The sequence below is a fragment of the Cynocephalus volans genome, chromosome 8 (genome assembly GCF_027409185.1).
Source record: "Cynocephalus volans isolate mCynVol1 chromosome 8, mCynVol1.pri, whole genome shotgun sequence".
NCBI lineage: Eukaryota > Metazoa > Chordata > Mammalia > Dermoptera > Cynocephalidae > Cynocephalus > Cynocephalus volans.
The window spans coordinates 12,936,154-13,007,825 of record NC_084467.1 but is presented as its reverse complement, the minus strand read 5'-3'; the positions used below and the strand labels follow the sequence as shown (position 1 = coordinate 13,007,825).

Sequence of the window (71,672 nt, the reverse complement as noted above, 5' to 3'; positions counted from 1 at the left end):
AGTAGGAATTTCCCAAGCAGAGGACACAGAAGGCTGCTGCCAGCGCTACCAATGGTGGAACTTCAGGTCTACACTGATGTAGGCGGGAGCTGTGTGGGCAGCAACTCCTCCAGCCCCTCCAATCTGTCCCACCCTAGCCCTTAACCATATTCAGATGCACCTGGTACTGCTGGTCACTGACCATCTATCTTGACCTCCACATAAGAGGTTCTCTTCTTGAATATAGGGTATCCACAGTGCATGTCTCCTCTGAGCCCATTTTACAACTAAGGCAGTTGGCATTGGAACTGAGAAAACCAAAGCTACTGCACTGGAGAAGGGCACCATCGGTCAGTGAGCCGTCCTCCCCCAACATCCAAGAGTGTAACTGGTGGAAGGGCTTCTCCTGAAACCCTGGCCTGCCCCTGATTCCCTGATTTCCTCTCTCAGGGAGGTGACAGAGGCCACACAGTATCCTAGCCGGATGTCTAGAGCACCAGGAGCTCCTCTCCTCCAAGATAGAAATGTCAGGGCAAAGATGCATCCAAGGTGGCCTGAATTTGTCCCGTGCTCATGCAGGCAGAACAACTCACCCAGAGCAAACAGGCCAAAAGTCAACTCACCAAACAATCGATTCTCCAAAAAAGCCATTGGCCAAATGATCGAGAATGTGATGTTTTAGACCAGGGGTCAGCAAACGACAGCTCACAAACTAAGAATGGCTTTCCCATTTTTAAATGATCAGGGGGAAATCAAAAGAAGAATATTTCATGATGTGAAAATTAATGAAATTCAATTTCATTATCCACAAGGAAAGTTTTATTGGACCCAGCCACGCCCAGTTGTTACACGGTGTCTGTGGCTGCTTTCCTGCAACAACGGTGGAGTTCAGTGCAGTGGCGGAGACTCAATGAGCTCATCTCTTTGTGCGGCCTCACAGCACACTGCAAACCACAGCGACGTGGCCATAAGTTGACAGCATGCATCTCACTGTAGTGCAGCATTTTATTTTTTCACTCCCAGTGCATACCCATCACATCAAAATCAGAAAAGTGACTTCAAAGGTTGCACTTTTTAAAAACTTGTGGTAAATACATATAATAAAATTCACCGTCTTAACCATTTTGTTAAGTGTACAGTTCAGTGGCATTAAGTACATTCACAGTGTTGTGCAACCATCACCACAGTCCATCCACAAAACTCTTTATATCTTGCAAAACCGAAACTCTGTACCCATTCAGCAATAACTCATTTCCCCTTCTGCCCAGCCCCTGGCAAGCACTGTACTACTTTCTGTTCTTTTGAATTTGACTACTACATACCTCATCGTATACGTGGAATCATACGTTATTTGCCTTCTTGTGACTGGCTTATTTCACTTAGCATAATGTCCTCAAGTTTCATCCACGTTGTAGCATGTGTCAGAATTTCCTTCCTTTTTGAGGCTGAATAATATATTTCATGGATGTATATACCACATTTTGTTTATTCATTCATCCATCGATGGTTGAATGTCACACTTTTAAGGCACAGTGGAGTGTGCGTTATTTTGTTATCAAATCAGGTAGCAAAATATTGGGCCTATCATGCAATGACACTATATCTGTGCTAAAAGATTATAATATATGTCTTGATCCACAATGCCTAAAATACTTACTATCTGGCCATTTATAGAAAACGTTGGCCAACCCTGTTTTTGTTTTATCATGGCTTCACAGCAGTCATGGGTAGATCTCCAGCCCCAGTTAGTTGCATGCCAATATCAGCATGGTCCCATTTCAAACACAAACTCAAATGCTCAACCTTTTATCCACAACTTTATGTGGGCTTCCCCACAAATGCCCTTGACCATATCTTCTTAACTTTGCCAATTAAAGCCCTGCACCTGGCCCAGAACCACCCCCAGCCCCCACCCCCTCCTGCAAGCCAGCCCTGTCCTTTCTCGCTCAAACATTCAGTCATTCTGTAAATATTTCCTGGTGCCTTTTCTGTACCTAGCCCAAGCAAGCTGACACTCGGTGGGGGTGGGGGTGTGATGCTTACACACCCAGGCCTGTTCCTGCCTTCCACACCCACACACTCAGCACCTTCCTGAAATTAATCATAATCTCCCAATTATAGGATCTGAGACACAAAGGCTCCTCTGCAGGTGTGAATTAAAGAACCTCCGAGCTTTTAAACTCTACTAAGCTTTTTAGTAGAAGCCTAGAATGGGAAAAATGCAGGAATTGGGCCCTTAAAATGTTAGGATTAGGGAATGTCAGGGTGCTAAATTGTTAAAAATAAAAACCATCAAAATGTTAAAATGGTGGAATCCCGGAACATCTGCAACTTTAAAGAAGACTGTCAGTTCTGCAAGTTACTGAGTTGTGGCCTTGCTTTAAGACTCCTGCAAGCTGCAGTGATTGTTCATTTAACGTGGGTACATTAGAATGGCAGATTCTTAGGACATGCAATATCAGAGTGTTCTGGGTGGAAGGGACCTTCTAGATGGTCAGGAACTTCTTACCTGGGGCACACATCCCTTCCCAACCCCCAGCAGCCTTCCTCTCCCTGCCTGATTCCTGTCCGAGAGTCGCGTGGCCCAGGTATGCTGTGAGCTTCCTAGCGGCTGAGACCTTGTGCTCTGGTCCCTGGATGATGCCTGAGGTGCTTCATAGTCTGGCCCTACTTTCCACCCACCCTGTCCATTCCCTCGCTGAAGACGCCAGAGCCGCTCTCTTCTTCAGGCCTTGCTCATGTGGTCTCTGCCCAGCTTGCTCTTCCCATCTCTCCTCAGTCCCCACCTCTCCTTTGCCCCCTGCCAAGGGTCTCCCCAAACATCGCCTCCACCAGGATGTGCCTCCTCTTTTCCCTGAGAGCTGGTCACAACCCCACTCTGTCCTCAGGTTGGTTCACCTCATGCCTACAAATCACTTCAAATCTCAAAGCCTCAGTCTCAGTGTAAAGCGAGGGCTAGGTCTCACAGACCCCTCGAGCCCGTTGGCCAGACTGGGTCACAAACCCTTCACATGCAGGTCTACGAGCTAGGTAATAGGAAAAGGTCCTTGGAGCCGTAGGTGAAGAAATAATAGGCTTTATTCAGAGCTAGGAGCAGCTGACCTAATATGGGGTATGTCATCCTTACTAGGACTTTGGCAGTTCCTGTGATAGCTTCAGTGGCCATCAAGGCAGAATACAGAGCTGCTAACTGTTTTTCTATTAGGGAATAACGCACTTCAGCACCCTTCCAGAGCTGAGACCAGAATCCTGCAGGTGTTCAGAATTGGTCTTGTCTCTGCTGCAAACTCCATCCTAACCCCTCTTGGGTTATACGTACATCTAATTCAAAAGGCTTAGTGGGATCAAACACTTGTAAAGCCTGTATTTGCTATATTGCCCTTTTTGTAGCCTGACAAGCCTGTTCTACTTCCTCAGTCCAATCCCAGAGGGCTCCTTTCTTTGTTAACACATACAGTGGGCATGCCATTTAAGCCATATGGGGTAGAAAAGCTCTCCAGTACTCCAGAAGTCCCAAATATGTCTGTAGCTGAGCTACAGTTGTGGGTCAAGGGTATGCCTGTATCTTTTCTATAATCGCTTCTGGGATGACTCTTGTCTTACCTGACCAGACCACTTCCAAGAATTTGACTGACAGCCCAGGTCCTTGCACTTTGTCTGTGTTCACGGCCCACCCACAGTGTTCCAAATGACTTAGCAGCATTGGAGCTGCCTCTGTTAAATCTGTAAGAGAATCAGAGGTTAGTAACACATCATCAATGTAGCAAAACATTGTAACCGTGCTGGACCTAGTCTACTTGGCTAGGTCCCCAGCCACTAAACCATGACAGATGGTTGGGCTATGCAGATAACCTTCGGGCAATACTTGAAAGGTCCACTGCCTCCCTTTCCAGGTGAAGGCAAACTGATCTTGGCTATCAGCCAAGACTGGAATAGAGAAAAAAGCATTTGCAAGGTCCAATACATAATAAGTTCCTAGCTGAGTCATCAGCTGATCCATCAAGTCATGAACTGAAAGCACTGCTGCATGCAAAGGAGGTACTACTTTGTTTAGTACTCAATAGTCTACAGTCATTCTCCACATACCATCAGGCTTTTTCACTGGCCATACTGGAGCATTAAATGGGCTCTGAGCTGGACAAATAAAGCCAACTTTCTCTAACTCCAATATAGTGGCACTTATCTCTGCATGTCTTCCCTGTAAGCGATACTGCTTTACATTAACTACACATCTTGGCTTGGGTAACACCTGTGGGTCATGTTTAGCATATCCTTATAACACAGGCTTTACTGTCCATATTTGCAGCTGAAACTCTCCAACTGTTGTTTGCAGGTGCAAACCATAAAGTATCATACCCAAGATGTAGTCAGCTACTGGGGATATATATACAGTATACACATGAGGAGGTAATTGTCCTATGCCCAATGGCAATGACACAGCTTTGACCTCAGTAGTATGTCCTCCATAGCCATCTATATGAACTGTGGCCCCTGGAAACTTATCTGAATTGCCATATATCAGGCTACATTCTGCACCTGTATCCACCAATGCCAAAACACACTGCACATTTGTCCTTGACCAATATATGGCCAATTCAACATGAGGCCTCCAGTACTCATCTGCCCCCAAAAGACGAGTACCTTGGCCTGTTTCCTAACTGAAATGGAACATTTCATCCACCTCCTCAGGAGCAACTAAAAAATCCTTTAAATCCACTGAGCGTACCTTGCTACATGTTTCCAGACATTTTGTAAAACACTATTCAGGGCACAATTGCTGCCACAAGGCAAACAGGACCACATTTGGCTGCCAGTCAATTTTCTTGCTATCAACCCCTGCTGCAAGCAAGTCAAGCCACATCTGCTTATGGCTAGTCTTGCTTGGTCCCTTTGCGATAAAATCCCGAGCATTTCTTGATGGTTTGGTCTTAGCCACCTTCCAGACCTCTTTTGCTCGTCTTTTCTCCTCTACTTCACCCAAGCCAGCTATCATGGTTGTTAACTCATGTACAGGACAACCAATGTATGGGGCCAGTATGGCCATCGTTGACCCAAAGGATGTTGATGGGGCATTTTGCAGGACTACATCTCTCATGCTGCCTGTAAAATTTTTATCATCCAGGCCAGGAGTGTTCACATTAAGCATGGACTGCCTCATCCCCAGCTCCCAAATTATTTGAACCAACTTGGCATATGTTTGCCATTTGCTAACAATCTTGGGCAGTTCTCCAGCATTTTCCCACATGGTTCAGGCAACTGCTTTCATCCATTCCATTAAGGAGTGATTACCTGGCCTGGCTGCATATCTGTGGCTATTCTGCAGCCGCTGCCTCAGGGACAGGTGTATGGTAATGGAGGCCAATTGTTCCACCTCCTCACCAGAGCACATCACACCATCCACCCTTAGGTCCCATAACTGCAACAGCCAAGCAGCTAAGGGCTCCCCCTGTTTCTGCCAGAACTGTCTCCCCAAGTCAACTAATTCAACCTGGGTATATAGGACATAGGTAGTGAATTGGGTCACCTGTGGATTGCCGCCAGTTGTCTGCCTGGTCCCATAGGCTGCTTATGTTTCGGTTTCTGATGCACTACAGGTCGTGCCTGGAGACGCATGGTCTCCCCCAACTCACCACTGGGTTGGTCGTCTTCGCTGATGTGAGAGGCAGGAGTGGCCGGTCATTGCACGTCGTCCTCCAGGACATTTATCCACGCTTCCAACATCTGCTTTCCTCTTCAAATCTCAATCAGTTTGCAGTATAGTGAGCAGCAGCCAGGCTCCAATCAGCAGAAAAGTAGCCACCGGGCACCACATACTCAAGGACAGCCGCATGTCCTCCCCCTCCCAAGGGGGTCTCCACTGTAGTACCTTGTCTATGCTGACTTGCAGTATAGTGAGCAGCAACCAGATCCCAGTCAACAGGAAAGTGGGCATAGGTCACAACACATTCAAGAGTAGCCACATTTCCTCCTTCTCCCAAGGGGCTTTTGGCTTCTGTACCTGTTCAGGATCCTACTGAAGACTGCCAATTGTAAAGCTAGGGCTAGGGCTCACAGATCCCTCGAGCCCATTTGTCTAGACTGGGTCACAAACCCTTCACACGCAGGTCTATGAGCTAGGTAACAGGAAAAGGTCCTTGGAGCCGTGGTTGAAGAAATAATAGGCTTTATTCAGAGCTAGGAGCAACCGACCTAATATGACTTCCCAGAGCATCCCCTAGAAGCTTTACACATCTACGCTTAGTCCTTTGTACTCAAGTCCATAATTTAAAAAAAAAACACCTGGATGCACATGCGCAATAACATTAGACCATAACAGGGAACACCCGTGCGCATGCACATACACATCTCAGATGCTCGGCAAGACTCCAAACATCCGAGGGGCCCTGACCATTTTCCTTATATTTTCCCAACAGGGTGGATGCAGAATGGTGGCTGGGCCTGGGTTAATAGGAGCCCTATGAGGGCTTGAAGCCTCAGCCTCTGCCTTAATAAACCAGACAGATGTGCTGACCCTCACACCCTGGCCAGACATGCACACATGTGCATACACTGTTGCTGGGTAGGAGGCATCTTTACAAAAGGGGATATTTATACTCTATTTTTAGGCAGTTAGGGGAGGTATGGACCTTTTCCTGCAGCTGCTGGTTTTCAATGGCCTTTAGCTCAAAATAATCCATGTGCCAAAGAGGCATAGTTTAGGGTGGCATCTTCCGGTATCCTTTGCTAGCAAGCAGCAGAGCCAGGGTTCAGACTAGGCCTTCTGGCTCCAGAATCTGTGCCCCAGATGCTCTGCTAAGCTGTCTATTGCAGCCCCATACACCCAAAATACACCCACAACTACACACCAACACACAGAGGAAACATGCATGAGAAAGTTGCATCCCAATGAACATTCTAACACAAACAGGCGCACCTATGAGCTCATGCCCCTGCCGACCCGGTCCACGCATCCACAAGACAACACTCATCCTCAGACAGGCACACACCCACACACCCACACACCTACCTTTGCACACACACACACGTGTTCACTATCCCAGGCTCCCACGCATAGGCAGAGTCATGTTCCTTGTGCCTGAAAAGGAAGCTGAGTCTGTGGAAAAGCTTAGAGCCAGCTCTGTCACCCCATTCTCTCTTCATCCCTCTGCTGCCTGCAGGGATCTTTTGACTGCCACACGCCCCCCCGTACTCTTCCAGAGCACCCTGCCAGACTGCCTTTGTCACATACCTCTCAGCCAGTTGTATTCAGAGCCCTGCAGCAAGAGATCAGGTGCAGGATGGGGGCTCCAGCAGGTGGTTAACAGAACTGGGGTAATGTGTGCCCCAGTCCCCAGGATCCAGCTGGTAGATGTAGAAGGCAGGCCAGGGCTGCGGAGACCACAGCACAGCTCCCTGTCTGCTTGGTGGAGACGATGCTCCCCTCCAGGGAGGAGCCCAGGGCACTGCGCCTGCTTCTACATTTGAATCCTTGCTCTGCCAGCTGGCTGGCCTTGGATAAGTTATCTAACCTCTCTGAGCCTCTGGGTTTTTTATTTGTTACATGGGGACAAAGACTACAAATAAACAAGAGCTACTGTCCATTGAGCCCTTACTATGTGCTAGACACTGAGCCCAGGAAATTACACAGATTTATTAATTTATTCCTCCCAGGAACTTGCCAGGGTAAATTTTCAGGTTGCACCATGTGAAACTGCCATTTTAAAAAAATTATCAAAACATAATTGATTGTACATAGCTGTGGCATACAGAGTTGAATATCCATACCTGTGCACAATGTGTGATACTCAAATCAGGATAACTAGTATATGCAAACTACACAGCCTAATCATTTTTTGTGGCCTTTCACCAATTTCTTGCTACCCCCCTCTCCCTCGTCAGAGCCCATGAGGGCCTGACCCCAGGACAGAGCACATTCCTGCAGCCCGCGTATGTGACCTTTGTGTTCTCTCCTGGGCCCCCAGAGTCCATGCCCATAGTGGGCATTGGAAAGGGTACGAGTGGGATTCCACAGTGCTGGGGATGCACTCTGCTTTGCTCAGGGAGCCATCTCATGACCTCAGGATGGTGGAGCAGATGAACATCTCAGAGCCTTCTGGGCCAGGGCCCCCACTCATCCCAACCATGCATCACAAGACACTGGAACAACCAGCTCAAGAAATTTGTTAGGCTGTACCTCCTACCAGCCAGTTAAACCCAGCCAAGGTCCAGGCAGCCCCAAGGAGAAAACTCAGTTTTAAACTCAGCCTGGGAGACTCACTCTGATTTCTTAGTAGATCACCAAGGACAACCCTCCAAAAAAGGGAGGAACCATCTGAGCTAGAAATACTGCAGGGTGGCACGTGCCCTCCAGGGGCACTGGCTCCTCAGTCACATCCCTGATAGTGAACTCTTTTTGAGAAGAGCCAAAACCTCTTCTCCCTGTAGCATTCACTCCGCATTGGTCCCCTGAACAGGTACCTCTCTCGAGTCCTGAATTCATTCATTTATTCTTAGAGCGCCTACCATGAGTTGAGTCCTTTGCTGGGCACAGAAACACAGAGGTGAACAAGACAGAGAGACCAAAGCTTCACGGGCAGTTGGGGAAGAAGCAGGACAGGCAATCACTGACGCAAAGAGGTAAGGATGCCAGATAAACGATAGGATGCCCAGTTAAATGTGAATTTTAGATAAACAGTGAATAATTTGTTAGATCCAAAGCAATATTTAGGACCTAAGAAAATTATTTATTGTTTACCTGAAATTCAAATGCAACTGGGTGTCATGTGTTTTTATTTGCCTGTGTAAGATATTCTCAGCTGGTGACAAATAGTCTGAAGAAAGTAGGCCAGGCTAGAGAGTGATGGGGGCAGGGGGCGGTTTCCTTCTTTGGCCTGGGTGGACAAGGAAACCAGGATCTGAATGAGGAGGAAGACCCCACCCCAAACTCTGCCTCCATCTGCACCAACAGCCTCTCCCAATTTCTTCAGCTGCATCCGGTTTCTTCAGCTGCAACTCATTGTCACTACAAAAACCTTAGAACTGTCCCCAGCAGCCAGACAAAAGCCAGGGAGATTCAACTGGGTGTCATTTAAATATCTGTAACAGGGTGGCCCCAATAGATAGGAAGTCTTTGAACAGAATTCAGAATAGAATCAAGTAGTAAATCCATCCGTTGAATCTAAACAAGAGATGAAGCCCCCTGAAGGGGCATTACGGAGCCCCAAATCTGACTTGAGAAATAAAGAATGCATAGGTTGAATCCAGGGGACATATGGAACCACCCCTTTTTTAGGTTATGAGAAGTCTGGGTTAAGTGTCCCGTCAGAATCTTGGATAAAAACCTACGTCCAAGCCTGAGGTTTCTGCGGACATAAAGGAATCTCAGAGGAGATGGGAACCCCAAAAATGGTTTGGGGTGACAACATTGTCACCTTTGTGGGCTCACATTTTTTAAGCTTGATAAGAATTGAGTTTTAAAATGTTTTAGAGAATCAAACAATTAGTAGTTACATATTTGTGTTAAGAAATAATGGGTACGTGTTGAAATTTTAAGTATTGGTAATATTTAGGAGTATAGTTTATGGGAATAACAGATCAGCCCGAAGGTTTTAATTTAAAACGCACAAACGAATCACTGATTTAGACTTGTGATTTTTAATTTGAAATCTTACTAAGTTTGTCAGCAGTATTAAAATACTTAGGAGAATTTAAATTCACCATATTTATAAGCATAAGTTATTAGATTTCTAAGAACTATTTAAGCGCTTGAGAAAGTTTTGCTGGTTTTAAGGCAACTAAAGTATTTTTAAAACAAACTGAAGGGCCGAGCCCGTCCGGTGCACTCACTGGCTGAGTGCCGGTCACGAAAAAACGACAAAAAAAAAAAAAAAAAACTGAATATATTAAATTTATAAATGTCATTAAAAATATTTAAGCATGTTTAATTAACCAAGATTGTAAATGGCACCAAACATTTAGTTTTATAATTTTAATAATTTTATAATAATTTTTAAAAAAATTTTTTTTTAAATGACCAATAAGGGGATCTTAACCCTTGACTTGGTGTTGTCAGCACCGCACTCTCCCGAGTGAGTTAACCAGCCATCCCTATATAGGGATCCGAACTCGTGGCCTTGTTGTTATCAGCACCACAGTCTTCCACGTGAGCCACGGGCCGGCCCAAAAATCATTTTAAAAGTTTTTGTATTTGTAAAAGAATTTTTTCTAAGCATTTTTAACTTTTAATTGTGGTAAAATACACACAACATAAAATTTGACATCTTAACCATTTTGAAGAGTACAGTTCAGGTGTTAAGTGCATTTACATTGTTATGCAACCAATCTGCAGAACTCTCTTCATCTGGCAAAACTAAAATTTTATAACCATTAAACGACAGTTCCCCGTTCTCCCCTCTTCCCCCAGCTCCCAGCAGCAACCACCCTCTATCTTCTGTCTCTGTGAATTTGACTACTCTAGGTACCCCATAGAAGTGGAATCATACAATATTTGTCCATAAAAGATTATTAACCTGAACTCAAAGCCGAAGTGAGACTGTCGAATTTGCAACTATAATAAATTGAATATGCATTTTTGAAAACCAAAGGAGACTCTGCTAATCTATTCTCAGCACAAAAGACTCAAGCCTCAAGGGCACCAAAAACGTACATTGACAGTCATGTGACAATAGCTGTGAAAATTAAAATCAGGTCACCCAATCCAACTGTCCCAGTGACCTGAGCTCACCACTGAGGTCAACACCTAGTCCAGATGGACCAGACGTCATCGAGCATGGCCCTGTGACTTGTTCTCGAGACAGGCCAGGCTGGCTTCAGCCTGCATGGGCAGTGACTGTGTCCAGACTCTGCCCACCAAAAATAACAACAACAGCTACAATTTCTAAGCACCTACTATGTGCCTAGGGCTTTATGTGCTCTATTTCATTTCATTTGTACAGTAATTATGTGAAGAAGGTACTTTCGTCACCTACATTTTACAGATGGGAAAATCAAGGCACACAAAGGTGAAGGCAACACTGGGATTCTTATCCAGGCCCGCCCACCTCCAGGGTTCTCAGACAGTGTCAGTCTAGATCTCAAGCTCTCTGCCCCACCAGAGAATGGAATCCATCTAATTAACTCACTCAGAGCAAACCCCTCTCTCTGTCTTCCATCTTTGAGCTCTAAGAGGCTGTGCCTGGATCCTTTTGTCAGTGGCGCCTCCTGCTGGAAGCTGAGTATATGGCACAGCCGTGCACAACCGCTCAGAAAGGAGCTCACCTGAGGCTTCTGCCAGGAGGACAGAAAGGGCTCCGCACTCTAAGATCACTAAGACCCTCCCCAAAAAGTTCTTTAACCTCCACTTTGCCTCTCTCTAAGGTCAGTCCCATGTCGCATCTGGGCCCTCATCACTTGTCACCTAGAGCAAAGCCACCCACCCTCACCAGGAGCCAGAAGGTCACTCCCTTCCGTGACTCTCCCCTGCCCACAGATTCCAGCAGGAATGCCCTCTGGCCTGGCACTCAAGGCCTCCATGGCTTAGCCCCAGACTGTTTTTTGGCCTTGCTCCCCAAATATCTCCCACCATATACCCCACACCCCTTGAGCTTCAATACTCCCCTTCCTTAGCTGTGCTCCTGCCAGAAAAGTCCTTCCTCCACCTCTGCTTGTCAACTCCTACCTAACCTTCAAAGGTGAGCTTCAAGGCCACCTCTTCCATGAAGCCTTCCCTTCCTGCCTGAGCTAGAATTAACCTTTCCTCTTCTGTTAAAGCAGAGGCTGTGCACACCAGTCTCACTCCCAACAGCATCTGCATCTAAAGCGATGCAAGTCTTTCTCTACCTGCAGACAACAGAGCAGGAATGCTGGGGAGTTACCCCAGCCCCCACCCAGCTGCAGCCCAAGACCCATGACTGTCAGAGGATAAATAGCCCAGCTCCCTTGCTCCTTGGCTCGGATAACTCTGAGGTTCATGCTTCCCAGTCTCCCAGAAATCCCCGGTGGGCTCAGGCTCCAGTTGCCCTCAGCATTACATTACTTGGTAACACACTCTTTGTTGATTCCTAACCTTACCTGTCTCACTCCTTGCTACACTACTGGTGTTTCCTGGGATTGCCTCTCAAGTGGACAATTTACTCTGAACTTCTGTCTCAGGATCTGCTGGCAGGGGAACCCATACGAAGCTGTGTGTGCATTTTCTCCATAGTACTTTCCTGATGCCTTTGTTGTGGCACTGGCCACCAGAGGCCTTGAGTAATGACCATTAAAACCACAGGCTAAGCACCTGCGCTGGAGCAGGTAGGCACTGCCACAGGACTTCCCAGCCCAGGCCAGTGCATGCCACCCAGAGAGGCCCTAAAGCTGCCAGGTCCACAGGGCCCCGAGCCACCCATTTTGGAACAGGTAGGCACCACTGCAGGACTCCCATCCCAGGCCAGTCCCCACGGCCCAGAGAGGCGCGAGCCTCCCACCCACAGGCATCGAGGCAGCTGTGCCAAATTTGCAGTCCCGGCAGGATCCTAGCCAGACATTAGGGTCGAACGAGTGGACCGTGAAATCCCCTGCTACAATGACTAAACACCAAAGGAAAGATACCAGAAATATGAAAAATCAAAAAAAGAAAAAAAAAAAGTACGTACACCACCAAAGGGTAATAATAACTCTCAAGCTCTAGATCCTATAGAACAGGAAGTCCTTGAAATGACTGACAAGGAATTTTGAGCAATAATTCTAAGGAAGCTAAATAAGATACGAGAAAACTCAGACAACACAATGGAATGAGAAAAAATATACAGGACCTGAAAGAAGAAATGTACAAAGAAATCAATGCCCTGAAAAAGAATGTAGCAGAGCTTGTGGAGCTGAAGAACTCATTCAATGAAATAAAAAACACAACAGAGAGCTTAACCAGCAGGCCAGAACAGGCAGAAGAGAGAATTTCTGACCTTGAAGATGGGCTGCTTGAAATAACACAGGTAGACAAATAAAAGAAAAAAGAATTAAAAACATTGAGGAAAATCTAAGAGAGATAAAGACAACCTTAAGTGCTCAAATATCCGAATCATGAGTATTCCAAAAGGGAAGGAAAAAGGAAATGGCATTGAAAATATACTCCATGAAATAATGGCAGAAAACTTCCCAGGTATAGGGAAAGACACAGATCTTCAGATTCAGGAGGCTCAAAGATCCCCAAACATATTCAACCCAAAAAGGTCCTCTCTAAGACATGTTATAGTCAAATTGGCAAAACTCAAAGAGAGAATCTTAAGCTGCAAGAGAGAAGCGTCAAGTCACTTATAAGGGAGCCCCAATCAGACTAACATCAGACTTTTCACCACAAACCCTAAAAGCCAGAAAGGAATGGGATGATATATTCAAAATGCTAAAAGACAAAAATTCCAGCCAAGAATACTCTACCCTGCAAGGCTATCCTTCTGAAATGAAGGGCAAATAGTATATTTCTCAGACAAACAAAAAGTGCAAGAGTTCACTACCACACGTCCAGCCTTACAAGAAATCCTCAAGGGAGTACTGGGTTTGGTTCCTGAAAAACAACCACCACTGCCATAAATACTCAAGAAAAAACAAAACCCACTAGTAAAATAAAAATGCTAACAATAAAGAGAAAAAAAAGTTTATCTACCACCCCAAGAAACCAACAGATACAAAAGAAAAACAGTAAATCAGAAAGAAAGGAACAAAAGATACTTAAGACATCCAAACAAAAATCAATAAAATGCTAGGAGTAAATCAACACTTTTCAATAACAACTCTTAATGTAAAAGGATTAAATTCCCCACTCAAAAGACACAGACTGACTGGATTAAAAAGGTGGACCCAACTATATGCTGCCTTCAAGAGACTCACCTCACCTATAAAGACACACATAGACTAAGAGTGAAAGGATGGAAAAAGATATACCATGCAAATAGAAATGAAAAACGAGCTGGAGTAGCTATTCTTATATCTGATAAAATAGACTTTAAGCCAAAAAGAGATTTTTCAAAAGTCCACTATGTAATGATAAAAGGATTTATCCATCAAGAAGACATAATAATCATAAATAAACATGCACCCAATGTCAGAGCAGCCAGATTTATAAAGCAAACATTATTAGACCTAAAGAATGAGATAGACACTAATACCATAATAGCAGGGAACCTGAACACTCCACTGTCAATATTGGACAGATCATCTAGGCAAAGAATCAGCAGAGAAACACAAGATCCAAACAACACTTTAGACCAATTGGACTTGGCAGATACCTACGGAACATTCCATCCAACAACCTCAGAATATTCATTCTTCTCATCAGCACATGGAACATTCTCCAGGACAGAGCACATGTTAGGTCACAAATCAAGTCTCAACAAATTTTTAAAAAATGGAATTATTCCATGTATTTTTTCAGATCACAATGGATTAAAATTAGAAATCAATAATAAACAAAACTCTGGAAACTATACAAACACACGGAAATTAAACAGCATTCTACTTAATTATATATGGGTCCAAGAAGAAGTTAAACAGGAAATCAAAAAATTTATTGAAACTAATGAAAATAATGATACATCATACCAAAACCTGTGGGATACTGCAAAAGCAGTATTAAGGGGGAAATTTATCACATTAAATGCTCACCTCAGAAGAATGGAAAGATGGCAAGTGAACAAACTAACACTTCACCTTAAAGAACTAGAAAAACAAGAACAATCCAAACCTAAAGTTAGCAGAAGGAAAGAAAGAATTAAGTTCAGAGCAGAACTTAATGTAATAGAAACCCCCAAAATGATACAAAAGACCAATGAATCAAAAAGTTGGTTTTTTAAAAAGATAAATAAAATTGACAAACCATTAGCATGACTAACTAAAAAAAGAACAGAGAAGACCCAAATAACAAAAATTAGAAATGAAAAAGGTGATATTACAACTGATACCTCTGAAATACAAGAAATCATTAGAGACTACTATAAACAACTATATGCCAACAAATTTGAAAATCTGGAGGAAATGGATAAATTTCTGGACACACACAAACTACCAAAACTGAGCCAAGAAGCTGTAGAAAATCTGAACAGACCAATAACAATAAAAGAGATCAAAGCTGTTATCAGAAGGCTCCCAACAAAGAAAAGCCCAGGACTAGATGGGTGCACTGCAGAATTCTACCAAACCTTCAAAGAGGAATTGATACCAATTCTCTACAAACTATTCCAAAAGATTGAAACAGAGGCCATTCTCCCAAACTCAGTCTGTGAAGCAAACATCACCCTGATACCAAAACCAAAGATAAAACAAAAAAAAGAAAACTACAGGCCAATATCCTTGATGAATATAGATGCAAAAATTCTCAATAAAATACTAGCTAACAGAATACAGCAACACATATGCAAAATTATACACTATGATCAAGTGGGATTCATCCCAGGGATGAAAGGTTGGTTCAACATATGCAAATCAATAAATGTAATATACCACATCGATAAAATCAAAGACAAAAACCATACAACCATCTCTACAGGTGCTGAAAAAGCATTTGACAAAATTCAACATTCATTCATGATAAAGACTCTCTGCAAGTTAAGTACAGATGGAAAGTATCTCAACATAATTAAAGCCATACATGATAAGCCCACTGCCAACATCATCCTGAATGGGGAAAAGCTGAAAGCGTTTCCCTTAAGAACAGGAACTAGACAAGGATGCCCACTCTCACCACTCCTATTCAACATAGTGTTGGAAGTACTAGCCAGAGCAGTCAGAGAAGAGAAGGAAATAAAGGGCATCCAGATTGGAAAAGATGAAGTCAAACTGTCCCTGTTTGCAGATGACATGATCCTATATATCAAACAGCTTAAAGCCTCTCCAAAAACCTCTTAGAGTTGATAAATGACTTCAGCAAAGTTGCAGGAAAAAATCAACACACAAAAATCAGTAGCATTTCTATACTCCAACAGTGACCATGCAGAAAAAGAAATCAAGAAAGCTAACCCACTTACAATAGCCACCCCCAAAAATAAAATACTTAGGAATAAAATTAACCAAGGATGTGAAAAATCTCTATAATGAGAACTACAAACCACTGTTGAGAGAAATTAAAGAGGACACAAGAAGGTGGAAAAATAGCCCATGCTCTTGGACTGGAAGAATTAACATTGTGAAAATGTCCATACTACCCAAAGTGATCTGCAAATTCAATGCAATCCCCATCAAAATTCCAATGACATTTTTCTCTGAATCGGAAAAAACTATCCTAACATTTATATGGAATAACAAAAGAACACGAATAGCCAAAGCAATTCTGAGCAAAAAAAAAAAAATAAAGCTGTAGGCAGAAGACTACCTGACTTTTAAACTACAATACAGAGCTATAATAACCAAAACAGCATGGTATTGGCATAAAAACAGACACACAGATCAATGGAATAGAATAGAGAATCCAGAAATCAACCCACACACCTACAACAATCTGATCTTTGACAAAGGCACCAAGTCTACACATTGGGGAAGAGACTGCCTCTTCAGCAAATGGTGCTGGGAAAACTGGATATCCATATGCAGGAGAATGAAACTAGACCCATACATCTCACCATATACCAAAATCAACTCAAAATGGATTAAAGAATTAAATATACACCCTGAAACAATAAAACTCCTTAAAGAAAACATAGGGGAAACACTCCAGGAAGTAGGATTGGTGGGCACAGACTTCAAGAATATGACCCCAAAAGCATGGGCAACCAAAGGAAAAATAAACAAGTGGGATTATATCAAACTAAAAACCTTCTGCACAGCAAAAGAAACAATTAACAAAGTTAAAAGACAACCAACAGAGTGGTAGAAAATATTTGCAAAATATACATCTGACAAAGGATTAATATCCAGAATATACAAGGAACTCAAGCAACTTTACAGAAAAAAACCAAATAACCCAATTAAAAAATGGGCAAAGGAGCTGAACAGACATTTCTCAAAGGAAGATATATGAATGGTCAACATACACATGAAAACATGCTCAACACCACTCAGCATTTGGGAAATGAAAATCAAAGCCACACTGAGATATCATCTCACTCCAGTCAGGATGGCTAATATCCAAAAGACTGTGAATGATAAATGCTAGCGAGGTTGCGGAGAAAAAGGAACCCTCCTACACTGTTGGTGGGACTGCAAAATGGTGCAGCCTTTACAGAAAACAGTTTGGAGTTTCCTCAAACAATTACAGATAGATCTACCATATGACCCAGCTATTCCACTGCTGGGAATATACCCAGAGGAATGGAAATCATCATGTCAAAGAGATACCAGTATGCCAGTGTTTATTGCAGCTCTATTTACAATAGCCAAGAGTTGGAACCAGCCCAAATGTCCATCATCTGATGAGTGGATACAGAAACTGTGATATATCTACACAATGGAATTCTACTCTGCTATAGAAAAGAATGAAATACTACCATTCGCAACAACATGGATGGACTTAGAAAAAATTATATGAAGTGAAATAAGTCAGGCACAGAAAGAGAAATACCACATGCTCTCACTCATTTCTGGGAGCTAAAAATAAATAATAAATACACAAACAAATGGGGGGCAGGGAAGAAGACACAACAATCACAATTCTTTGAATTTGTTAAGACAAATGAACAGATATGATGTTGATGGAGGGGGGAGACGGAGGGGGAGGGAGGATTCAGTAAAGGGACACGAAAATCAACTACATTGTATATTGATAAAATAAAATAAAATTTAAAAAAAATAAAAAATAAGACCACAGACTAGAGGAACCAAGCACTTCCCATGTGCCTGGCCCTTTATAGGTATTATTCTAAATCTCATGACAACCTAGGAAGTAGGTACCATGATTATCCCCCATTTCACAGATAAGAAAACTGAGGCTCTAGTAAGATGACTTGTCCAAGGTCTCATAAGCCAGCAAGTGGAAGGGCTGGGATTTAAATGCAGGAGAACCAATTCTAGACATGGAGAATTTAACCATATCATGGGATACAGCAGAAATAATTACAGCACGTGGTTGTAAATGCAAGAGGCGTTGTTATATAAAGGGGTGTGTGTGTGTGTGTGTGTGTATGTGTGTGTGTGTGTGTGTGTGTGTACATACGTGCATGCACGTGTGCACACATGCATTTAGTTGCTCCTTCTAGATTTCTCACAAGAATGAACTGTGTCCCCACTCCTGTCCAGCCAATGCCTGGCACACGCTCAGTGACTATTTATTAAGTACTCGTTCGAATGAATCAACAACCCAGGCTCACAGGACAAAAGCATTAAGACAACAGGACAGGCGTAAAGGACGAGGCACAGAAGCCCTCCCTCTTCTACCAAGGGGCTGTGTGACCTTGGGCAGGTCCCCTCTGGGCCCCAGTTGTCCTTTTCTGGGCCTCAGTTGCTCCTTTGTCCACGGAGAAGTTCCCACTCTAAGGGACTTGCCACTGAGCTCACACAAATGTAGTCCTTGAATTCTGACCCCAAACACCAGGGGAAACAGGGTCCCCAAAGCTAAAAGAAGGCACCAAGTGAGGCTGGGCAGAGGCAGGAGGCACCTTGATCTCTCAGGATCTGCACCACCTCTCTGGTGAGAAAACCCTCCTGCTCTCTGCTTCTAAGATGGGGATCTGGTGCCACCTTGTGGTACGACTGCTTCCAGCCTTTGCCACATTTTTTTTTTTTCCTATTAAAATTTTTTAATTTAAAAAAATTTTTTTTAGTATTATTATTATTATTTTACCATTTGTTGGATGAAAATCAATTATACATATTTTGGGGGTTGAACATTGAGAAATGTTGATCAAATCAATATTACTAGCATATATATTGTTACAAATCGTAATTATTCTTCATGCCCCCTTGTCCAATCTCTCCTCATCCCCCTCTCCCGCCCCCCTCCCCCCCAATTACCCTAGATTTCTTCTCTCCTTCTGAAAGAATAATGGTTACTCTGTTAATATGTTGTCTGATGATCTGTCCAACGCTGAGAGGTGTGATCAGGTCCCCCAATGTTATTGTAGAGCAGATGCTTCTTCTGTCACTCTGAAATGGGCTTTGTGGAAAAAGACATCCTCTTCTTTTCTTTGGTCTCTGCTGGTGACTCTCCTTGCATGAATTCACTCCAGTGTCTGGCAGACCATCTGCGTGGTGGTTGTGGTGTCTAGCTGCTTTCGTGGCAGCCATGGTTATTGTGGTGGCTGTTGTGGGCCACCCACATGGAGGTGATGTTTTTGGCATGCTCCTTGGTGATGGTGGTGTGCCTGGTTGTGGGGTGTGTCTGGTCCCCTTCTCCATGCCTCTGGCCACCGGGTGGGCCCCAAGGCACTGGTCCCTTTTTCCATGTCCTGGATCTCTGGGCAGGCCCTGAGTGCTGGCGTGGTATGCTTGGTTGTGGAAGGAGGGTCCAGTCCCCTTCTCCATGCCTCTAGTCCCCAGGTGGGCCCTGAGGTGCTGGCGCAGTGTGCCTGGTTGTGGAAGGGCGGTCCGGTCCCCTTCTCCATGCCCTGGGTGGGCCCTGAGGCTCTGGCTCAGCATGCCTGGCTGTGGGCGGGGGCTATGATCCCTTTCTCCGTGCACCTTGATCTGTCAGGATCCGCACCACCTCTCTGGTGAGAAAAGCTTCCTGCTCCTTGCTTCTAAGATGGGGATCTGGTGCCACCTCGTGGTCACCACCTCTTCCAGCCCTTGCCACATTTTCTTTTCCTTGTGTACCTTGCTATTTGACCTCAGAGCAATTCCACTCTCTTCACCAAATATTTATCTGTTGCGCCCAGGCACCAGGTTCAACCCAGGAAAGACAATGGTGAGCAAGTCTCTGTCCAACAGTTTTGAGGAGTCTGGACTAGCACCTCCAGCAGAAATATAATGCAAGCTGCAAACGCATGTAGCTTTACATTTTCCAGTAGCCACATCTTTTAAAAAGTTAAAATAAGTAGGTGAAAGCAATTTTAGTGATACGTATTTTTTTTAATTCAGTATATCCAAAATATTATCATTTCAACATGTACTCAACATTTTTTTTAATTGGCTTCTTTTATTCATACTAATTCCTTGAAATCTGGGTGTATTTCACACTATAACACATCTGAATTGGGACTAGCCACCTTTCAAAGGCTCGGTGGCTCCACATGGCTGTGGTTACCATGTTGGACAGCACGGGTCCAGGCAGACCAGTCAGCTTACTCTGGCCCCTTGGCAGGCCTGCAGAGATCTGACACATCACATCTTATCCAGGATTCACTTTTCTAGCTTTGCTTCACTAACTAGGACCAGAACTCTGGTCTGGGCGGGTCATTTGACCCTGTGAAGGATAAAATGAGGGTATTAAAAATGTTTACCTCTGGGGTTGCAGCAAGGACTTAGTGGGATCATATATGCAACGTGCTTAGCCTGGGTGCCTGGCAGGAAGTAAATGCTCTATAAATGGTGACCTAACGAGTCAAAGCCTTAGCCCACTTTTCAGCATGATGATGGTTAATGTTATGCATCAAGTTGGCTAGGCACGGTGCCCAGTCGTCTAGTCAAACAACGGTCTAGATGTTGCTGTGAAGGTATTTTTTAGATGTGACTGATATTTAAATCAGTAGACTTCAAGCAAAGCCGATAGAGACCGAGAAGGGGAGGGAGGGAAGATAGAAAGAGGCTGATTAATGGAAACAAAAATTCCAGCTAAAAAAATTACAGCTAGACAGGAGGAATAAGATCTAGAACTGTAGGGTGACTATCATAAACAACAATTTATTGCATACTTTCAATTAACTAGAAGATAGGATTTTGAATGTTCTTAACACAAAAAACTAATAAATGTTTGAGGTGATGAATATGTTGATTGACCTGATTTTATCATGACATATCACATACATATATCAAAATATCACACAGTACCAAGACATATGTACAATTAGTATGTGTCAATTAAAATTTTTAAAAATAATAATTAAAAAAAATGTTTCATGTGGGTGGGCCTCATTCAATCCGTTGAAAGCCTTACGAGCAAAGACTGAGATTTTCCAAAGAAGCAGGAATTCTGCCTCGAGACTGCAACATAGAAGCCCTGCCTGAGTTTCTGACCTGCCGGTTTCAGACTCAAGGCCACGACATCAACTCTCCCCAAATTTCCAGTCGGCCTACTAGCCTGCTCCACAAATCGTGGCCAGCCGCCACAATCTTGTGAGCCAATTCCTTAAGACAGATAGATAGATAAATGATAGATTAGATAGATAGACGGATGGATGGATGGATGGATGGATGGATGGACGGACCCCCACGTGGGGTATGACCAAAGCAGAGTACAGAACAGACACACCTTCCTCGTTCTGAACTCATGTGATATTAGCAATGTCTTGATATTAGTGAAATGTCTTGCAGGATCAAGGTATGAGGCAGAAGTGGAATTAATGCCCCCACCCCAGAGCTTCTCCTTTACCAGCTGGCCAGAGACCCCTCCCAAAGGACTGCAACCAGAAGGTAGACTCTGCTAGGGGAAAGGGAATATAAGGGACAAGGCCAGGCCCAGGGTACGGGCAGCTGCTCTTGAGGGCAGGCCTGGTGGTGCAGTCAGGGGGTGGGAAAGTCACTGGACACAGAGGGGCTGCTTTGGGGGTGGATGGCCCAGGCCCCATCCCCTCACCACTCTGGTCTTCTGCTATAATTCTCATCGAATTCAATTCCTTGAAGCAGCAGCCAGAGTGATTTTTCTAAAGTGTTCATCAGTCCCATTGCCACATTTTAAAGTCCTTCCGAGGCTTCCCAGTGACGTTAAGATAAAGCCCAAAAGCCTTTCACACGACTTACAAGGCTCTGGCGACCTGGCCACAGTCGGGCCAGCCTCTCACATTGTAGACGTTTTGCAGTGTATTATATAATAGCATATAAGTCAGCAGCCCATTTTTACAAAAACCTAAATAACTGTACATAAGCATAGAAAATAACTACCGTCTATTGGTACTTGTGTCTGTGCAGAGCCATGATGCACTGAGCAGTTTACTGTGTACCATCTTACTCCTCATAACTGTGTTGGCTGGGTACTGCTAGCATATCCTTTACAGAGGAAGAAACTGAGGCCCAGAGAGGTCCCCAGCTAGTGAGGGGCAGAGCCAGAGTCGACCCCAGGTCCACCAAGTCCAAAGGCCATGCTCTTCAATGTCATGCTGGTCGGTGCCTCTGTGCAAGCTGGGGATAATAATAGCTCCCACCTAATCGGGTTGCTGTGAGGATTAAATGAGTTAAGACGTGTGAAGCTCTCAGAACAGCTCCAGGCACCGCATAAGGGCTCAGTTAGTATGGTCACCCACAGCAGCATTGTACTGACTCTGGGGAGGCCCTGCAAGATCATACTAAAAAATATTCATAGTGATCTGCTCTGGTTCTAGAGTCACAAGTGATCTTCCCCCCCTCCCCCCACAATGACCAGGTATTACTTGTGTATTTCTTTTTATATTCTTCCACATATGGTGCCCTTGGTGAGCTGTCAGTCTCCTCAAGGCAGGCACATTGATGTCTGAGTCACCTCCCAGGTTCCCCCCAAGGCCTGGCACAGAGAGAACCTTAGTAAAGGATCAAAGCAGGAAACAGCTCAGAAGAGCCCCTCTCAGCCCAGGCACTCTGACCACATGCTTGGCAGGAGTGGGAGTTGGGGTGAGGGTGCCCGAGCTAAGTCTGCCCTTTGCTGGCATTCCCCAAAAGGCACCGGGAGATGCCTCATGGCGCTTCCGGGCCCCAGGGGAGTGGTGGGAGCAGCCGTGGTGCGTGAGACCTCCGGCCCTGAATCCACCAACAGCTGTGACCACTTCAGCTATTTTAAACCCTTGGGCACCAGGAAACTCCTGTCCAACATCGTGGCCTGAGCCAGGGCAGGAGCCCTGAGTGTGGGTGGCCAGGTCAGGGATGGCTTTTTTTAAGGGAAGGGGGTTTCATTTCTTGACAGCTCGCCTTGTGCCAGACTCTGTGCTGGTGTTTTCCATACATCGTTGTCTCATTTAACACCCTCACATTGTGCTGAGAGATCAGTTATTTCACAGATGCTGAAAATGCAGCTCTGAACCACGGAGTGGATGGTCCAAGACTGCACACAAGCAAGCCTGGGACTAGAACCGTGGCTTGAGCTCATCCCTGAAACACGGACAACGTTCCTCCTGTGCCCTTGCCGAGCTTTGCCCCTGCTTCTGCCCCACTCCCCGCCCCTACCCTCATGGCCTTGCAAGTTCCTATCCTGGCCCTGCCACTCTCAGGAGCTATGTGACCAGGGTAAATTTTGAACCTGTCTGTGGCTCACTTTCTTCTTCTGCATAGTTTTGGGGTTACTGGGAGGGTATAATGATCTAATTCCAATACATGAAAAGTGCCGCTTGGAGCAGTGCCTGGCCCCCAGAAAGAACGTAAGTGCCTGCTGTTATTCCTGCCGTCCTGGTAATCACAGGATTACTTTTTGCCTGACGTTATCACTACCCTGCTCCTCTGATGACCTGCCTGGACCTCCATCAGTGGGGGTGCAGTGTCCTCCCTTCACTCTGGGCCCCAGAGTGGGTGAAAAGAAAGGGTCATGCTCTGTGACTCCCAGGAAGTTGAAAACCCTGGCGTATGCCTAGTACGTGCCACACAGTGAGGGTCACTGGCCCACCTCGGTGGGGGGGGGGCCTTGCAGTCAGCTCGCAGCCACACAGGTTTCTTCCCACGTTGGCAGGTGGCTACCCGCCAGCTGCCCCCTGATTGGAGGATGTACTTAGCCCGCCAGGAGTCAATCAGAAGTTACTGGCCTCTCCCCTAGTATGTGCCCAGCGCCTTTGGGGGGCAAGTGTCCCCCGGCCGGAACTCGGGACTTCTCCCTTCCCCACCCATGTTCCTCCCAGATCCCCACTGCCCAGGAGCAGCTGGGCTCTTCACCACTCCTAATTTGGGCGTCCTCAGGGAGAAGGTCAGAGTCAGGGGGCTGGGCTAGTGTGAGCTCTGGGCACTTCCGAGCCCCATCCCTCTTGTCCAGGTGCACCTCTTCATGGGCTCCCATCCCCCCATCAGCCTTACCTTCTTCCCAAACATGCATCCCCTCTGCCCTACCCCTTCCCTCTCACAGCCTCTGCCCACCCACCCTCCAGTTCCCACCACCACCACCAGAGACTATTTACCCACACATGGCTGAATTATCTGAACAGCCCCTCGCTTGGGTCACAGGAAGGAGGGTCTGGAAAGGGGGATGGGGCTGATTCAGGAACCTACTGATTGTCATCTGCACCTCAGCCTCCACGGGACACAAACTGCCCTCTGCAGTGACACCCCCTTCACTTAGTGGCCCAGGCAGAACTGGGGGCCCTACTCCTCGCCCCCTGCCTGTCTCTTAACTCGCACATCCTGCCAGTCACCAGGTGCTGCTGAAATCTCAGTCCGTAAACACTGGTCAGATCAGTCCCCTCCTCTCCAGTCCTCACTCGCTGCCCCAGCCAGGGTCTTCACTGCCCCCCACCCCCACCCCGCCAGCCCCCTCACCAGGGGTACCAGGGGCACCGGGGACAACCAGAATGACCCATTTCACTACCACACCTGACCACTCCTAGCTGAGGGAGTCATTCCAGGGCTCCCATCGCCCACCCACCAATGCCTTCGCTTGGCATTCTGGCCCCTGTCGCCACTGGGTTCCGCACTCCCACCCCCTCCCCATTTTCCCTATGGTCATGTCCATCTAATTGATAGTGGGGGAGGGGCTATCAGGCTGTATTCAGCTCCCTGGCTTTGCTGTGGCAGTTCCCTCTCCCCCTTACGTTGCAAACGCCCCTTTTAAGAAGGCTCAGGCACCCCCGTCCTCCGAGAAGCTTTCGTGGACCCCAGGCTGGGTTAGGGCACCTCTCTGTGCTCCCACCAACTCCTGTCCTGTCCCTGTGGCAGCTCCACGTTTGCATTTTCTGCTCCACTGGACTGCGACGTCCGGAAGGCAGAAGGGGGCCTGAGTCCCCGTCCCCGGCGGGGGGAGGGGGTGAGGAGCGAGTTGGGGAGGGCGGGGCCACGCTTGACGGGCGGGCCCGCGGCCCACTAGGAGAGGAGTCCGGCGGGCCGCCCCGCCCACCGGCGGCAGGATAAAGGGGCTCGCCCGGGAGCGGCGGGTGCGTGCTGCTGGAGAGGGCTCACCTGCGGCAGGTGCTCCGGGCGCACCTGGACGAGCGAGCGCGGGCAAGGGGCTGGGCACTGCGGGCGGGGAAGATGCTGCGCGAACGGACCGTGCGGCTGCAGTACGGGAGCCGCGTCGATGCGGTCTACGTGCTGGGCACCTACCTCTGGACCGACGTCTACAGGTGAGCGCGGCCACCGCGCCGCCCCGACACCCCCTCCCACCGCGGCGTGCAGCCCGAGATCTCGCCCCCAGAAATCCTGAGACCCTCCCAGACACCCTGACGCAGCTTCAGCCCCAGCTCCAGTTCACTCCAGTTCCCACCCTGGCCCTCTCCAGCTCCTCTCCCAGGGCGACCTCGGCGCCCTCAGCCTCTCCACCGTCCTGTCCCCTTTCACTTCCCTCAGACCCTCCCCAGCCTCCACGCCTGCTTCCTCCCTTGGAGATTTGCTGGGCGCTGAGGCAGGAGCAGAGGGAAGCTGCCCCGGGGCAGAATCTGGCCCTGAGGGGTTGCTCAGGCTCCGGTTTCGCCCTGGGGGCGGGGGCTGCTAGTGGTTGCCTGTCTCCAGGCACAGGCTGCTAGCTCCATGTCCCCAAATGCCTTCCTCAGACTTCACCGTGGGATCAGAGAGGGACCATATGCCACCTGTTGAGGGCCTGGGACTCAGGGTGCAAAGGTAGGGGTCTTTGAGGTGTGCCCCTGACTTAAGATCCTGTTACCTCCACCTCTTCTAAGAACTTGGTAGAATGCAGGATTTCTGAGAGAGCAGGTCATGGGATAGGCAACTACCAACCACTACCCCAGCCCCAGGAAGTCAGATGATCCATCTCCCCTAGTGTGTGGGATGGGCCTTGGGAAGGTGTGGCTGGTGCGAATGAAGAGGTGGAGTGAGCCTCCGGCGGGGTCATGCTGGGCTTTTATCTGCAGCCCTCTATTCCAAACATTTGAAATGTTCCCTGTTGCTAGGGTGGGAGGGGGTCAGTGTTGGGAGGAGGGGGCATGCCAATTCTGATGGCCTGGGTGGGTCTCCTAACCTCTCCGTGCCTCAAGCTGAGCTCACATGGAGGTGCCAACGTGGCTTATTGCTCCCAAATCACCCTTTCACCTGGGGCACCCTGCTTCTCCCAGACCCCATCAAACCCCATCCCTGTGTCTTCCCACACACGCTCGCAGCCCATTCTTGCCTTTACCTCCTGTAGCCCTGGCAGCCCTGCCCACCTGCCCAGCCAGTCCCCTGCCACCTCCACAGCAGGCACTGGCCACTTTAATACCGTCAAGCCCCAGGACCAGGGACCCTCTCCACTCCTCTGCCCCTGGCCTGGGCCTGGGCCTCGGTCATCCCCCATGTAAACCTCAGAGGTGAACTTGGTGGTCTCTGAGGTCACAACACAGCAATGGAGTGTGGTCCAGGCACCAGTGGCCTGAGAGAGCTCCCCTCCTTTTTCCACCCCCAGCTCTGAACTGGGCACCGCCAGGGAGTGGGCCAGGAGCCAGAGCACTCAGGTGTCTAAGCCTCAGCTGTCACCATACCCGCCTGTTTATTTGCTGGGGTACTTTTGGTGCAGCCTAAAAGGTTGGCATGGTGCCTGCAGTGGGGTGGTGGGGAGACAAGGAAGGGCCATGCTCAGGCCCCCTTCCCTCGCTCTATCATGGCAGAGAGAGGCCCAGCCCAGGTGGGGGCAGGAAGTGGAGCAGGTATATACTCATTCCTCTCTGGTCAGGGGCAGAGGTGTGACCTTTGTCCTTCCTTAAAATGCCAGCCACAGCCACAACAGTCCACACCCCTCTAACCTGTACTTAAGATTCACTACCACCACCAAGAGAGGCAGTGCAGTCCAAACCAGCACTGTCCAAAAGACATCAAATGTGAGCCACAATAAAGCCACATTTGTCATTTTAGAAGTTCTAGTCGTCCACATCTTTAATGTGCCATTTAAAATTTTCTACTAGTCAACATTTTTAAAAAGTTAAAATAAAGAGGGGCAATTAATTTTAATATTATATTTTATTTAACTCAATATACTCAAATATTATCCTTTCAATATGTAATCAATATAAAAATTATTGAGATAACTTACATTATTTTTTTTTCATGCTAAGTCTTTGAAATCCGGTGTGTGTTTTACACTTATAACACATCACAGTGCGGACAAACCACTTTTCAAGTGCTCAGAGTCCACATGCTGGCGGCCACTGTCCTGGACAGCACAGGCCTAGAGCAGAGTTTCTCAGTCTCAGCATTATTGCATTTGGGGCTGAACATTTCTTTGTTTGGGGAGCTGTCCTATGCATTGTAGGATGTTTAGTGGCATCCCTGTCCTCTACCCCCTAGATGCCAGTGGCACCCCCCAAATTGTGACAACCAAAAATGTCTCCAGACAACACCAGCAGTCCCCTGCCAGGAGGGGCAAAATCACCCCCAGTTGAGATTTACTGGTCCAGCAGAAGGAAGTCTCTTTTATAACTAAAGAGCCTGGACTATTACTGCTATTGTTACTGCTAATATCTGTAGGAATAAGAGCTGCTGTCAGTATTGTTAATAGCAGGAGACATTAGTGAGTGCTTATGAATCAAATGTATCATCTCGTTTCATCCTTGCCATAGACCTTGGAGGTCGTTCTTTGATCATCCCATTTTGTAGATGAGGAAAGTGAGGCTCAGAGAGATGAGGCCATTTGCCCAGTGTCACACAGGACTCAGGGCCAAGTCTGTCTGACTCAAAACTCATGCTCTTATCCTCCACTCTATCCTGTCTGACCCTAAAAATAGCAGGGATGACTCTCAGCCTGTGTCCCTTCTACCCTCCACCCTGGCCAGGAGCCCACTGCCCCCAGAGACTTCACCCACCCCTATTTGGCCCTCCACTTCCCACTGAGTTCTTCTGGGCACAGATCCTGGCTCAAGACCCCAAGTGATGCCCCCCAGGGCCTCCAAGGAGACCCCAACAAACCAGGCTGGGTGACCCTGGGCCCAATTACTTAGGGAGTGGTGTCCCTAATAGCCCAGGCTCCTTAGTTATAAAAGAGGCTTCCTTCCACTAGACCAGTAAGTCTCAATTTTGCACCCTTGGCAGGTGACTGCTGTTGTTGTCTGGAGACATTTTTGGTTGTCACAATTTGGGGGGTGCCACTGGCATCTAGGGGGTAGAGGACAGGGATGCCACTAAACATCCTACAATGCATAGGACAGCTCCCCAAACAAAGAAATGTTCAGCCCCAAATGCAATAATGCTGAGACTGGTGGTGTCCTGACCACTCACTCCTTGTGAGTCACAAGGGTAAGTGAACAGGCTTAGCCCCCACCCTCTTTGCCAAGGGCTCTGGGCTCCCTTTCCTGAGATTCAGCTGCACACACAGCAGGAGGCTGGCCTGCCCCATCCCTCAACCTCATGGTCCCGTCAGGAGCTGCCCTGCTAGTATTATCTCTCTGCCTCCTCTGCTGCAGGTGCTCAGAGTACAGGCTGCCCTTAGGGACTGAGAAGCCTGCAGGGCAGCAGAAAGAGGCAGGATTTGAGGTAACCCAGACCAGGTTCACATCCACTTGCTGGGTGACCTTGGGCAAGTTGCTTTACCTCTCTGAGCCTTTATTTTCCCAAATGAGAGTCAATTACAGAACACCAGGAAGAACCTTGTGCCTGGTAGAAGCTGGACATGTGGTCACAGTGATGAACAGTTGACCACTTAGCTTTGGACCACCCACCCTCTCCCAGCAAAACTGGCCCCTTGGGGGATGGATGCCCTGGCCCAGCCACATTCTGACTGCTAGTCTCCAGCAAGCTAAGAGTAGATGCACAGAAAGAAGGAAGTAGGATTTTTCTAAAGATTGTACTTTGTGATTGTTGTTAAAGATACTTGTTGTTTCCTTCTGCTCTTCCTAGATATACTTACCTTTGGTCTGTCACAGTTATGCCTTACCTACGTGGTATCACCCAATGGTCCCTTTAGCTGGCAGCCATTTCCTCACTGGGGCTGGCCTGGGTCCCCATCTGATTCAGGCTTGAAGTTGGAGAAAGGGCACAGAGTGAGTGGTGTCCCCAGGTTTGTTTTACTTTCCCCACCCCCCTCTTGTGAGTTGTGTTTCCCATTTTCTGGAGGCACAGACATCCCCAGAGTCTGGAAGGATGGGAAAGAGAGAAGCCTTGGAGTAAAGTAGCAGGATGGTCACACTCTGCCCAACCCTCCCAATGATTCACAAACAGGGCCTTGCAGATGGCTTCTGTCCTTCCCTTGGTTTATGCATCTGTCTAATGGGGTGAGAGCTCTCAATAAAGCAGGTGTCCCCTTCTCCTCCTTAGTGGAGAGAGGCCAGGATCCATATCCTGAGGTCTGCAGGAGCTTCAGGTCTGCAGGAGCAAAGAGATGAGGTTAAAGGATGGTCTCTTGCCTCTGCAGAGCAGTCTGCTGGTTACATCTGACCTCAAGATGAGCCCATGAGATGGCAGGTGGAAATGATCCCCCAGCCCCTTCCCCCAGATTCCCCAGGGCAGAGGCTGACCAGCCATTTTCCCTGACAGAGGCTTGCCCATCACTCTCCGGCAGAAGATAAGAGGGTACCAGGGCAGCAGTTGCTAGACTTTGGCACAGTAAAGGGTTAGGAAAACAAGGAACAAATACAGTCATTCATCCTGCCTTGGGGAAGAGCCTAGGGAATTTAAATTATTCTCCATTTCACTCCCCCGACAACTCCCAGACTTTCTCTGTCTTTCAGTTTGTGTGAGTACTGAGGATTTATTTGTTTCAAAAAATATCATTAAGACAAAGGCCAGGAGGGTCTGAGATCGAATTTGCAGCGAAGGGGCTTGGGGTGCCATGGGATCCCCTCCCACGGTTTACCAAGCCCCACCTCACTGGTCCTATCTCCTAGTGATTCTCCTGCTCACACTCCACTCCAGCCACACTGGCTTTGTGGATGCTGTTAGCTCTTGAACTCCCCAAGCTCATTCCTGCCTCAGGGCCTTTGCAGTTGCTGTTCCCTCTGCCTGGAACACCATCCCCCAGACCTCCACAAGCCTGGCATTTCATCAGCCAAGTCTCAGCTCAAACGTCACCTCCTCAAAGCAGCTTTTTTTGACCACCCCATGTTATGGTGCCCTCCCCTGAGCCCCAGGCACTCTCTCTCATTACCCATTTTTTTCCTTGCAGGTCTTATTATTTACTTAATATTAGTAGCTAACATTTGTAGAGCAATTATTATGTACCCAGCATCCTTCTTAACACTTTGCATGCCCATCTCACGTGTATTTAATAACTTACACGTGCTTAAACCTCACAGGAACTTTATGAGTTAAGTTCTGTTATTGCCCCCTTTCACAGCTGGGGAATCTGAAGTACAGAACATTTGTCCAAGATGGCCCAGCTAGTGACTGGTGGAGGTGCAGGGCCCAGGCCCCTCGCTGCTCTGATGGGCTGCCCTCCTGTGACTTGCTTGCCGTTCTCCCTCAAGTCAATGAAAGGCTCATTGGTTGAGTGAATGAATGAATGGCTGTGGCCAGTGGTGCTTGTGGACCAACCTATCATGGGGCTGAGCTCCCCACCCCACCCCCCAGCCTTAAGGGACCATTGGAGGGGCCTGTGGAAGGTCAAGGCAAGTGGCCAAGCTTGGCCAGAGCAGCACTGGCTCCCCAGAGAATGACGATGGGAGGAATTCAGGCCAGGTCAGGTGGCCCCATAAGTTAGAACACCACCCAGAGCCCTCAACCCTAAACAGGAGGCCTTGCCAGGATCTGCTCCAGGGCTCCAGTTTCGGCTAGTTTCCTCGGAGTGGGAGGATTCTAAGGAGGACTTGGCACCCTGAGTGCCGAGCCCCTAGTCCCCTGCATAGCTGGGGTCCCTGACGGTCTTCCCTCACTTACCACAGGGCCCTGAGTCAGGATGGGAATACGGTGGCAGGGACTCCACTCCCCGGTTCCCACCCCCAATTGGTCAGACGCACCTGTTAAACTTTGGGGGAGGCCAGTTTTTGGAGACAGCTCTCTCCTGCCCAGCCATGCCAGACCCTGTAACCAGGGGCTTTGATGGGCCCAATCCTGCTTATCTCATTCACCCAGGAATCCAGGACAGGAAATCGGCCTTTGGTGTCCCCTCTCTGGGCCTCTGACCACCCCCTGCAAAATAGCTAGTGGGGCTCTAGAAGTCCCTAAGGGCCTCTTATTTGGTCCTCTCTTGGGCCAGGCTTGATCCTCTCCTCTGCCCCCCACCAGGTGCCCCTACCTGGAGGACATTAGGGAAGATTCTAACCTGTGGATTCTCTCCCAGGTAGGCAGCAGCCAGGCAGGGTCTCAGAGAGCTTGAGTTTACCTCACGCTTTGCCATTACTGTCCTTGAGACTTGCAGAAAGTGTTTGCCTTTTGTGGGCCTCAATGTGTTCATCTGTATAATGGGATGGCATTGGTATAGGCCTCATGAGGTTATTGAAAGGATGGACTGAGATCATGTGGGCCAAGGGTTTGGTACAATGCCTCGCACATAATAAATACTCTGTAAGTAGTTATTATGAATTAGTTTTGGGTTTATTATAATATATCTAAAACAAATAATAATGAGACATGGTTCCTGCCCTCAAAGAATTTATAACACTTATGAGAAAGAAAGTTGTTAAGTGTTGTTAACTTAACAACATATGGTAAGTGCTGTTTGAGGCACCAGTAAAGGAAGGGAGAGATGTACTCTGGCTGATGAGATCAGGGAAGACTTCCTGAAAGAGGTGGCAACTGAGCTGGATCTTGAAGGATGGACAGAAGTTCAGAGTGAGACCAAGGACATGCCACACAGGAGCAAAGGTGGCTGGCAGGAAAGTTGGGGCACATGGAGGCAGAAATGGCGTAGTTTCAGTAGCCTGGAATGTAAGCCTAAAGAATCAATAAGCTCGAACCAAGACTTCGGATGCATTGTTCAGGCTTTGGACTTCGTTCCATAGGTAGTAGGGAGTCATTGAAGGTTTCTGAAGAAGGGAGTAACTACAGATTAGATTGTTTCTTCCTTAAAGAGTGGCCCAGGGCAGCTGGAGGTACCAGTGCCCAGTGAGAAAGGCTGCTGAAGTTACCAGGTGGAGAAGGAGGCTGGTTAAAGACAGATATCATGGTTTGTCCCTGCCAATTCTTGTCTGGGGCAGCTGCCCTGCCTCGGGGCTCCAGCCACCACCATACCCAGCCCCAGGTGTGAGGCCTGGACTGCAATCTTCACCCCCCAGCACTTGCCTCCCTCCCTTCGTCTCTCTCCTCGAGGATGCTCGCCATGAGTTTGCATGTGAGGCTGGCACCCACGACTCCCCTCTAAGACTCCTCCAAAGACCCGAGGGCAGGATGTCACACCTAGGCTGCCAGGAGCTGGGGTCATGCTGGGGATGAACCCCAGCTGGTGTTAATGAGGCCCAGGCCAGATGCACAAGCAGAAAAGCCAGATGCCAGCAAGGAGCAGGCACATCATGCCCTCAAGTCTCGGGCTAGGTGAGACTCCCCAGCCCTGCAAGGCCAAGCCAGTGACCCTCCCACTGACTCAGTGAAGACCAGAGAGTCTGGGTGGCTCCCCAGAGGCCACACAGCATTTGTAGGGTTGGGCAGATATTTGACATCAACCTACTGGCCATTTCTCTCCATTTCCATGGCTGCTACCCAGTCCCAAGCCACCATCATCACTCACCTGGACAGCTGCAGGCACCTGCTTGCTGGTCCTCCCATTTCCACGATTGCTATCCTGAAATCCATTTCCACCCACCTACCACACACTGGGGGATTCTGCACCCCGGGTGATCTGTCTACAGTGCAAAAATGATCATGCCTCCCCTGCTTAGAAACTTCAGTGACTTCCCTCCACTCTAAGGAGACAGGTGGCTCCCCACCATGGTTTAGGATGTAGTTTACCACTCTCCCTTGCCCTTGCTCACAAACTCCAGCCACCCTCACCTTCTTCCAGTTTCTCGAACGTGCCAGGCTAAATTCCACCTTGGGTCATCACCCAGGCTGTCCTGGTTGCTTGGAAACCTCTGCCCCTCTTTCTCTCCTCCCTTTGTCCAATTCAGTGGTTCTCAAACTGTGGTCTCTGGGCCAGCAGCATCAGCATCACCTGGGAGTGGGTTAGAAATGCAGTTTCTTAGGCCCCATCTCACACCTGATAAATCAGGAATGCAGGGGTCAGGCATTTCAACCTGGATTTTAACAGGTCCTGTAGGTGATACTAATACACTGGTCTAATTAATTCTTGTCTGTCCTTTAAACTGTGAAGTTTAGACCTTAGCTCAAATGCCACTTCCTCAGGGCATCCCTCCATGGACCCCAGACCTGGGCCTCATGGTAACCCCACACTTTTCCTTTATAGCAATTATCACAGCTGTGCTCACACAATTAATTGTGTGATCCATTGGAAGCCTTTCTCTTCTCTAGAATGTACAGTCTTTGGGCCCAAGGAACATGTTATCTTTTTCACCAGTCTACCCACAGCACCTAGAACTGTGCCCGGCACATAGTGTGAGAGTACTTCAGAAGGTTCCATGAAAAAGGGGAATTGCAAGATTATATGAGTCTTTCCATGAACTTTTTGAAGGCCCCTCGTAAGTGCTCAGTAAATATGTTGAGGGAATGAATGACCATGTAAGCAAGCCTTCCTCTTCCAGTCCTTCCTAAAGCAAATATTTATACTTACAGTGTGCCTATACCAGGCCAGGTATGGAAACAAAAAAAATTTTTTTAAAGAAGATGCAGTCCACTACCTCCAAGGAGCTAACTGCCACAAGGGAAAACATACATGGGGACAAATCGACTGAGTTGGGTCTTCAGTGAGAGATGGACATCTGCCAGGTAGAGAAGTCAGGGAAGAGTATTGCAGGTCGAAGGAACAGCATATGCAAAAATGCACAGTGAGGTGGAACAATGTAGGGAATTCAGGGGGAGGCAGGAGTTGCAGAAAATGAGGCTGGAGAGTCAAGCTGCGACGCAGTGGCTAAATGCCACTGGTTGCACACCAGGCTAAAGAGTTGCATTTTATATTATGGGTAGGCACCGAGGAGGCACAAAATATGTTCAAGCAAACAAATGACTCAATTTCTGTGTTTTAAAAAATCACTCTGGTAATACAGCTTGGAAAGCCAAGAAGGTTGAATTCATTCATTCACTTCTTCCCAAAGAATACATTGGCACAACCGTATCCTGGATGCTGGGATACAACAGGCAAAGCAGAAGTGGGCAGCCTGCCCTTCCGTCCACACTATCTTTAGCCTCTTTCCAACAAGCAGGGAGGTCATGACCATCCCCGCTCCCACTCCCTTTCCCTCCATACTGTCATGGGCCTCTGCTTGCAGCCTCCAGGGACAATCGATGTGCCCACAGCCCCTGGCACTCAGGTTTCTGCCGGGGGATTCTAAGAGGCTCTTCCTGGGGAGGAGGCAGCCAGCAGGATCTGCAGGGGAACAATGGGCACCTTTGTTGCATCTGCCAGGGCCGCTCCAAGAATAGCTGTTTGCTCAGCTCGGAGCCTGCTGGTGCTGACTGGTAGGAGGAGCTTCGATGTGGGCCTGATGTTAACCCTCTGAGCCTCTGGGGCCTCCTCCAGTTTCTCACTGGCCCAGAGGAACGAAGGCGGGCAGGAAGCATTGCTTACAGTCATTAAGAGTCAGGGTCCTAAGAGATCAGCTTGTAAAGCATTAGTTTTCTAAATAGAATTGTATGCAGAAGCTCACTATATAAAACCAGATGAAATAACAGTGGCTCTGGTTAAAGGGGGGCAGGGATCCGGCAGAGAGATCCCTAACTTTCCAGAGCCTCCCTCCCCACCCCTTTGCCCTGGGCCTGCCCTCTGTACCCTCTAGGTTCGAGTCACCTCTGACTCAGTCCCGTCCTCTCATTTAACACTCGATGAGAGAGAAAGCCCCTTGTTCAAGGCCACCGATCAAGTTGATGGTCAAAGGTGAGACTTGTACTAGAGGAACGTTTCCCAGACCTGAGTCCACAATTTCCCAGATATTCATGATTTTTGCCAAAACCGTACTCCACCTGCAGCACTATTAACTTCACATTTTTCTTTAAACCAACTCACATTTTTCTTAATAACTTTATTTTAAATGGAGATTTCATAGCATTACCATAAATGGCAAGGTTTTATCAGTTGCCATAAAAAGACACTGCATGTAATAAACACATAAGTCTTCTTTTAAATCATTCATCCAGGTGCCACCTAACGCATGTGAGGCTCATACCCACACCTCCCTCTGGGAACAGCTGGCCTTCTACCCTGTCAGTTCCACCCCCTTTGTGAGTGTGTGTGATGTGCCCAGCCCTGTGCTAGGCTCTGAAGGATAAGAAAGGAAGAGAACCCTGCCCCCGGGACTCTTAAAACCCAGAGGAGGAAAGGCACATGTGGCAACACCACGTGACAATTCCACAGGGCAAAAATGTAGCCCAACAGGTGTCCAGCCTCTGATCAGTCCAGTGTCCCCGTGACAGGCTAAAGCGTTTGGAAGGGGGCAGAGGGACAAGAAATAGAGGGTGCTGGAGCTTTTCTCCCATCACCGAGCATGGGCTGCCAGACCCTTGCCCACTCTCTCCTACCAATAGCCCCTGCAGTCTGTGGCCTGGGTCAGAGCAAGGCTGCCTGGTGGCCTCTACAGACTCACACTCATGGCCTTGGCCACCCCAGGGCTCAAACCATCAGACTGCATTAATGAATGTCAAGACCAGTGGTTCTCAAAGTGTGGCCCCAGAACCCACAGCATCAACAGGTTCTAGAAACAGGTGAGAAATGCAAATTCTCGGTCCCCATTACAGACCGACTGAATCTGAAACTCTGAGGTGGGGCTGCGTTTTGACAAGCCGACCAGGTGCTGCTGACCCTGACCCTTGAGAGCCACTGGCCCAACCTCTCACTCAGCCCTGGCCACTGTTCACATCTTTAGCTGCCCTGGCCATGCCTCAGTCATGCCAGCCAGACTCTCCAGGGGTAGGGTCCACAAACCTGCAGCCTTAAAAAAATACCCTGAAGGTTTAAACAGCACCCCTGGTGATTCTGATGCCTGACCACAGTTGAGAACTCCGAGAACCCAGGAACACCGGGATCCCAAAATAGCAGATGTGCTTTTGAGACACTCTTACACCTACGTCTTAGTCACAAATCCCATGAGAATCTCACTTGAATCCCTCCGAGCCCTCTTTGGCTTCTAGGAACCTTCAGACTGGGGCTGGATTTAGCAAAGCCATCACCCTGGGCACCTTCCTCCTGGGTCTCCCTGTCCTTCCCGTTGCCTCTCCTTAAGCCATAACTGCCGTAACACAGCACCATAGACTGGGTGGCTTAAAAACTAATTCATTTTCTCACAGTTCTGGAGGCTGGAAGTCCGAGATCAGGGTGCCACCAAGGTCAGTTTCTGGTGCAGTCTCTCTTCTTGGCTTGCAGATAGCCACCTTGTCACTGTGTCCTCACATGGCCTTTCCTTGGTGTGTGCGCATGGAGAGAGAGATCTCTCTCTTTCTCTTCTGATAAGGCCACCAATCCTATTGAATTAGAACCCCACCTTTATGATCTCATGTAATCTTAATTACCTCCTAAAAGCCCTTATCTCCAAATACTGTCACACTGGGGTTTAGGGCTTCAATGTATGAATGGGAACGTGGAGCACAAACATTGATAGCAGCCAGTTCAAACCAGTTAGTTCTCCTACCCTGAAGTCCTGATGGCTTTTTAAGAATTCCAGAAGTATTTCCCTTTCAATAGAAGACCACCCCTGAACCCCAGGGAATGACTCTCAGAAGGTGAGGAATTCCAGGCCAAGAAAAGCTGGGGCAGCGGGAAAGAGAGGGTCTTTGTGACAGAGCCACCTCAGCCCTACCCCTTTAGGACCCAGGTTCCTGGCTCTGGCTCTGTGAGAACTCAGCACTTGGCTCAGAGACACTGGACAGGAAGACAGGGTTCTAGGCCCAGCTCTACCTTTGGACCAAATTCACTCCTCAGTCTAGACCTCAGTCATATGCCCTTACAGTGCCATGTGGCTCCCAAAGCAGGCCACCCATCCAAAGCATGAGGAAACTTGTTAAGAATTCAGATTCCTGGGCCCCACTCTCCAACATTCGGATTCAGTAGGTACAAGATTGGCCCAAGGAATCTGTATGTTTAGCAAGTGCTCTCTCCACTACCAAGTGATTGCAAAGCAGTTGGTTCCTTTGGGGTCCCCCAGACCAGATGACCTGGCAGGGCCCTTGCATCCTTGCCCCTCCAGGAGTCTTCTCCTGAAGCCCCTTGTCCCACCTGCCCCAGGGTTTCTGCTGACCCTCTGTTCTCTCTCTCTATAGCGCGGCCCCAGCCGGGGCCCAAACCTTCAGCCTGAAGCACTCAGAGCGCGTGCGGGTGGAGATCGTACGGGACGGGCAGGCTGAGGAGGTGGCCACCAATGGCAAACAGCGCTGGCCTCTGTCACCTAGTACCACACTGCGGCTCACCATGAGCCAGGCGAGCACCGAGGCCAGCAGTGACAAGGTACCTTGGCTGGGGAAGTCAGGCCTCGAGGGCCGCGGGAGCCCAGGAGCCATGCGGGAATGGAGGCAGGCACGACCAGCCCTGTCCAGTGGAAACAGAAAGAGAGCCACCTACATCATTTCCAGTTTTCAGAATGTATTTTACATAACCCCATATATCGAAATATTATCCTTTTGACATGTCATCAATATAAAAAATGTTAACCAAGGGTCTGTACCGTTCTTCATACCAAATCGAAATCCCGTGTGTGTTTTACACTTACAGCACATCTCAGTTCAGACTAGCCACATTTCACATGCTCAGTAGCCTCATGGGCTAGTGGCTGCTGCGTTGCACAGCACGATGTAAGACCACGGAATGGTGGCTTCATAGAAGGTTAAAACTGTGGACTGCTGAATGACAGGCAGTTTAGAAACTCAGAGCCATGGGATCATTGGGAGTTACAGCCACAAGCATCCTTGGTCTCACTGGCTGTGAGAGGGGTTTCTGGGTACCCGTGGGCTAGAGGGATTTGCCCAAGTGGTAAAGCCAAGACCAGAACTGTCTCCTCTCTGGGTTCCCTTCTTATGAACTTTGTCATATCTCAGCAATGGCACTGGGCATTATCCAAAGAAAACCTCAGCCCTGTCCCCTGGGAGCTTAGCAGAAGCTGGACATACAACACGGCAGCTGTGGGGACTCTGCAGGCAGCAGAATGCACACAAGGCACAGATGGGCAGGCGGCACACTGACTGCACCCTGAGAGGAGGGGAGCTCACCATCTAGTTCAATTATCTGGGAGACGCAGCCCACCAACAGAGGAGTGCTTCCTGGAGGAGAGGGTTCAGATGTTTGGAGAAGGTTGGCATGACAAGTTGTGAGGTGTGAGGCAGGGAAGATGATTACTTCAGATTATCCTGCTTGTGAACTGTGATCTCTGCTCTTCTCTCCACCCCACACCAAGGTCACCGTCAACTACTATGACGAAGAAGGGACCATTCCCATCGACCAGGCGGGGCTCTTCCTCACGGCCATTGGTGAGTTGGTGTGGCATTGCTACCCTTCTTGGTGGCCATTGGGCTGCTTCCAATGCTGCAGACCTGGCACTTGGAGCTTCTCCTGAATAATGCAGGCCTGTGGAAAGATGCTGCATGTGCCCTGCCCTTTCCTACTGGAATGGGGGGCTTCCTGCAGGAGGAGGCATTCCCTGGTCTGCCAGTGACTCACCAACGTCAGGATCCCCATCACAGGCTCTGTGGGCCATGGAGGACAAAGAGGAAAGTCTGTTCCTCCCCCACCTCTCCCCTGCAGCCTGGAGAAGAGCTTTCCTCTCCTGGTAAGGGAAATGGCCACAGTCTACAAAGCCTGACGATGTCTTTGACAATCCCCAACGCCCACTGGTCCTCCCCAGCCCCAGCCCCGGGGCACAGAGATGCAGCCCTGGGTCTCTAACTCACCCAGTCCAAGCCCTTCATTTGACCCATAGGATGGTGAGATCCAGAGAGGTTAGGGAACTCATCAAAGTCACACAGCAACTCAATGGCAAGTTGAGTCCAGAACTCAGGGTTATCTCCCTCCCAGTTCTTTCCACTGCACCACACCACTTGCCCTGGGTACCATGCCTGCACACTGGGCAGGCAGAGTCCAGCCTGGCTCAGCAGGGCCCAGGATGAGATCTTCTGAACCTTCAGTAGCTCAACCCTCCTGCGGTTAAGGTGTTTACTTTTATTTTATGTTATTTTATTTTTTAACCATAAAATGATTAAGCCAGGAGGACATGTCAGAGGTTCGTTTTGTTCATCCAGCCTTGGTCTAACATTGACCAAGTTGCTACATGGCAGAGGAAGGAAACTACCAGTGATGGAACACCAACTATGTGCTGAATGCTTTAAAAATAATAGTGATGTCTCCTATTTATCACACACCTGCTCTGTGTCTGGAACTGTGCTGGGTGGTTTGAGGAGGAGGAGGAAGAAGATGATAGACACCTGACATTTATTGAGCACCTACAGTGTGCTCATATTAGATGTTTCACTGTCATGATTTCAATCTAATCTTACAACCATTTCAAGGATAGACACTATTATATCCCCATTTTACAGATGAAAAAACCAAGGCTCAGAAAACATAAAACAACAGAACAAAAACTTGCCTGAGGCCACCCACCTGGAAAGTGGTTGGTGGGACACTGAATCATTTCAGTTATCTCACATTCTATAGGGGTCTTGGAACCTCCCCAAAAAGTAACAGCTCCCAAGCCAGCCCCACCTTCTCTAGCTTTCTCTGTGCTCTTAGCCGCTGAAATAGGCTCAACGGCAGTGCTCTTCTGCTTCTCAGCTAATTCCCAAACAGACTTGGTTGCTGGTCACCCTGTCCCTCTTTTTGCACTGAGGGGGCACCCAGCCCTGGGGTGGGGGACCTCCTAATGACCTCAGGGGAGCCTTGGAAGATGGTAACCAAAGACTCCTGGGCTGTGCTGAGCCCTGGCACGTGTGCAAACTTTGCATGCACACATAGCCCCCAGCCTATCTCAGATGACTGTCCCTGGGGAAACCTAATCCCACAGAGAGGGACACCTGAGGACGTAAGCAAGAAGGGCAGTGGCCAGAGACCTGTCAAACGAGGGTGATTTCAGAGAGCTGACTGCACCATTAACAAGACAGACTTAGCATAGATTGCAAAATAAAGCACCAGAGGGAGGCAGGATCAGACCCTTCCTCTCCACTAGAAAACCACAAAGCTGTGCTCAGAAGAAGGCTGCTCACAGAAGCAGCAGGGCTGAGCCCCAGAAGATACCAAATATGCCCATGATAAATGACTGAGCTCATCCATTTGAGGTCCTGAGGTTGTGATTTCACTTAATTATTTAACTGCCACAAGTTCCAGATATTTAGATTCCATGGGCCCCCTCCCCCTCCCAAAAAATTAGACAACTTTGATGCTTGGCCAAAAAAAAAAAAAGGCATTTAATAAAACAATTTGCTATCAACTATCATCATCATTTTAATACCAAAAAAAAACAGGCAGGGCATAATCTCAGAATAAAGGACAGTCATTTACATTGCAAAAATAAAGCTTTATGAAAAATTCACCCCACTGAACTTATGTTTCCTGTTCTACCAGGAAGGACCCTGGTGAAAATCTGGTTTCCCTTGGGAACCACAGGTCTAGCTGTCCCCTCCAGGTCCTCTCTTCCTTTGGGCATCTACCCCAGGAGCCCTCGAGCCCCATATCCTGAGTGAATATTAGGGGCAGCACCTCAGAGGCATAGACATCCTAAACATCTGGAGATGGTGGGAGTGCCCTTGCAAAGATATGTCTGAATCCATCTTATCCAAGTCCTGTCCTGAGACCACACTGAGTAGAAAGACAGAGCTTCAGAGTAGACAGAAATAAGTCTAAGTTCTGGCTCTGCCCCTGCAGCTGCATTGTGACCTTGGGCAAGACTCATCACCCCCCTGAGCCTTGTTTCCTCATCTGCAAAATGGAATTCACAGAGCACTCTTACATGATGCTTACGAGAATTCGGCAGCATGATGCATGCAAAGCGCCTGGCACAGATCAGGTGCTCAGCTGACGCCTCTTTCTTTTCTCCTCTCCTCTTGGGTAGCCACATTTTCTCTCTGCCTGGGTGAAAGTGAAGAAACTTACCACCCCTCTCTTCTCCTGGGATTTGGGAACAAACCTGTAGTGCCTTTAGCCAAATCAGGCCCTGGGTCTTGGCCCCAGTCTTGCCAAGGACATGCTGTGTGACCTTGACAGGTAGCCCACCCTTTTTCCAAGCTATAAAATGAGGGTTTTGAGTTTATTAATCCCTGAGGACCTTCAAGGCTTCGATTAGGGCTGATTTGCAAAGGCTTCCCTGTTTGGGGAGAGTGGGAGGAAGTGTCCCAGCCTCTGCTGTGTCCTGGCACTGGGAGCAGTACCCATACATGGGTCTGGAGAATTTTGAGCATGCACCTGAGGAGCTTGTTCCTGTGCCCCTTCCCCAGAGCCTAGGATAATTGCCCAGTTGGCTGTGGGAGAGGGAGCCCTTCCTCCCCACCACACCCCAAGCTGCTCAGTAAGGCAAGAAGGCCAGGCTCCCTGACACTGTCCATGGGGCTGGCCGCCCACCAAAATGCTTATGCCTCTGGGTTATGGCTGAGGCCTCAATGTCTTAATTCTCAGGGCAGACTGCCTTGAACCCAGTCCTAGTGACATTTCCCGTTAATCTGCCCTACACCCAGGGTGCCACCTGACACCTTGGGGCTATTTTGGGGAGCTGAGGTAGGATCCAGAGCCTCTGGGAAATGTTGTCTGGAGCCCAGAGGCCCTGAAACAGTTGTCCTATCCCTCCTCCTCCCCCTGGGAAAGGCAGAGCCATCCCAGGAGGGCAGAGTTCTGGGCAGGCCATGCCAGCCCTGTTCTCTGTCCCTATAAGCATCATTCCATTGGACTCTAGTTAAATTGGACATTGGGGGAAGCCTCACAGGGAAGAAGTCCTGGGGAAATGGCTTGTAACTTGATGGGGGCTCAAGAGGGGAGAGGAGGCCATTCTTGTTGACTATGGGGACAGGTCATGGGTCATGAGAGAGAAATTGTGAAGCACTGTGGGAGGTTGGGAGAGGTGACAAATGAGCCCAATTATGAAATGCCCAAATTACATAACAGGAAGGCAATGAAACATGTCTGAGTTTAATAAATCAGTACATAGCTATAAGCACATTATTTAGCACTAGGTAGGTTGCCTGAGGCAGGTAAGGAGAAGGGCTCGACAGGGAACTGCTCTCTTTCTTTAGAAGCAGTTTGGTACTCCTTGATTTGATTTTTTTCTTTTTTGCACTATGTGCAAATATTACATTAATAAAATTTTTTAATTTAAGAAATATGTAATGAAATAAAGCCATATAAAGTGCTTCATATTTCTCTCCTCTGACCCACTGCTTTAAAGGATGCACCACAAGGGGCCAGCCCGTGGCTCACTTTGGAGAGCGTGGTGCTGATAACACCAAGGCCACGGGTTCGGATCCCACATAGGGATGGCCGGTTAGCTCATTGGGAGAGTGTGGTGCTGACAACACCAAGTCAAGGGTTAAGATCCCCTTACCGGTCATCTTTAAAATAAAAAGAAAAAAAAGGATACACCACAAGGAGTCTAAGTATAGTTTCACCTTGCAGCCTAGAGACAAAGGCCACAAGGCTGCCAGGGTGGGATATGGTCCCCTGCTCTATGAATGACCTTAAGAGGAGCAAGTCTTGGGTCTTTGAAGGTGGGCGTGGCTTTTCGAAACAGCCCAGGGTGGAGGTCAGCCAGAGGTCGGCCTGGGAACAGCAGAGAGCAGGGATCTGCAGTCAGAGGCCCAAGTGGGATGCCTGGCCCTGCGCTCTCTGGGAGCTTTAGTGGCACATCCTTGCTGGGTGCCTCGGTTTCCTCATCTGCATGTAACCAGAGGAGAGTGTGTCGTGGAGCGTGGAGTGGAGCGTGCCCTGCAGCTGGCGGAGGGAGCTGCACACGTGGGAGAAGTGGGTATCCTGACAAGCGGGGAGAGGCTCCTAAGGAGTCTGGGTCTACAGCTAGTTCCCAGGAGGAGCGTCAGGAAGCCAACCTCCCTGAAAGGCTGCATTCACTGGGGTGTGACAGCTGGAAAGTTTGTGAAGGTCTGGGAGCCAAAACCAATATTGTCCCTGCACCTGAGCCCTCAGCCTCTTCACAGCAGCTGGTGGCACTGCCTTCCCTCCCTCCCTGCACCAGCCTCCCGGATCATCAGCCTGGTGTGCTGACAGGTGACTTCTGAGCCCACATTTGCTCACCTGTGAAATGGGAGCCATCATATGTATCTCACACACCGTGGGCTCCTTGAGAGCAGGCACTGTGCCCCCATGCCCAGTGCCTAGGACCCAGTAGATGCTCCAGTGACGTGTTGAATGAATGGCATCAGTGGGAGGAGTTCATAAAGTTATGCCTAATGGCATCTAACTCACAGCAGTGCTGCAGAGGTTGGGACACTGGAGGGCTGCCTCTCCCAGGACCAAGCACCCTTACAACGTCCACCCTCCTGCCTCCTACTAGACCCAGAAAAGTCACTTTCACGGTTGAGAAGGAATTGGGCTGTGGGCAAAGGAGGACTAGAATGTGGTCCCTGGACTCCATTGGGCTGAGCCTCCCAGAGAAGGGTGACATTAGTGCCCTGCCTGTGCCAGGACCCTCCTCCCCACCCCATTTATGGAGAAGGCATGCCTGCCAAGGGGACTGACCAGGAATGCATTTGTTCCCACCCAACTCCCACCATGGTCCAAGTCATGCTCGGCGTGGGACAAGCCCACTCGGGCAGGTCCAAGGACTTGGAACTGGCACATCTCATTCTGTGACACACTCCCAACGTCACTGTCTCTGTTCAAATTGTTAATAATGCCTACCATTGCAGTCAGTGTAACTGCTATACCTGGAAAGGGCCCTATGTTATAGGTAAGGAAACTGGGGCTCAGAGAGGTTGTCTAACCTTCCAAAAGTCACCCAGCTCGTAATCACAGAACCAGGGTTCAAACCCAACACTGCCTGATGCTAAACTTTTCACTGCCCCACAGCCTCCATAAAGCCTGTCTCCATGGCCTAGGGATGCTGAAGGTTCCTTTCTCCAAAAGAGGGAGTAAGTGGGGGCCCCACCCTGGATACTCTGTCTGAAGCCTTGAGTTCACAGGCACCCTTAGATCAAGCGGGGTTGGAGACATGGTTTCCCACCCAAAGTAAAACCCTCAGTCCTTGGAGGTAGGATCTAGACCACTGCAAGTTCTGGGAGAGAAAGAGAGATGTGCACACACACAGGTGTACATGTGCACACATATACACATGCCGCCCAGGACAGACGAATCCTGTGCCTGTAAGTTTTTGAAACATGAACTATGAAACAGACCAAGCACAAATTGTACCCCAGTTCAGCTAATGCCACCTGTGTGACCTCAGGCATGTGACTTTGCCTCTCTGAACTGAGGTTCCCAGATCTGCAGACTGAGGGCCAGCCCCACAACCCCCACCCAGAACAATGAAGTACTGGGACAGCCCTGACCTACCCAACAGCAGCTTTGGAATCTGGAAGCTGCGAAGTCTGCACAGTGTCTGCTGAGTTCTCCAGCAGGTACTGGGGTATTGAGGCAGGGGGCTGGAGAAGATGACCTCAGCAAGGCCCTCCATTTCCAGTGACTGCGTGAATGGGTGAGCTGCACCCTAATCCCACAGGTTCTCCTCTTGTCCACGGCCCCATCCTGTCTGGCAGGCTCAGCAACTCACCCATGTCTCTTGTCCCCAGAGATCTCCCTGGATGTGGATGCAGACCGGGATGGCGTGGTGGAGAAGAACAACCCAAAGAAGGTAACTAGCTTTCAGGGCAGACACCACCCTGAACTGAGGGGCTTCCACGGGGAGAGCCCCAAACTGGATCCCTCAGGCAGACATGGTCCTCCCACCAAGCAGACAACACCCAGTTCACAGATCAGGAGACTGAGGCCCAGGACAGGCTCCCAGACACACAGCACACTAATGACAGAGCACAGGCTCCTTATAGAGACAGCTGCAGAGCAGTTACCCAGTTCATAGAGCTGTTGTAAAGAATAAATGTACCTGCAATAGACAGAGTGCTGCAAAGGCATCTGCTCTTATTATTTTGCCTTTTCTTTTATTTTAAAATTCAAGGGGTTGGGGGAGATCCTTACTCATTCACCGTTCAAGACATGTTATCTCTGATGGTGCCTGCACAGCCCCTCTCCTGTTTCCATTCATTCATTCATTCATTCACCATTCATTCATTTGTTCCTTCATTCATTTATTTATTTTCTTTTATTTTGCATTCCCCTACTCCTGTTCTTCTCCCCTACTCCTGTTCTTCTCCCCCACAAAGGACCATTTTAATGGGTTTAATGTGTCTCTTTCTGTTCTTATGATTCTTAGGAAATATGCAGTATCATTGGTGTGCATGTATTTTTAATTTGTGCAGATAGCATGATGTTCCTGATCTCATTCTGCTCTGTAGTTTTCCCTCAACCAGTTTTTAAGCTTCATCAGTTTTGCTGTGTGTACATCCAGGCTGTTACCTCTAACTATTTTCCATTTTCTGCCGTTCTGTATCTTATAAATTTTGCCGTGGGCATATGTGACTTTTATAATAGCAATCTGAAGCCTAGGTTAAATTATAAATAGATGGGTACTTTAAAAAGTAAAATAGGGCTGGCCGGTTAGCTTACTTGGGAGAGTGTGGTGCTAATAACACCAAGGTCAAGATCCCCATACTAGCCAGCCTCCCCAAAAAAGTCAAATAAATACAGCCAAGTGAGAAGACTGGGGCCTAGCAGCCCAACACAGAGTCTCTGCAGGTGGGGTAGGTCCCTCAGGCCTGTTTGGAGACCCTTCTTCCAGGCTCTGCAGCAAGGTTCTGCCCCAGCCCTGGGTCAGCCCTGAATATGCTTTCTCTGTGTCTGTGGCTACATCCTGTGACAGCAGACTCTGCAGAGGCCTCTGAGTCTCAGCAGCCCAGGAAGCCTTCCAACCTCCCCTCTGCAGTCCTGGAAAAATCATGCATTCCCTGTGGGCCTGAACCTGGCCAGTATTTCTACACCTGGACCAGTGAAATGTTCACACTCTTTCTTCATCCCATAAACACTCATTGAGCATCTTTTATATTCCAGGACTAGGGCAGGCCCAGGGGATGCTGAAAGAACAAGAGAAACACAGCTCCTGCCCACAGTCCAGTGGCAGACACCCACATTTGACGTGGGTATCTGTGTCATCCTGATCATCCTAAGTCCTCCCAAAAAGGATGTGTACAGTCCCTGTGTAGTCCCAGCAAAGCTACTCTGGTGTGGAGACTCAAGAAGGCTTCCTGGAAGAAGGGACAATTATGCTGTGGCTGAGGAGCAGTAGAGTTGGGCAGGTGAAAAGAGGCAGGATGGCTTTCCAAAGGTCATGGAGCTTGGAGTCTGGGGAGCAGAAAGGCAGCCAGTGTGGGTGGAGCAGGGTGAGTGGGCAAAGAGGAGGAGGTGAGACTGGAGAGGACGACAGGTCTGGCCAGGCCTTGAAGGCCACGGCGAGGAATCAGGGCTTAATCCTGAGTCAGCAGGGAGCTGGCAAGCGATGTGATCTGTCAGAGTTTGCTCTGGTGGCGCTCTGGCTGCAGGTAGAAAATGGAGCTCTGTGCCTTTCCCTTTTGGAGGCTCAGAGCATGTCTGGAAAGAGCTGGTGTCTGTCCTCCAAGCGTCTCCCTCTGATCCCCCTTAGGGACGTCAGGGCCTGTCATAGAATGTCTGTCTGCTCAATTCTCTGGCCACCCTCCTCCTCCCTGCCTCCACCCCCGCCGGGAACAGCCACACCAGCCGTGAGGCCCACGAATGCCCGGCCAGCTTCCTGTCTCTCTGCCGCTGCCCCCTGCTGAACTGCCGCTGATGCTCACATTGGTCCTCCCTGGGCATCAGACTTGGGGTTATCGTTTGCCAGGTCACAGCTGCCCCGGTGGGTGGTGGCTGCTCTTCATCCTCATCCTGAGGCTGTCTCTCCAGCATCCTGCGGAGACTGTACTGGGATAGAGAAAGAGGGCACTGACCTCTCCTCCTGCCACTGCAGGCGTCCTGGACCTGGGGTCCCGAGGGCCAGGGGGCCATCCTGCTGGTGAACTGTGACCGAGACACACCCTGGCTGCCCAAGGAGGACTGCAGTGATGAGAAGGTCTACAGCAAGGAAGGTGCCAGAAGGACCCATACTTGGGGTTGGGGAGGCAGTGGAAAGATTTCATGCCAAGTCCTGGGCAGGGCAGAGCGTGAGGCAGGTATAGACCTGGGTCTCCGGGGATAGAAGACTGAAATATCCACACTTGCTCAAAGCGGAAAAAACTGTCAATACAGTTCAACTGGAACCATGGTTTTGGGGTTTTTTTTTTTCTTTTCTAAAAGAATGGATGGAACCATGTTTTTTTTTTAAAGTTGCACACATACATAGACGGGAAGGAAATTCCCAAAAGGTTAATAGGAGTTTGTCTCTGATGTTGGAGATGACAGCTGGTTTATTTTTCTCCTTTTGCTTTTGTATAGTTCCTGTAATACACGTGTGGGGTTTTCTTTTTCCCAACTATAAAAGCCAAAGGCATTGGCAGGCCAGCGCTCCAGCAGCAGGTCCCCTCATTTTAACCTCCTGTGCTTCTGCCCCTCAGACCTCAAGGACATGTCCCAGATGATCTTGCGCACCAAAGGCCCCGACCGCCTCCCCATCGGATATGAGATGGTTCTCTACATTTCCATGTCGGACTCGGACAAAGTGGGCGTGTTCTACGTGGAGAGTGAGTGATCCAGCTCTGCCCTCTAAGGCCACCCACTCTCCTCCCCTCAGCACTTGTGGCCTCTGCGGGTGTGGGTGACTGCAAAGCACCAGAACAGGCCTCTAAGTAATTGTAACTAGGAAATGCTGCCATCCTGTGAAGTTAGGAGACTCCACGGGGTACACATCTCCTCCTCTCACGGAGTCTGCAGTGACATGGGTCTGTTCTTCTTTCTTATGAACCAGGAGAGGAAGGGCTTCAGAGCTCCCCACTTTCTGTAGTCACGTCACCTTCATGATACCTGAGGCAGGCACCACCTCCAGGTGTTTTCTGCCATCTCTGACTTTAAAGACCCCTGCAGATGTTGTGGGCACACTTGAGGAGTGGACCCTTTGTTCTCCTTGATGGCGACAGGGTGTCCTGGGCCCCACTGCATAGGGAATGTGCTCCTGCCATGGAGCTGGTCCTCGTAGCTGCCTGCCCTGTCTCATTCTTTCTATGAATACATGTTGAACTCTCTTGGTGCCAGGTACTGTTTTTGGCGCTGGGATCCCTGCAGGGAACCTGACAGTCACACCCTGCCCTTGAGGAACTGCCAGTCTGGTGAGGGAGACATAATAAATAGCATGATTGGAAGAAATGAAATAGACCAAGTAACAGAGAGGTGCAGCGGCAGAGGCGCCTCTGGCTGGGTGGTCCACAAAGGCCTTTCTGTGGGGGTGACATGTGAGCTGAGACTCAAACCAACCATGAGAAGGAGCTAGCCATTCATGAGCTAAGAGAAGAGTGTTCTAAGCAAAGGATGCACGTTCAAACATGGAGGAGGGATCCAGTTTGGAGTGTCGGAGCAGTAGAAAGACAACCAGAGCCGGGGGTGTGTGCTGGGAGTCAAGGTCAGTGAGCTGGGCCAGGTACCAAAACATGCAGACGGGGTTTGGATTTTATTCCGAGTTAATTAGAAAGCCATTAGAGGGCTTTAAGCAAGAGACTGTCAAGATCTAATTTACGTATTAAAATGCTCCCTCAGCAAAACAGTCATCTTTGCAGTTTGCCATGGTGCATGGCTGGGGGAAGGCTTCTACGTGCCCAGCTGTCTGGGGAGCCCAGGATTTCTGGTTAAGTACCAGGCCCACCTCTAGACGGGCCCACTAGAACCAGGACAGTCACCATGGGGAGTTGGTCAGGAGGGCCTTGGACTCTCACTCAGAGAGTAATTCAGCCAGGATGGCAGTGGACATGATGACATCAGCAGCCACCTGATGCCAGCCCTCCTTCTGGTCCACTGCCCCAGGCAGTGACCTCATGCAGGCTAGAATGTCCCCAGAGTCAGGCTGGCTCCACCGCTGCAGGGGGCCAGAGATGTTGATGTTTACAGCGCCCAGGCCAGGGTTGCTACAGGGGGTGGAGCCATGGCAGGGTAGGAGGGTACAGGCAGGACTTCCACCTGGCTTCTCCTCTCAGTGCCCTGACATGAGACCTGTTGCTAATAGCAATGTCTAAGTGTTATCCAAAGGTTTCTTCTTTTCGTTAATGGGAGTGGACTCAGGTCTGGTTCCATAATCACGTCCCTCCCCCTCATTTGCCATTGAGATGGGTTCTGCGTGGGCAAGAAAAAAGAGGAACTAGACTGCCAGGGCTTTGAGACATTCCCCAGAGTCTGTCTTATCTGGGCTTCCTGTCCTGCAGGGAGTGGCTGCTGCTGAGACAGTGATAACCTAGAATAGTCCATTTCCCGTAAAACACGGACTCCTGCATGAATACTCTGAGCCACACACATACATAGAAAGGAAGACAAGTAGTCTGTGGCAGCTTCCTTTTCTTCCATGCAAACATTTTAGGGTTTTGTCAAAATCTGGATGAGAATATGTTGTGTTACATGAATGTCACATGGTCACCTATGTCCTGGCAGAGACAGACTATCTCTCCCCAAGGGCAGGGGGCTGGGTTGGAGGCCAAGGAACCCCGAGAGGGAGCTCAGGGAGATTCAAGGCATGGGTCCAGGCAAGTCTCCTCATCTTCCCTGGCCTTGGGTCCTTGTCTGTGATGTGTCATCGGAAGAACAAGAGGCCCACTGTCCCAGATGGCTGCAGGAATTAAATAAGGAACGTGTGTCAGGCATTCAGCACTGTGGCTGGCCTGTGGAAAGCTCTCTATAAATGGCAATTGCTGCTTTTGTTGGGATTATTGTGGTGATTATTAAGTACAAGGATTGGAGTGGACAAGCGTCTCCAATGCTCCAAGAAAGACCTGGTGACTGTGCTCCAGCCTCAGGTTCTGCCCAGAACCCCAAAAGTTGGGGCCTTATCTCTTCCTACAAGGATACAATGCCCAACTTGTCCCTGTTTTCCCAGGACTTTCCTGGCTTTAGCACTGAAAATCCCTCATGCCAGAAACTCCTTAGTCCCAGGCGAACCAAGACAGTTGGTCACACTATCAAGGAGTCTCCTTGGGCCATGGAATCATTCCAAAGTGACTGGAAGGTTATACCAAACCATAGCACACGCTGGCCAGCTGGGGCCGACACTTAGGTCAGGGTGACCAGCAGGCCCTGCCCAAGGCACGAGGGCCACTTAACAGAGGGGCATTGTTGGTTCCCACAGGGAGAGCCAGCCATGCTGGGGGAAAGGGGGGTCTGCACGGAGCTGGGGAAGGGGAATGGAGACAGGGGAAGGAGGCTTTTCGAGACAATGGCCCAGATTATTCCCACCAAGGAATCAATCCTCCTGGAGCTGGCCAGAACTGCCAGAAGGAGCTCCAGGATAGAGACACGTTGTGAATCGCAGGCCATGGGCCACATCTGTTCAGGGAAAGCAGCCAGTAAATGGACTAGAACGTGTCCTTCCATCTCTCCGAGCCAGATACACCTCCTACCCCAAACCCTGGTGGAACCCTTTCCATCCATCTTACTGCCCTGAGCCCTGAGAAGGCTTTGAATCTGCCACTTCTGCAAAGATAAGTTGGCTTCTAGGCCTGAGATTTCTCCCCTGAGCATTAGTTCAAGTGCAGCCTGGGGCATGTGGGTGTGGGAGGGTCTGAGTGCCTGGGGGAGAATTTTTAATTGTACAGATCCATCTACTCAGTGATTGAGCCCTGGGGCACACACTGTCATTTCTGGGTGAGCGGGACCTCAGCTTCTGTGTGGGGCTGTGACAAGTTCCTTGGGACATTCAGTTCTGTCCACCTCATTTCTTGGACCCACCCAAGGGAGGATGAAGTGAGATGCTGTTTCTTTGCCTTCTGTTCAGAAGCCATTCAGTGAAAAGGTCCTGACATTTGCAGTAAGTGGTGTGCTGACTTATTCACAGGTTCTCATGATCGTAATACCAACGGGCCCCAGCTGCGTTACCGATGGTTACCCGTGGTTACCAAGGTTACTGCAGTTACTGATGCTGTGTCATTTGCAGTGACCCTGTGGCCTACGTGTTATTATCCCCCATTTAACAGATGAGTAAACTGAGGCTCAGCGAGATTAAGTGAATTCTCTGAGGTGTCACAGCTTATCAAGCCAGAGCGGTGTTTGAACCGAGGTCTGTCTGATGTTGGAAGTCATAACCATTAAGGTAACAGCCCTTCGTGATATATAACCAAGGTCTAGTGGAGCACCTTGTCCTACAGGAGGAGCCCTCCCAAGCCCATTTCAATTCACAAATTTTAATCAAGCACCTTGTTTGTGCCAGGACTGTTCTGGTTACATGTTCTAACCCTTGAGCGACTGGTCATTAACCATTATCATTGTTGTTGAAAGTACTGGGCTGAGCCTGATTCTGCCCTTCTAGCTCTACAGGGCATAAAGAAATTCCTTCTGGAACTGCATAGAGTCCTACCTCCATACCTTTGCCAATGCAAGTATCTCCTCTCCCCACCACATCCATCTCTGCTGCCCCACGAGGGCATCCCAAAGCTGCCTTTCTCTGCTCAAATGCCTCCCACCCTGCCTCCCCTCCCTAAGTAAACCAGATGGGATCTCACCCATAGCTGCGCTTACGACACATCCCACATCCGCCCTATCTTATCATTGGCTGAGCACTGCTCTTAGACAGAGATGCTGCATCTTGATCGTTTTTGTCTCCCCCAGAGGTTCTTGCTCATGCTGGTGACAGAGTAGTAGTTCAATTTATGTGCTCCGAATCAGCCTGAGAATTCCCCGATGGCCTCTCCCATGGGGAGTAGTATGGGGGCCATTGGTTCATTCAGTGGACATTTATTAAGCATGACCACGTGCCAAGCAGGCACTGGGCCCCACCGGGCCTGTCTCTGCCCTCACACAAGTCAAATGCATTTAGAAAGGGTGTGATGGGGAAGGGCAGGGGGCTGCGGAAGGTGCCCCTGGCTTGGTCTGTGGAGGATCCGGGCAGAGTGCCACAAGTGACACAAACCAAGACCTGAAGGCAGGAGGGACATGACTGTTCCAAGCAGGGGAAACAGCACTGTGACGAGCTGGGGCAGGACCAATGGAGAAACCTGCCTTCCCTCCCAGCCATGAAAATGGACAGCCAGAGACCTTGCATTAGTCCTTACGCAGACACGGCTTCCATTATATGGAGGGGAATTTGGGGTACAAATGGGCACATTCGTGTTCTATTTATATAAAGGGGATAAGAGCTTGGGATTCAGAATTAGACATTTGAATGAATTTGAGTCCCAACTCAGCCACTTTCTGGCTCTATGACGTTGGACAAGCCATTTCTCCTTTCTGTGACTCAGTTTCCTCATCTGTAAAATGGGAGCAATAATATCCTTCCCCAACACCACCAGCTGCTCAGTTACCATCTGCTGTCATTTCGTATGTGCCATTCATGAGAGAGCTAGCTCATTGCACAGATGGGGAAGCCAGAAGCTAGCAGCTAGTGCACAGCTGTGCTGAGACAATGACAATGACCGGGCCATGCCATTCTGGCGGCATTTTCTGCTTATGCTATTCTCTCTGCATCTAGAGGACAAGCCCCCTCTGGCCCCTCATGCCCGTCAGTGATCCCACTCCACCAACCTCCTCCTGGTGGGGGCTGGCAAGCTGATGTCAATCTTTTGCCTGCAGACCCGTTCTTCGGCCAGCGCTACATCCACATCCTGGGCCGGAAGAAGCTCTACCACGGGGTCAAGTACACAGGCGGCTCTGCAGAGCTACTGTTCTTCGTGGAAGGCCTCCGTTTCCCCGACGAGGGCTTCTCGGGCCTGGTCTCCATCCATGTCAGTCTGTTGGAGTACATGGCCGAGGTGAGGACCTCAGGATTCAACAACAAGGGTCTGACCCTAGGGACCATGGGGGGGGTGCTCCCACCAGAGGGTCACTCCCAGGAGCCCAGACTAAGCTCCATTCCCCCCAAAGCACCAAGGAGGGGTCCAGGCCTGGAAACCTAGATGCCAAGGTTCTCTGAGCTATATGCTCCTGGGATCCTCCTCCCCACTATGCCCACTCCCCGAGAATTCCCTATGGGCCATGTTTTCTAACACTGTCCGTGCCTATGCCCTCCTCCCTGCAGTAGTGGGAACTGCTTCTGAGGCACACAGTCCCAGTGGTTAGCGCGAGGCTCTAACTAGGCCACACATGTAAGGTTTATTGACTACCTACTGTGCACCCTGTTCTTCCTGCCCTAGACTGAGCCCTCACCCCAACTGTGGATTACACCCACTCTGACGGTGTGGCCGAACCTCAGATCCCGGTTCCAGGTTGTGCCCTGCCTTGTGGCCAGACATCTCAGCCAGCTTTGCTCTTGCTTTTGGGGAAGCTAGATGAGGAGGAGCGAAGTCCCTCATCTCTAGAGGAGCCCCCCTCACTTGGGTGTGTCCTGCCAAGGAGACTCCTCGTCACAAAGACCTTGCATCCGCTGGCTGCAGCCCCTCAGGCCTGCCCCGTTTTGCTCAGCAAAACGAAGGGAGCTGGCTGCTCTCTCAGACAGTGGCTATCCCCTCCCCATTTTTACCCTCAGACCACTTTGGTGCAGGACAGAATGAGCTCTGTAGAAGGGTGAGCTAGGTGTAGCTTAGGATGATGGGAATGGGCTCTGGAATCAGACCACCCAGGTTTGAGTCCTGGTTCAACCACCTTGAAACCCTAGGCAAGTGAATTAACCTCCCTGTGCCTCAGTTTCCCCATCTGTAAACCAGAAAGGACAAAAGCATCAGCTGCCCCAGGTGGTTGTGGACATCCAGACTTGCAAAGCACTCACTCATCAGGCCCCCTCAAGCTCTCTGGGAAGTGGGAAGGCAGAAAAGGCAAAGCTAACTGGATGGGGGTGGGAGGGGCTTCTGCTGACTCCACCCATGCCCGGAGCAGCCCAACGCCCAGGATCTGCCAGACAGGCCCCTCCAGCTGGCACCAGCAGACACTCAAGGCAGGCTAGGGCTAGAAAGGCAAGCCATGACCACAGTCCCATCCCCCAACCCTCCCCACCAAAGCAGGGACCCATTCCCTGTAGCTTTTCAAAGCCAGCCACACAAAGGAACCCTGGAATAGTATCCCCTTTTCCCACAGGTTCCAGGCAAGCTGCCTGAACCATACCCAGAAACAAAGAGCAGTCTAGACATAGCAAAATTGCCCCAAACAACACTGAAATGTTCACACATAGAAAAGGGTGGGGTTCCCAGAGCAAAAACACGGGAAGGCCTGGGGCTTGCTCAGCCACCCTGTGGGCTGATTTCAGGAAGACAATTTTGATGGGGCAAGATCAGACAATGGTGAAGTGTGGACTCAGCAGCTCGACCACCTGGGTGTGAAGCCTGGCTGTTCCACGTACTAACCATATGATCTTGGACAGTTAACAGTTCCGTGATTCAGCTTCCCCATCTGCAAAACAAGGATTGTAATAATATCTATCCCCGGGGTTTGTTGTAAAGCAGACATGAATTGGCATATGTAAAAATACTTAGTGCAGGGCCTGGCATACAGTAAGTGCCCAATAAATGTACTATTGTAATCAGTTTCACCTACTTTGGAAGGCAGGAGTGGAAAGCACCCTTATGAGACTTTTTGATCCCTCTTTCTCTCCCACACCCAGGAGATTCCCCTGACGCCCATCTTCACAGACACCGTGACATTCCGGATTGCTCCGTGGATCATGACCCCCAACATCCTGCCTCCTGTATCGGTGTTTGTGTGCTGGTAAGGGGTGACTGTGACCCAGAGTGGCCAAGAGCTGGGACTTCAGGGTCAGATAGACCTGAGTTTGGTTCCTGACCCCATCACTTACCAACTGTGTGATTTTGAGCAACTCGCTTGGCCTCTCCATGTCTCAGTTTCTCTGAAATGCCCACTTCACAGAGTCACTGTGAGGATTAAATGAGATGAAGCAGGTAAAGCATTTATCCAAGCATTATCCTGGCACAGAGTGCGGGCTTCAAAAACAACTATCATTTCTTTTCTCATTCTGGGTCCTGTATCGTACAGTTGGGAACCTCCTATGCAAAGGTTATTCAGTTCATCTTATTCATTAAGCAAACTTTTATTGAGCACCTATTACGTGCTAGGTTAGCCACCACTAAATGCGAGGCAAAGGAAAGACATGCCTATAGGTAGATGCTGGCAGCCCTGAAAGGGACCCCTGAGGTCCTCGGGCCCATCCCCTGCCTTCACGCCACACGTAGCTCTTTTTTGAAAACCTGGGGAGTCAGAGATGTAAGGCTTTGGGGCAGGTGGGAGTGAGACACCCATCCTCATCTAATTTGCTCATGGTCTTGACCACATGAGGGGCTGGGTTTACTTGGCCCTTAATTCTAGCAGCCTTTACAAAGGCAAGCATGAGCACAGATGCGGCCTCATCTGCCCAGCACAGCCCAGAGTTGCCATCTGCTATCACCACCCCAGGGCAATAGCCCTTGTCCCTCTTCACCCTTCCACCTGGCTTCCTTCTCTTCCTCAAACTTTGCAGCATGAAGGACAACTACCTGTTCCTAAAAGAGGTGAAGAACCTGGTAGAGAAAACCAACTGTGAACTGAAGGTCTGCTTCCAGTACATTAACCGAGGCGACCGCTGGATTCAGGTGAGGAGCCCAGGCCCAGGCTGGAAAGGACATGGCCTGGGATTCAGGCCAGAAGAGTTGGCTTAATGTAAATCCCCTGGCACCCAGAAATTCCGTGTGTGGGAATTCTGTCAGCTCATACCTGCATATGTGTGCAAAGACATGAATGTACAAGGCGATTCACTGCAGTGTTGCCTCTTGTGATGGCAAAAGACTATAAAGCAACCTAAATGTCCATCCGTGGGGGACTGCGAACAGCCCTAGTGTGGAGTACTATGCAACCGCTAAAAAGAATGAATCCAATCTGTAAATACGAATGCCGAATATGCTTTGCCTTAAGTTGTTACATGAAGGAAAATATTTTCAGGGTACTTCCAATTATGTTTTTAAAAATACGGTCAATATCAGTTAGAAATGTACTTGCGATGTGCAGGGACTGGGGAAAAATGCGCTGCCATCATTTGCTTGCAGAAAGCAGGGTGCTTTTCATGCTGTACGCTTTTGTGCTTTTTGAGCTGCTTGCCTGTGTGCCCCAATTACCCATTCTCTATCCCAACCCCCTCTCAGGCTGGCTGACATTCACTGGCAGCCCCGGGTTCATCTGACAGCTCTCCCTGGTGTCCCCACAGGATGAAATTGAGTTTGGCTATATTGAGGCCCCCCACAAAGGCTTCCCTGTGGTGCTGGACTCTCCCCGAGATGGAATGCTGAGAGACTACCCCATGAAGCAGCTCCTGGTGAGATGCTGGGGACCACTTTGGGTGGGGGGTGGTGAGAAGGTTGATACTGGAGATCCTTACAAGACAGAGAGGTCTGGAGGCCTTGGGCTCCTTCACAAATTAGTCTGCTTCCCAGGGACCTCTGTGTTCTCATCTACAAAATGGGTCAGTTGGGACAGTGGCCTCTATGATCTTGTCCTGCTCTTAGAACTGATGATTTTCCAAAACCTGGAGAGTTTTCTTGTGGGAAATGGGAACTGTGGAAGACAGGGCAAAACCTGATTCCAGAGGCCTTGACCCCTGCTGCTGACCCAGCCCTCCACCCCTCCAACTTGAAGCAAAATATTTTTCAAAGAGGAAAAATATTATGCAGTTGTCAAAATCATGGTTCCAACTTCAAAGCCCATCAAGATTTTGAGGCTTTGTGGTTTTCAGCTCAGGTGGTTTCTTATTTCTTTTAAAGAATCTGACTCCTCCAAATTCTAGCAGCCTTTATCACTCCCCTTTTATGCCCTCAACTATTTACGGTGTGAGGGCAGAACTGAAATCCACCCTGAATAGGATCAGAGAGTCTTGGACACAGCAGGAAACAGAGACTGGGTAGGTCAGGAGCTTTCCCGAAGTCACATGCAGGAGAGCCTCCTATTAGATGTCGGGGCTGCTCAAAGGTGACCCTGTTCTAGGTTCACACCTGCTTCCTTTTTTTTTTTTTTGGTGGTTGGTCGGTATGAGGATCCAAACCCCTGACCTTGGTGTTATAACACCACACTCTAACAACTGAACTAACCAGCCAACCCTCACACCTGCTTCTTGAGAACATTCACTAACCTGGTCCCCTCATCATGGAGATGATGGAGCTGATGGTGTGAGCCTAAAGCTCCGGAATGTCAGAAGGGCCTGGCCTTGAGTCTCGATTCCACCCCTTGTGGCAACATGACCTTGGGCAAGCAACTTAACCTCCTTGAGCCTCAATTTGCTCCTCTGTAAAATGCAGATAGAAATGGTATCAGTCTTACAGGATTGTTGTGAAGATTGAAGCCATTGTATAAGGCATCCGTGCTAGCCTGACACGATGGCCAGTAGTAAGTAGCTGCTGTTATGGTTATCATTCCACAGTCCTGGACACTGTGCTCAGTGAGCATACCGTCTACTTCCCGCAACACTATGACAGGTAGAGTCAAACTGGCCACTGGCAGCAGTTGCTGCAGGCGTGAGAACTGAGGCCTCCCAGCTCCTGCCCGGCCTCTCTTCCCTGGTCACCACCTGCCTGCCTTCAGTATTCCAGGCTGGCCTGGTTCCAAGGCCCTGGACTGCATTGTTCCTGGGGGCCCAGGCCAGGCCCGGCTTTGTGCTGCGTGCCTGCCCGCCTGTTGTGTGCTGTAAAGCCGCAGCTGCCCCAGCCTCTGGCAGCTCACACCTCACCAGCTGGGGCCCCCGGGCGACAAAGTGCTAAGCTCCAGCCATCCACCTCACCTCACAGCTGTCCCTTGAGCCTCTCAGCTGGGCCAGGACAAGCCACATCCTCCCACTCCATGGTCTTTTTTAAAAGAGATTTTTGTCAGGCAGTCTCGGTCCAAGCCCCAGTATAAGCTCCCAAATAAGATCCCTACTTTTTACCAAAAAAAATCATGAAAAGAACCTTAAAATTCAGGGAGTTGCTGGGGTTATATCTTGAGTGCCAACTCCAGTTCATTGGAGGTCAATGCTAAGGATTCTGAAGCTATTCTGGGCTTTGTGGGCAAGTACGGTTGGTTGGGAATGGGCTGGGGTGGGGGGGCATTTATTTTCCCTATCTGCCACTCCTGCATGTATTGGTCAGCTTTCGTAGGTAAAGCTGCAGTAACAAGCAACCCCCAAATCTCAATGGCTGACAGCAGCAAAGGTCTGTTTCCTGCTCCCATTCCTCATTGACAGCTGGTTGGTCGTCTGCGGCTCTGCTGCCTTGTGCCTTTCTCATTCTAGAGCCCAGGCTCAGGAGCAGCCCCCGCCTGGGAAATGCCATTCTCATAGCACAGGGAGAAGAGAGAGTTGGCAGACACACACAGTGGTCCTGTGGCTTCTGCTCTTAACTGGCATGCAGCCCTTCTGCTTACCTTTTATTGGACAAACCAAGTCACATGACCAAGTCTGACACTGAGCAGGGAAGTCTGTTCCTTTTGCAGGGAGACACACAGCAATGGGTTGGATGTAAAATCCTCTTGGAAGGGGGTAACAAATCTCTGGGAATAGTAATAAAATCTACCACCCTGCCTCAGGTCATCTAATCGAATACGTCTTTTAGAGATGGGGAAACTGAGGGTCAGAGAAATTCAGGGATGAGCAGGAGCGTCATTAACACACAGTGAGGACTGATCTTGAAATCACCAATATGTATTTGTGTGTGGGAGATAGACTCACACACAGAGGTCCTGATGCACACACGTATTCACACTTATGCTTATACACACTCTCACACACTCACAGCCATACCCACACTCACACCAAGGTGCTCGCAAACTCAGCCTCCCCATGCCCCAGCCCCTGTTCTTTGGTGGAAATAATAAGACCTGGGCAACCCCCCCAGAGGCTTCGTGCCCACGGTGCTAGACTGAAGGTGGTAAAGAGTGGGTATCAGAGGATGGCTAGCTTGGGGGCTCAGGCTACTGGCTGCAGGAGACTAATGGCAGGTGTGTGCCCTCTGTCTAGGGCCCAGATTTTGGCTACGTGACCCGGGAGCCCCTCTCTGAGTATGTCACCAGCCTTGATTCCTTTGGGAACCTGGAGGTCAGTCCCCCGGTGACTGTGAATGGCAAGACATACCCCCTTGGCCGGATCCTCATCGGGAGCAGCTTTCCTCTGTAAGAGAAGCCAGGGGCTGGGGGCACGGGAGTGGGAAAGTTACTGTTTCTCTTGGGGTGACCTGGGTTGCTCCCACATGGAGTGAATGACTGGGAAAATTACCCCTTCCCTCAACTCTCTGTTAACATACAGACCCTCTTGGAAAGAAAACCAAGTTAGCCTTTATATTTTAGTATGAATTGCCCATATGGGAGGGTGTATGATGAGATTATAAACCAGGTGGGAAAGAGACGGAGGAGCCCAGAGGAGGAATACTGACAGAGGATGAGTGGGAGCGAACCAACAGATCCTTGGGGGTGCCCATATGCAAAAGAGGAGTGAGAAGACGTGGCCCTACCCCAGAAGCGTGAGCCTGGCTCCCTGACCCATCTGTATGTCCTCACTCCCTACCCAGTTAACCCACCAGCCAATGAAAAGGCAGATTTTTCCCTGGTCAGGGCAGTCACTGGGGAAAGAGCAAGTACTTCAGGTCATCAGTTCACAAAAGAGCTGCCAGGAACCTGCACATATGGGGTCAACCAGGTCCCTCTGAGCCACATGGGATGCTTTACCTGCTGGAGGGAGGCTACTGGCACAGGCAATGACAGTTTGCCCACCCCCTTCTTCTCCCCCCGCTCAACAATCACTCATCCATTCAGCAACTATTTCCTGAGCACCAGCCAAGTGCCAAGCCCTGTGTCAGGCACAGGGTTCCAAACACAAAGCCCAGCCCCTGCCTTCAGGAGATGGTGGACGTCACAGACACGCAAGTAAACCCTGATGAGACAGAGGGGCATACAGCCAGAGAAAGAATGACAGGGAGTCAGGGGAGCCCAAGGAAGGACCCCTAACCCCCTTGGGGAGTTCAGGGAGGACTTCCTAGAGACAAATATTTATTGAGGAACTACTCTGTGCCCCACACTGTTCTAGGCTCTGTGGATAGAGCAGTGACCAGAACAAAGTTCCAGCTCTCAGGGAGTTTACAATCAAGTAAGAGGAGTACTGAAAATAACATGAAAGCAAGTAAATAAGTAAGATAATTCTGGATGCTAAGTGCAATGAAGAGTATAAAATAGGGTAACATGATAAGGAATTAGTCGGGCAGGGGTACGTTAGCTGTTATGGTTTTGAGGAAGTGACTTTGGAATTGCGGCTTGAGATGTTGGAAAGAAGGAGGTGGCCACTGGAAGATGGGACAGGAAGAGTTTTCCAAACAGAAAGAACAGCAAGTGTGAAAGCCCCGAGATGGTAACGAGCACAGCAGTTGGCTGGAGCAGCAGAATGAGGAAGGACGGGGGGCAAGGTAGGAGGGCCAGGCAGGGCCAATTCAGGGAGGGATTTGTTGGCCACCATAAGGACCTCAGGTTATATTCTAAGGATGATGAGGAGATTGAAGACCTCAGGGAGTCTAGAAGTCAGGAGGGGCTTCCTGGAGGAGGTGTCTCTTGAACTGATTAAAGTTAAGTAGAGGTTAACGTAGCAAAGAAGCACTTGACATCCCTGTGTCCTAGTCCCCTCCACCTGTCCAGGTAGGACTCCTGAGCACAGAAGGTGGCCTCCCCACACCCACTGGCACCCTCAGGGGCTGAAAGTGGGGCTCCGTGCCCTTCACACGGGCTACAGCTAATACCTCCCTCTTTCCCCTGGGGCTCAAATGCCTCTCAGCCTGTGCCAGGGTCTCTCTGCCCTGCAGCTCTGGCTCCTTCCTGTGACTTCCCTGCTGATGCCACCTGGGTTGGGGCTGGGTTCCAGAGGCTTCCTCTGGTGAGGCAGCCACAGTGGGCACCCTTATGAAGGGCCTGCCTCTTCTCCAATCCTGCCCCAGGTCCGGCGGTCGGAGGATGACCAAGGTGGTACGTGACTTCCTGCACGCGCAGCAGGTACAGGCGCCCGTGGAGCTCTACTCTGACTGGCTGACTGTGGGCCACGTGGATGAGTTCATGACCTTCGTCCCCATCCCAGGCACAAAGGTGAGCTAGCCTCCAAGGACATAGTGAATAGGGTAGTGGAGAACACATGTACTACCAGCCCTTGCCAGCAGAGGGTGGGATCTAGAGGAAAAGGACATCACAGAGGAAGAAGGAAGTAGGCTGAAGCTGGTTTGTATTTTGTCGCTGTGGCAGGTAATAAATAAATCCGATAAATTTAAAATATTTCAACATGTAATCAATTTAAAAATTATTAATGAGCGATTTTGCATTCTTTTCTCATACTAAGTCTTCAAAATCTGGTGCACATTTTACTCTTACAGCACATCTCAATTTGGACTAGCCACAGTTTGAGTGTTCAGTAGTCACACAACACAGTGGCCATCACGTTGGCTGTAATGCTCTAGAGAGCAATGGGGTATGGGCCTGTGGCTCTGGAAAGAGGTTCTTTCTGTTTCCGAAGTGAAAGGAATGACTGCAACTTCATATCCTGGAAATTCTGTGCAAATGGCCTGACCTTTCACCAACTTGGAGAAGCTCCTCCACTGTGTCCAAGGCCACATTTGACTCTGAGCTTTGACCCAATGACGTTGCCGAGATGGAGGAAGGGTGAGAAATATTCTTCTGAAACAGAAAACCCTCCCAGGTAGCCTCTGCTACTCAGCATGGGAGGCTTGAAGCAATGTGCAGACAGGACTCCTGGTCCTGGACCACCTTCCCTCTGCTGACTCTGTCCCTCTGGACTGTCTCTCACAGCAATTCCGGTTGCTCATGGCCAGCACCTCAGCCTGCTACAAGCTCTTCCGAGAGAAGCAGAAGGAAGGTCATGGGGAATCCATCCTGTTCAAAGGTGAGTGGCCACAGGGCTTTGGCAGGGAGCTGGAGCTCCCAGAGAGACCTTCAGGAGGACAGGACAGATGAACACTTTGTCCCGGAGCAGCCAGCTGCCTGGGCATCTGGTTCACTCTGGAGTTTGTGAGGCCCCCATGGTGGGAAGCTGCCCTGGCCTCTTGTGACCCTTGCTGTGGTTAGGTGGACCTCTGAGCTGCCCACTGCTCCTTATTATCATCAACAGCACAAAGCACTTCTTCAGGGACTTAGTGTGTACCCTCGTGGCACTAGACCCAGTGGAGGGTAAGTGTCTGAAAACTGATGTGCGATCTGCATTCAAGGAGCTTATGTTTTAGAAAGGGAGAGAGAACGGAAAAATAAACATAATATAGTTTAGGGACAAGAAGAAAAGTGGGCTTCAACAGACACGATAAACAGCCAGACATCTCACTTTTGGTCCTGGGGTGAGAAATAATCTGCTTAATTTAGGTGTCCTTTTAACTGGAACAGACATAGACTGGAATGAGGTTTGCACTTAAATTAATCATAGAAAGAAGGAAAGCTGATCAGGTGGAGACAGCCAGCCAGGTTAGAGAGACCATGCCCATTCCCTTAGACTTGTTTTTTATTGTGGTAAAATACACATAACATGTTTATCATTTTAACCACTTGTAAGTACAAAATGTAGGGACATTAATCCATTTGCAGTATTGAATAACCATCACCACTGTCAATACCCATTATACATTTTGGTTCCTTAAATTACTTTTTGCCACTATTCAGGTTGGTATCCCCAATGAATCTCATGCCCAAAACCCTGCATTCCCACAGCTGGTTGATACTTCTGAGTACATTACTGCTGCCCATACCCAAAGCCAATGTTCCTGTTACTGGTGCCTAGGACAGAAAAAACCAATTCAAGAACCCCATCCTTTTTTATGGGCACTTTTTTTCTTTGATTGGCAGTTCTGAGTCTTGACTCTGGAGGCTTCCTTTCTATATGTTTAACATTCCCCAAAAGCAACTATAGGATATAGGAGCCATTATCTTTGTACAAATAGGGGCAAGCAGTGGTGTGGAGACAGCTCAGGTACAAGGTCTGACCCCACTCCCTTTGCCACTGACAAGCTAAAATCCTAGAAAGTATAATGGACCAGCAGGCTCTTCCCAGATCAGGCACACAAAAAATATAGGTTAAGCACATAGGCTCTGGCATTAGATTGCCTGATCTCTATAACAGTGCTGCCACTTGCTAGATGTGAGACCTTGGGCAAGTCGCATAACCTCTCTGTGCCTCCGTTTCCTCATCTTTCCTCTTTAGCAGCTACCTCGTAGAAATGTGGGGAAGATTAATGAGTTAATCCATGCAAAGCATTTAGAAGAGTACCTGCCACATTCTAGGTGCTCAGTGAGCATTAGGTATTCATCATCAGGCCAGAAGCAACTTGGGCCACCATGTGGAATAGGAGGCAGATGCAGGCCCACTCCAGGGCAGGGGTCGAGCATGAGGCAGGTCCAGAAAACGTGAAGGGTGACACCTCTGGGCATTCTGCTTCTGCCACACTCACACTGGTCAGCTGCTCATCCTTAGCAGCAGGCTCTACATGGTCAACCAGGTGGCTACTCTTGCTACTCCCACCCCAGTGACCAGACAGGGAGCAAGGCAGCTGCGCCACTTCCCTGGCTCAGGTGACATGGCCAACCCTGGAGAAAGGTTGGCCCTCCCCAGGCAGAGGGGACCTGATTTCCCTTGGGGTTGCCCTCCTGTCCCCCAGCCTGTCCCAAGGCCCACCTCCCCCATCCCAGTCCAGTAGTTAGCACGGGGGGGCCTGGGTACCTAAAGCTTGACCATCCCATATCCTCTGACCCCCACAGGCTTGGGTGGCATGAGCAGCAAGCGAATCACCATCAACAAGATTCTGTCCAATGAGAGCCTTGTGCAGGAGAACCTGTACTTCCAGGTGAGGGTGGGGCCCAGCCAGTGCTGAGGGTGCTGGGCCAGAGATCCCAGGGAGGAACGAGGCTCCCATCCTCATATCCTTGGGGCTTCTGTGGAGAATGGCCAAGGGATCAGGGGCTCCTGGCTCAGAGCGCATCACTCCTATGCTAAAGATGGAGGGTAAAAGGGTGACATAGGTGGATGTGTAGGTCAGCAGAGACTAGAGGCAAGCAGGAGACCTGGGAAGGAAGGTATACCAGGCAGTGCCAAAGAGCCAAGATCTCTGTTAGACTAGAGCCCATGACGTTTGGGGAAGGTGCAACCCTTTAAAATATAATGAAAGCGACAGACTTACTCTCCAGAAAAATGCTTATATGAACATGCACCCTGAACTTTGATTAGTTTTAAGAGATCACAGATCCCTGAAGCTTTCTGTCTGTGCATGGATCTCACCCTCTGAGTCTTTTAGTCTCAAAGATTGCATCCAGAAGTAGAAACCAGTTATATTTATTTGAATTAAATCTCTATTTGCATGGTGTGTTAGTCCATTTTCTGTCACTGATAACAGAATACCTGATACTGGGTAATTTAATAAGGAAATGAAACTGCTTTCTTACAGTTTGGAGGCTGGGAAGTCCACAGTCCAGGGGGTGCATCTGGTGAGGGCCTTCTGAGTAGGAAGTCTTGACAGACAGTCCCGTGGTGACACAGGGTGTCAGTTAGCGAATGAGCTGAGCAAGAGGGAGCTAACCTTCTCATTTGTGTCCTGATAAATCAGAACCATGCCTATGACAACCCATGAACCATAAACCCATTACTCCATGAATGGATCAATCTATTAACAAGAGTACAGTCCTCACAATCCAATCGCCTCTTAAAGGCCCCACCTTCCACCATCATATTGGAGGTTAAGTTCCAGCATGAACTTGGGGGGATGTTCAAGTCATAGCACCTGGGCATATTTAAAAGGACCAAGTTTTTAAAAATTAAAAAGCAGAAAACTCAACTCAAACTGGTTTAAACCAAAAGGCATAATTGGCTAATATAAGTGGGAAGTCCAGCAGTGATAGGGATTTCAGGAACCGGTTGATGATCGGGGCTCCAGTTCCATCTCTCCGCACTTCTTGGGCTCTGCAGGTGCCCTCATGGTAGGAGCATGGCTGCAACAGTTCAAGGCCTCACACCCACCCAGCACACCACCCACAAAGACAGAGGTCTTATATGCCCTTGACAATTGAGCAAGAACTTGCATTTCACTCTGATTGGGCCAACCTGAACCAGTTACATGGCCAGGGGAGTACCATATGTTGATTGGCTTAATCCTGGGTTACTGCCCATCCCTGAACCAATCATTGGGGCAGGGAGGTAGGGGTAAGAATTCACTAATTAGCTTTCACCTGGAGGTGGGGGTGGGGCCAGTTCAACCCAACAACATGCCGTGGGGAGATGGGGGTGGAGTGGATGCCCGGGAAGCAATGCGAGGCCCACTAAAGTTTACAAAATGCCTCACTGGCCATTGGAAAGTTGACTTCATTATAACTTCCCCCTCTGTGGTCATTTCCTGGCATCAGGTAGAGCCGAGGTCAAATCCTGGCCTCCACGTTTGGCAGTAAGACCTGGGACAACTAACTAAGGACTCTCTGTCTTTGGTTCCCTCATTTCTAAAAAGGGGATAATAATGGGATCTACCTCATGGGGTTGAAGCTTAAATAAGTAATCTATGTAAAAAGCACTTAGGACAGTGCCAGGCCCTTGTACACGTTAGCTTTTAATATAATTACCAGAATCATCATTGGTGTTATTCTTACCTCATGGGGTGGCCTGAGGAGTCACTGAGATACTGTGTGGGAGCACTGAGCACAGGGGCTGGCTGTCAGTAAGTGCTCAGTACATGACAGCTGCTGATATATTTCTGTGACCTTGCTCTGCTTTGTTATTGTTATTACTGTGTTCCTGAGCCCTGGTGGAGAGGGGCTGGGAGAGATGGCAGGGAGCCAGTTGAGCACTGGAAGTATCCCTGGAGTGCCAGGGCCCTGGCCTGATGCTGTAGATAGGTGGGGCTGATAATGTGCCAGGTGTGTGTCCCCTTACCTGCATGCCCTCCCTCCTTCCCTGCCTGCCCAGCGCTGCCTGGACTGGAACCGCGACATCCTCAAAAAGGAGCTGGGACTGACAGAACAGGACATCATTGATCTTCCTGCCCTGTTCAAGATGGACGAGAAACGCCAGGCCAGAGCCTTCTTCCCAAACATGGTGAGGCCCTCTGGACCCCAGCCCTCACCCCACGCCAAGTAGGGGACAGCCAGATCCAGAAAGATCCCTGCGCTGAGGCTGTTTAGTTTGGAGGTGCATGTCCCAGTCCAGGCTGAGCTGCTGTGTGAACTTACCCCCGGGACTTGCCCTCTCTGGGCCTCCATTTCCTCCCAGGGGTAATATGCTTGTCCGAGCTGCTTCACTAGGGTGCTGGGAATCCTTTACCTTAACAGTTAGGAAAGTACTTTGCAAAAAAGTAAAAAGTCCTTTTTGTACAGGAGAAATTCTTGTTATCATAGAAGGGAGGTTTCCATGAGATGGAAAGAGGTTAGAACGAAACACACACACACACACACACACACACACATACATACACATGCACACAGAAATGCATACATACGAGTACATACCCACACACGTATGCACATTTATGCACACATGTACATGTACACACTGTTGTGTGTATATATATCCACGTGTACATACATGTACATACACTCGTGCATGCTTTTGAACATACAGAGGCAGATTGCCTGGTTTTCCACTTCAGCTCTGCCATTTATGAGTTGCTTAGCCTTCTCTGTGCCTCAGTTTTCTCATCTATAAACAGGATAATCAGTATTTACTTCACAGGGTGGTTGTAAGTTTCAATGAGCTTAGAACAGGGCCAGGCACATAGTAGGTGCTCACTAAATGGATGCTGTTGCCACCCCGGTCCCCCATCACAGGTGAACATGATCGTGCTCAACAAGGACCTGGGCATCCCCAAGCCGTTCGGGCCCCATGTTGAGGAGGTATGCTGCCTGGAGACCCATGTGCGTGCCCTGCTGGAGCCCCTGGGCCTTGACTGCACCTTCATCGATGACATTTCTGCCTACCACAAGTTTCTGGGGGAAGTCCACTGTGGCACCAATGTCCGCAGGAAGCCCTTCACCTTCAAGTGGTGGCACATGGTGCCCTGACCTGCAGGAGCCCTCATACTTCCCTCCTTCCTGAGTTCTCCAGACCCCTCAAGCCCCCTAGATCCTCCCCCTGCCTGACATGGACTGGAGGACCCTGCTGGGAGACCTTGAAGAAATGGGGTGGGATCTGGGGTATCTGTGCCTCGTCCTCCCCGAGAAGGGCCTTGGTGTCCATTGAAGCCACCACTCTGTCCTTCCTGAAAATAGCTGGGCATTTGGCCAGTGTCTGTATAGCCCCCACATGAGAAACAAAACAAAACAAAACCCAAAAACATGTATCCAAACCATTCCCCAAAGAATTCTTAGTCTCCAGTCCCAAACTGAAAGAGGGGGGAACAGAAGGAGGTCTTTGACGGCAACTTCTCCCAGCAGCCATGCCCCAAAGTCCAAGATAGAACACATGGAAAGGGACCCTGTGACCCAAGATATACCTTGAACTGCCACCATCATTTCAAATTCATCTCCCTTGGAGTTTCCAGGTGGCCACCCCCAATTGTTCATTCCTTACCAGCCTCTCTTTACTCCCTCTTGGCTTTCTCTCTGCAGTGTAGACACCATTGGCTAGCCCTCCCTGCTCTTTGAGGGTCCAATAATGTAGCTTAGAATCTTCCCTGGAAACAGATTTTATCAGAGCAATTTCTCCATTTGTGAGATGCAGACACAGGCTCCCCCAGATGCTTGGGGACTTCTCCCCAGACCAGCATCTTGTGGTAAAGATGCCCCAGGTCAGCCACATCTGTCTTCTCCTGCCTGTTCCTTGATTCTCTGGCCAGTCCCTGACTTGCCTCCTCCCACCACCTTGACTTCCTTCCTGTTCCTGATGCCGTCTCTCCGGGCAGCTAGACAAGCACTTCATCATCAGCCAGATTCAGACCTTCCCCAGGGCATAATTAACAAACTTCCCCTCCTCCCCAGACATCAGGCCCAACACTTAAGGACCCTGGCCTACCCTCCAGACCATGGCCAGTTCTGGGCCTTAAAGGCAAACTGATTATCCTATTGAAATTCACCAGTGCATTTGCCATAGACCCTCTCATTTGGATGTATCCAGATTAATTCCCTGGCTCCAACTGAAAAGACTCAGTTGCAACTTTAAGAAATTCCTTTAGCTCCAGGAGAATAAGTGAGCTATAATTCCACTTTGAAAGTTAAAGTTTATAAATTTGTGTTCTTGGGGAAACGGTATTTTCATTTTAGATTATTTCGTTCAACCATTCAATGAACATTTGTGTGCCTAAGTGCCAGGCCCAGTGTTGGGCTCTGAGAATACAGCGGTTAGTAGCAAACTGGATCTGGTCCCTACCCGCATGGAACTGGTCAGTTCCCAACATGCAAAGCCCACATGTAAATGGCCAGCATCTGCCCCTTCAGTGATGTGCTCTTTAGAAATCCCAGTCCACTATATTCAGGAAATGCACAGGTCACAAACCTTCCTGCAAGTCACTGTCTTGGTGAAATGGGAGGTGGGGTCTTCTTTAAACAGGGCCCCTTCCCGTCCAGCTGGGCCAATACCACCTATCAGATCAGACCCCAGAGCCTTCAGAAGCTGTTGTCCCCCTTCTAGGGACAGTGGCTCCTGTCTTTGAGGGCCAAAGCCCCAGATCTTCTCTCCAGCCCCAGAGCTAAAAACACCAAGTGCCTCTTTGAGGGTGTTTATCTGGAGACTTAGAGTTTGTCGTGTGTGTTTGGTTAATGTGGGTTTATGGGCTTGCTTTCATTTATTTCTAGTCTATGTTAAGGGGAGTGAGTACCTCCCATGTGGAGATAGTGTGTTTTTCTAGATTTTTCTAAGGCTCTCCCCATCAATAAGTCAGTAATGTCTGATGTTTCTGGAGCCCCCAGGGCTCAGACACCTGTTCCCATCTCACTTGCCCAGCCAGTATGACGATCGACCCCTGGCGTGGACAAGCCCCCCTGGACTCATCAGTCTTCCCCACCCATGACTTTCTATAAATGTGAGCCTCAAACAGGCTTCGCTGTTGCACAACTCAGCTAACTTCCTGTTTCTATCTTTATTTGGAAATGTTTCATGTAAGAGGTCATGGGGGTGTCATGAAGATGGCCAGAAGCAGGGCACAGTTTCAGATTTCTGGAAGAGAGGCCGTGATGGAGATCAAAAGATGTTTGGGGAAGAGCCTGACTAAAAAGCAATAAAATAAACTGTCCAAGGGGAGTCCTGTGGCAATTGGTGTGATGTTCTTTGCTGCTTCATAGATGTGGCCTGGAGTGTTGCTGACCACACATGGGCCCTCTCCTGCTCCTGCAGCCCCTGTTATTCTAGGTGCAGGATCTGGGCTCTCGGCAGGAGTATCTCAAGGGTTTGGAATTCCCCACCCACTGAATGGCTGTGAATTACATGGCCACCACCCGGGGTCAAGACCAATACCCACCATCAAGTCTGACTATATTTTTCTGGTGGAGTTTCCCAGAAGTAGACCCTGAGATGAGCATTTGGGAACAAGTGATTTATTAAGAAAGAGGCTCCAAGAAAAATCAGTAAGGGAGGTGGCAGAGCAGGACAGGGAAGGGGAAGAAGCCAAACAAGGGGACAATTGTAGGTGAAGCCCCAGCCTGATCCCTGGATTGCTCTGGAGCATAAATGGCACCTCAAAGTTCTTCCGTCTTGAGGCTGAATCTTTGGACACCTGCACCAGTCAGTCATTGGCTCTGGGGACTTTGGCTCTCTGAATAGGCAAGAGGGTACCAGTAGCCCACAGGCAATCATCTAAAGAAGATCACAGCTGTAGCTACTGGGAACAAAGTCACAGGAGCTGGGAAAAGGATTCACAAAACCAGAAAAGGATCTGGGCAGGGTACCAACAGTCACCACTGCTCTGGGAAATACTGTTTTTATAATAGGAAATTATTAGGGCCGGCCCGTGGCTCACTAGGGCGAGTACGGTGCTGATAACACCAAGGCCATGGATTCAGATCCTATATAGGGATGGCAGGTGTGCTCACCGGCTGAGCGTGGTGCTGACAACACCACGCCGAGGGTTCAGATCCCCTTACCGGTCATCTTTATATAGGATAAAAAAAAAAAAAATTATTATATGTAGGTATTTGTGATTTGACCCATGCTATAGAATCCATACAATACAGCCATGATCTAACAGGGTCTTTGTGAACAAACTCCTGAGGCCTTAAAATGGAGCCACCTGGTTGGTTGCTGAGCCTAGAAGCTGCTTACAAGCTCTTTGGGATATACCTGGGGTCCTTCTCAGCCCTATCTTGGGCTTCTGTCCTGACATCTTTGTGCAACTATTTTAAGGGGCCACTGTAAAAGTGAAAATCATTGGTTCTCTTACTCCCAGGCTTAACCCATGGGTCCAGCCCTTTGAGATCACTATTCCCTTAAACTCCCAGTTAATGTGCTCCAAGCCACAGCAAAGCCGATCTTTCATAGGTTTCCTGACCAACCTATTTCTCAGCTCCCCAAGGAATGCTGGTGTGTTAAACAAAACCATCTTGGCCACTCACCCACCTCAGGATTGCTGAAGGTCACCCTCAGACTTCTAAAACAGCACTCTCCAATAGAAATATAATGCAAGCCCTATATGTAATTTTAAATTTCCTAGTAACTACATTTAAAAAGTAAAAAGCGTGTGAAATTAATTTTAATAATATATTATCTTGTATTTTTAAAAATGCTTAAAATGGAAATCATATGTGTTTTATCACAATAAAAAAAAAAAAATGAGGAGGGCAACTGACCTCTCTACCTGGAAGCAGGCAAGACAGCAAAGTCCAGGGTCCTAGGCAGGAGCCAAGGAGCCATCCGCTCCGCCCAGAAGCAGGCAAGAGAGAATGCAGAAAATACCACTTTTGCACAGGTGGCCCACCATAGCCACTGCCACAGCCACAGCCACCACAAAGTGGCTCAATACCACAGCAGTAGCCACAGCCACCATGCAGGTGTCCCATGAGACACTCAACTACATTGACACAAGGAGAGTCACCAGCTGAGACCAGAAAAAGAAGAGAACATTTCTCTCCTCAAAAGCCACTCCAGAGTAACAAAAGAAGCAACTGCTCTACCAGATGACCAGACATCAACATAGAGATACTAGAAATACAAAAGCCTGAGAAAATATGACACCACCAAAAGAATACAGTAATTCTCAAATACCAGACCCTATAGAGCAGGAAACCCTTGAAATGACTAAAAAGGAATTCTGAGAAACAGTCTTAAGGAAACTCACTGAGATATGAGAAGACTCAGTTAGAGAACATAATGAAATGAGAAAAAAAAAAAAAATCCAGGATATGAAGGAGGAAATTTACAAAGAGATCAAAACCTTAAAAAAGAATGTAGCAGAACTCACAGAACTGGAAGTTTCACTCAATGAAATAAAAAACACAACTGATAGCTTAAGCAGCAGGCTGGAACAAGCAGAAGAAAGAGTTTCTGATCTTGAAGGTAAGCTTTTTTTTTTTTTTTTTTTTTTTTTTTTTTTTTTTTTAAAAGATGACCGGTAAGGGGATCTTAACCCTTGACTTG

At 49.0% G+C, this 71,672-nt stretch overlaps 1 protein-coding gene across 1 annotated transcript; it reads left to right on the top strand.

The window, feature by feature from the left end:
• Positions 1–25,140: 25,140 nt before the first annotated feature.
• Positions 25,141–69,314, top strand: PADI2 (peptidyl arginine deiminase 2). Its single transcript, XM_063104868.1, has 16 exons — positions 25,141–25,238; positions 37,327–37,510; positions 38,454–38,526; positions 44,776–44,837; positions 47,079–47,196; positions 47,662–47,787; positions 52,802–52,980; positions 54,762–54,865; positions 55,632–55,743; positions 56,352–56,459; positions 59,127–59,278; positions 61,084–61,228; positions 61,943–62,036; positions 63,893–63,978; positions 66,081–66,209; positions 66,938–69,314. Exons 1-16 carry the CDS (start codon positions 25,147–25,149, stop codon positions 67,169–67,171), a joined length of 1,998 nt encoding a protein of 665 aa, XP_062960938.1. The 5' UTR covers positions 25,141–25,146; the 3' UTR covers positions 67,172–69,314.
• The last annotated feature ends 2,358 nt before the right edge of the window (positions 69,315–71,672 follow it).

Excerpts from the sequence above, each read along its gene's own strand:
- PADI2 (XM_063104868.1), top strand. The coding sequence starts at position 25,147 with ATGCTGCGCGAACGGACCGTGCGGCTGCAGTACGGGAGCCGCGTCGAT. Across the intron at positions 47,197-47,661 it reads GAAGGTCTACAGCAAGGAAG|ACCTCAAGGACATGTCCCAG; the intron begins GTGCCAGAAGGA and ends TCTGCCCCTCAG. Across the intron at positions 52,981-54,761 it reads TGTTGGAGTACATGGCCGAG|GAGATTCCCCTGACGCCCAT; the intron begins GTGAGGACCTCA and ends TCCCACACCCAG.